Consider the following 72,089-nt stretch of genomic DNA (forward strand, 5'->3'; position numbering starts at 1 on the left):
AAACCATTGTGTATTTATTGTGCATTTTTATTTTTATTAAATACTTTGTGTGGTTCACCTAGCGTTTTTTTCTATTTTTTTGTTTGTATTCATACACAGCAAGTTGTGATGCACTGTGTTTTTTGAGACCTTTCTATGATAGACAGCATTACATTTTTCATCAAAGACGGGCTAGCCTTTGCTCCTCACGTGCATCAGTGAGCCTTGGGCGCCCATGACCTTTTCAGCTGTTTAATGGTTGTCCTTCCTTGGACCATTTTTGGTTGGTACTGACCATTACATACTGGGAACACCCCACAAGACCTGCACTTTTGAAGATTCTCTAAACCAGTAGCCTAGTCATCATAATTTGACCCTTGTCAAAGTCGCTCAGATCCATACATTTGGATATTTTTCCTGCTTCCAACACATCGTGTTCAAGAACTGACTGTTCACTTGGAGTCTAATATATCCCACCTCTTGGCAGATGTCATTGTAACGAGATCATCAATGTTATTCACTTCACTTGTCAGTGGTTTTACTGTTGTGGCTGATCGATGTATATGTTGAATATAAATATTAATTTTTCAGTTCACAAATGAATAGGAACAAGTTGAATATATACTTATTCTCACAATACATCAGTAGAAATGTTAATAACAATAAATTGCAAGTCAACTTATTGCTAATGACAGTACTTTACAATACAAATTTACAGAAGTATTCACAAGTGTGATAGCATGTAAACTGCATAGTATACTGATATTGCATTAAACCCCTGCTTTATTGTCCAGATAGATGTGAATAAATGATCATTTTTGATAAAAATGTATAAAATATTATGGTTGAATATAGCTTTGTTATAGGGCAGCTGTGGAAGGATTAATTAGCGGTGAACAGCTCTAGGGCAGGGCTTGTACAGCATGTGAGGACCTGCCTTTAATCATTAGCTGGAGTGGACTAACCGCCACTTCTACTGTGCTAGCCAATCACACACAACTGAGCTGCTGAGGGATTGAGGCACTGAACACAGAGGAGAAAAAACATGACATGAGCAGAGGAGAGAAGCAAGTAAGGGGAGTGGAAAGAGGAGATAATCAGATAATTTGTTGAATTCCTCTTTTTTATTATATCCTGTGGCTAAGAGAAAAGGTTAAGGGGGAGAAAATCTGATCTGAAGAACCCGGGAGTTCAGGTAGAAGTTGAATACAACAGTATAATAAGGGGAGTGTATGGAAAATAGGGTTTGTTGAGAAAGTACAGAACTTTATAGAAATAAAACAGACGTCTGAGTAGTAGTAGTAGGTGGGGAAGAACAATAAAGGTGGTCAAGTGATTAAGAGTGACAAAACAGAGCGTAAAAGTACAGGAAAACCAAAGAGGGATTTATTACTCAAACTCCTAATTTGTCAAATCGGCAATTCTCTGCGATCTTGGTGCCCATATTTAGAATGGCAATTTAATTAAAGGCAAAACCGATTGTGGTTTGTCTTTAATAAAACTTCCTGGCAAAATTGCCAATTCTCTGTGATTTTGCCAGCCAGTTTTACAAAGACAGTTTTATTAAACACAAAAAGTTGTTAGTAAAAGGGAAAAGAGACACTATATTATGAGACACTATATTATTCAGTAGTTACTGTCTTATTGTTAGTCATATTTAGTCGGTAAGTTACTAACATAGTGCTAGTTATCAACAAAATTTACAGAGTCGATTAATTATTACCTATAATTAGTCAGCTAGATTAGCCCCCTTAGACTGTACGCTTCTTTGAGCAGGGCCATCTCTCCTCCTGTCTTCACCACTTCTAACTCTGCTCTCCAGCTACTCAGCCCTCCTCTTCATGGACCTTCTGCCGTTTGACCCCTCTCGCTTTTCTCTGCACCCCTCTGAGGCTCTTAACCTGTCATCCGCACCCTCCCTCTTGGGCTCAGGTTACCAGCGTATGCGGATTATCCCTCTCCACCACCCTCTCAGCCTCTCTCTCTTGCTGCGCTTTGAGCTTCCGGAGTCACTGTGCTTATTGTTAATTGTACAGTGCAATCTCACCTTGTACTGTGATAATGTTTGCCCCTGTGGTGCCCTATAAATAAAAATTATTAATGATAATAATAGATACTAAGGTATTGTCAGTTGGATCATTCCAAAAGATTACTTAGTTAATCAAGTAGTGAGTTTATTAGATGGTATTTAACTATTGAGCACTAGCAGTCTCTCACATAGTCAGTCTTTGTTCATTAAATAGCAGATAAATAGGCTGCCAATCAGAGTATGCAGTGAAGAGGATTGAGGTTGAAGATAGATAGAAGCACGAGAAAGAAGCAAGAGAAAAGGGAAGAGGCGTGTGAGGCAGCAAGAGATGCAACAGGACAAGAGTAAAAGTAGAGACTATCCACAATAGCAACAACATCCATATGAACATCTTGACATGCAATGCAAGACAAATGGAGGACTTATACATTGTGGATCAAAATAGAGGAAAGTTACCCAGAGCAGTAGACGTCATATTCCAGAGTCACTACAGACCAAAACCAGGAGATGGAACAAAGGGGAACATCCAATAGCTGTAAAATTCTTTCAGAGGGATAAGTGATACCACCAATGAACAGACACCCACAAATATAACTTTTTTTGCGAGCCATAGAAAGTTACTGAGGTTTGTGAACAGTTAGTTCAAATAATCAAACAAAGCAACTCTTTCAAAAGTGATAAACTGAGAGAAGCAGGGTCCAGTTAGATCAGACTAAAGCGGGTTGATATCTTAAACGACTAGGTTGTGCAGGATAAATACTTATTCTTTTTACCAACAGCAAAAGATAAATGTATATAATAATGATTATAAGTAACAGTTTGGCACTTGTTTAGAATTAGACCTGGGGGTAAATGTATCAAAGTGCGAGTTTGCCAGCGTGTTTAAATCGCGGCAAATCGCGGGGGTTTACCCGCGATTTTTTTTAAAAAAAATGGAAATGTATCAAGCTGCGATTTTGACACTCATGTTCAAAATCGCTGGTCATCTCTGGCGATTTTGAGCGATGTAAACACTCCCGAGTTTAGCTAACTCTCCTGTGTTTGGCAAACTCTCCTGTGTTGTAACAGTGAGATGTAAACACATCACTGTTACACTGACCTGTCATACAGCTGCCGGAGCTCCGGCAGCTGTTAAAATGTTAAAGAACAGATAAAAGTTGAAAAAAAAAAAAAGCGTGAGGTCCCCCCGCTATTTATGCTTAACCCTAGTGCTGCCTGACTAGTGCTGGTCCCGTGAAAATCGGGGAAAAATTTTGCGTGAAATCTTCATTCTTTTTCTCTCTGTCTAATTCACATATATTTGCCACCAATTTTAACACTGTGATAAATGCAAGTTTAGGGTAAGATTAAAGCTATTTTTATTAAATTCTTCTCCATCAAATTTACTCTCATTCTTTTAAAATAAACCCAAGTTTGGTTATTTGCCTCTTAACTTCCTCATCCTTGTAACAAAAAAAAGTTAAACTTAAAAAAAATAAATGCAGGTAACATATAGAACAGGTAGGGTATGAAAAGTCAACAGTCAAAATGTTGACAATGGAAATGTCTACACCAAAATGTCTACAGTCAGAATGCCTATAAGGTTGGTCTGACCTCTGACCCTATTAATTTGACTCAGTAATTTACCTTACACATGCAACAATGAGGTTGCAGAACACAGTATGCAATTATATGGTTAAATTCAGAGGTCATATGTGGTTTTTAATATATTTATCATATCTGATTGAAGATCAACAGTTACAGTCAATATTACTATAGGTCAACAATTAAACTCTTTGTATTCACAATATAATTCTCCTTGCCTTTGGGATGTTTGAAACAAAAGCAGGGGAATTATATGTCAATGATCTGGGAAAACCTAAGCCACATAGCCTGATTTGGCAGCACAGTGCATGGCTCTTGGCTCCAGGTGCTAAAGTTTTAACAGATGACTATAGTTCACAGAAGAACGTAATATACTGTGGTGCCAACTTACAGTTGATATCTTTATTCTCGTCTGGCATGTATTGAACAGATGCCTCCGGGTGAATTAGATGATGGCATACAAACACACACATGCTATGCTACACTGTTTATTTAAAAAATATATGAACTCTAGCTCATGCTCTGCAGGAGTAAAAGTACATTTTTTACACATGCAAACAGAATGATCTCTATAGTTCTTCTATAGCTACAGGTGCTATCTGTTACTTTCATATGCAACATTTGCCTCTGATAACATGGATATAGTGGCAATGTTAATAACTAAACAAAAATAAAATAAAATATATATATATATATATATATTTCAGATCTACAACACTATTGTGGGAATGCAAGCTTTCTGCAAAGTAAATACTGCATAATAACAGCAGACTGCTATTTGACAAATAAAGACCTGTTCCCGTTGCACTTACCTTCATGGGTTAAAGCGTTCCCTGGCTTGTTTAAACTTACGTAAAATAGCCTGCCACTGGGCGTAACTCAAAGAAGCCTATATTTCACGATATGCCTCCTGCAGCTCCTGTCTGCCAGGAGCTATGTTGGACCTTCATGGATATATATAGCCTGCAGTACCACCATGTCACCAAAGGGGCCATTGTGGCGCTTGAACTGTTTCCCTTCCTGCTGAACTAAGCTTGCTTTCACAAGATGATTTGCACCTGCTGCTACTCCTTAAAAGACAGTCTCGCCCAACAGACAGGACCAGATCATCAAGTCACTCAACCTGTTAGGAAGAATTCGCCTTTGACTCCTGTTCCTGGTTATACTTACCTGAGTATCTGTCTTCGTGTTTTTTGCTGATTCATTCCAGTGCCGCAGACACAGCTTCATCTACCCTGTTCCCGAGTTATCACCTATGTGGATCTCTGTCCTTTTACTCTCTGGAGCTCATTGCTTCTCAGTGTAACCTGTTCAGCTTACTTCCACCTTTACCTGCTTTATTCTCTCAAGTATTTCAGCATTACCAAGCTACTTGACTCACCACCTTTCCAGAGGTATCCAACCCCGCAACCCACAGGCTACTCATCTCTCCTTTCCAGAGGTATCCAACCCTGTAATCCGCAGGCTACTCATCTCTCCTTTCCACAGGTATACAACCCTGCAATCCGCAGGCTACTCATCTCTCCTTTCCAGAGGTATCCAACCCTGTAATCCGCAGGCTACTCATCTCTCCTTTCCAGAAGTATGCAACCCTGCAATCCGCAGGCTACTCATCTCTCCTTTCCAGAAGTATACAACCCTGCAATCCGCAGGCTACTCATCTCTCCTTTCCAGAGGTATCCAACCCTGCAATCCGCAGGCTACTCATCTCCCCACTTTTCCAGAGTTATCTGACCCTGAAATCCGCAGGCTACTCATCTTTCCTTTCCAGAGGTATCCAACCCTGCAATCCGCAGGCTACTCATCTCTCCTCCTTTTCCAGAGGTATCCACCCTGCAACCAGCTGACTACTGCTTTTCACCATCACTTTACAATATTGCCTATTCCGCTGTTAAGATCTGTGGTAATATTACTACGTTACCAGTTATTACATTCTGAACCTGTATTACCTGTGTCTCTAATAAAACCACTTTGTTCACCTACTTTCTCTCCGTGGTCTTACCTTGGGAGTCCTGACACTATAAACACACTGCCACAGAATGCAATAGGAGGGGTCGGGCCTCCCAGCTGCCAGCAGAAGAGCACAGAGCACTCCTACTAAAAAATATAGCCCCTTTGCCCCCATTGCAGGTAAGGCCCTGGTTTGGTGGCTTTGTTTATATCTGGACAAGGAACTGGCATTTTTCCTGTTGCAGGGTTCTAAGGAAATTTTCCAGTGGCCCATAGCTGGGACCTGGGACCTTGCATTTGGGGGCCACAAAGAACCTTAAATAGGTTTACACACATCCCTTCTTTTACTGGAGAAAATAGAGAAGGACGTGAAGTTAGGCCGCATGTGTGGTCCTTTTGCGTCGTCCCCTTTAGGTGTTTCACTTGTAGACATGGTACCCAAAAAGGCGCAGATTAGATTTCGATTGATACAGTACTCATGATTTCTGGTGGGTGGTTTAGTTAATAATGCCATCAACCTACTTCACACTAGAGTAATTTACCAGATCGTAGTGTCCGCTTTAAGTATCGTGTGGGAATTCAGTGAAGGGGCTTTACTGGCTGACAGGCTGACATAGAGTCTGCTTTTCGCCTCCTCCCATTGCACTCAGAATCCTTCTTGTACATAGGGTTTCAAACTCACAATGGGCTTGAAGTGTATAATTGTTTCTGTATGGGGTGCTCCATACCGTGTACCTTCTTTGAACTATTCAGATATTTTTTGCACTGGTGCATTGAAGGGGGCAATGAACATCCATGTGTGGTAAATGACCTAAATTATTTCCTTTGTGTGGGCCCCTGGGATTCTCCAAAGTGTAGCGATGTACTTTTTAGTACCCAGGAATTGTTTCAGGTGCTTGTTGTGCCATTAGTAATTATATACAGTTATATGGCTGAATGCAGTTGATTATGGCACCAATTCCTTTAGAATTGGAGTGACCACCTGTGGCAGTAGCAGGGACATCCATGAGGAGCATCATAAAATTGTCCAGATGGAAATCCAATGCTTATAAGAAATACATCAGACCCGCTAAATTATAGTATTCTTACTCCTAGCCAGTGTTGGTAATCAAGGACTTGTTCGCTTGTCATCTTTGGTTGTTTTGATTGTTTGTTTTGATTGTTTTATAGTACTTTGAATTCATGCCCCTATTCATGCAACTAACATGCAACATATGATGAATTACAGATGGTTTCCGGAACCCCCTTCAAGTTTGGGTGGTTGGGCACTCATTCATATTCTGGGGTTCCAGACATTCCTTGGCATGGGACTTGTTCTTATTTCCAGTCCGAGTGGAAATCAAGTGGAATTAGCGTTTGACAAGAGAAAGGAGGAGCAGGTCCCTGACTGTTAGTAATCTATTTAGGGGGGGTAACGATATGGGTAAGGGAAAAGCTATTGTGATCATTTTAAACATCCTCACTGACCTGCAGTTGATAGCTGATAGCTGGCCAACGATTTAGATCTGCTGGTTCAAAGTTAACTTTGAGGGGTGCCCGTAGTGGATTGGTGATGGAAAAAGTTAGGAGATAAGTTAATCAATCTGAAAATAATTTCATGAGTATACAACACCCTTTGATTACATTTTGTCACCCTCATCTTTATAGAATTGAAGGTCGTGAATCTCACATATGATCAATTAAGGATTTTTATAGCAGCCAAATTTTTAGTAGTTTGGCGGAGATTCTAGGGTCAAGTGGTGGGGGGCTGTGTGTTCATTAAAGGAACACATCTTTGGCAGGAAAGCAGTGCATTCAGCGTTTAATACATGCGGAAGAGGTTATGTTTGGCCGCAGCATTGCTTCGCTCTATGTCTCTGTTAGGGTCCCCTCTGCAAAGGCCCTGGGCATCACTTCAGTTAATGTGCTCTTTGAGGCCAGAGGGGTGTAGTCTCTCTGATGCCATAGTAAGTGGCTAGGATTCTGAGCATCCCTATGTTTGACTTGCAGTATTCGTTTGGTAGTTGACCTTGTATTGCTTTCTTCCCCATGAATATTTATACATTTACAACTGGGAACTTAGTTTGCAAAACTGAAAACTGTGTCTTTGTCTTATTTCAGATTATAATTATGTACCTTTATGATATGTTTTGGTGGAAGGTGAGTGTGCATGGAAAGAATATCAGCCGTTAGGCGTTTAAAAGTAAAACAAATTCAGAAGTGTAATATTTTACAATTTGATACATTGCAGGAAGTAATGTAAGTATTTACACTTTTTTTTATACATATTCATGTTTTTATTTTAGATGCAATATATTGTTAACTTCGCATGTATAGCTAGAAAACACTGTCTTGTTTTGGAATTAAATACACAATTAACAATTGTTACGCCCGAAGGATAAATGTCAGAAGTAACTGAATCAACATTACTTTAACATTGATCTATTCAGCAAATTTCAAAATACTATGTGAGAACATTTCAGGTAACAGAAAGCTATTGTCTAAACAATTATGTACAGGATGAGACATGGTGTGGGATTAAGGTACCATTGTTGCTTTTTGATTTGCTTTGAGAAAGTGCCTGTAAGTAAAAAAGTAAAAATAGATGATATATAGAATGTAATAGTTACAGATTGGAATAAGGAACTGTATTTAGACTTCTCACAATAACAGTGCCTAGCTACCCAGATGTTCAGATGTTAAGGTCTAAGACACATCTAACCATGATAGCTGGAGTCAAAATTGCTGCATCCATTTCACTTTGTGATCTGGATTCCCAGGGGAGCTCCCTAAATGGTCATTTGTCTTCTTCGGACCCTATGCATTTACAGCAGTTTTTGCACCACATTCAGTGACATGACTGAGCAGCCAACCTAATAGCCAACATTAAATAAATCAACCAACAATAGGGATGCAAGGGAGATATACAGTCTGTTGTTTAGGGTATAGTATTAACTGGAAGGTAAAGTACTGTAAATACAAAGACAATTAACACTTAAAATTGCTAGAAATAAGCAAGTGAGAATTATTTTAGGAACTGTGGGTAATATCATTCCTAATGCTTTGCTGCATTTACAATATATATATATATATATATATATATATATATATATATATATATATAATGGTGCCATACCACAAATTGATGTTTATTCACATAAAGCTAACGGTTCTTTTACCAGTACTTTAATCATAATTACAGACAGTTGATCCAGCAATAGGGCCAGGAACTGTTCAGATTGTCCAGATCTGTATTCTTGATTCTGCATTGCAAAAGGAAGTCCCAGTAACGTCACCATTTACTCTTCCTGACAGACAGGCCTGTGTAGCTGGCTAGCTGAATTTTGTGAATACTATTACTAAGAGATCCATGCTGACATAGATATAATAATAAATGTTATTTTTTTTTTACTAGTAAACCCATTTTGCAATATCACTATTAACTTGTTGGCTACTAAAGGTCTTCTTTGCTGGTTAAAAACAAACAAACAACGTGAAAAATGTAAGCTAAAGGAGTTCTACTGTTTTAGCCACTCTGTCTGAGACTTTCAGTAAATATACATATTTAGTGTTCCTATACTCAGGACAATTAGACAAGTATATTTTTTTTCTACTTGTCTGTGATTGCTGTAAATACATAAAAGTAACTAAAGAAAACTAATTAACAAAAAGTACATTATAATAATTATGACTTTTATCTTTTTTCTTATTTCAGACCTATCTATTTCAATAGTCTACAAAAAAATAATGAAAAACTTTGTTTGTATAACTACAAGTCCATTCACACATTTCTCAAAATTCATATTTAACCTAAATTCGGGTGTTTTAAATAAGTGTGATGAACGTGTGAAAGGTTTAATATGCATAAATGTAATGTGTCTGGTACTGAAATTCTAACTTTACCTATTGTGGCATAATCAGATAGATACCTTCTCCTTGGGGAAGATGGCGAAGAACAGCAGCAGTAAACCACACAAGTCCAGAGGTATCAGGTTAAAAACCACAGCTAGTTATTCTGCTGGTGACCCTAATTCTAACTAAACATAGTTCAGCTCATAACTCGCCAATTAGTTCAGCATTAGTCACAAACATAAAATGAACAACACTGTCTTTTAACCCACTCTCAAACACTGCAAATCAATCAGACATTAAATCAATGACACGCATATGGTACACCTGTGTGTTTGTGTGCTATGGGAAAGACTTGGTGAGAATTAACTCTGCATTCAGCTTTCCCTTGCAGAGTTCCCGGGACCTCACCTGTCCCAATGCAGGAGAGCTGTGGCAAATAGGTCTCTTTGCTACATACCCTTCCCCTTAGTGTCGCCAACCTTGGTGACGCACACACCAGTTCTCTGAAACAGAGCCACTTTTATCATCTCAAGTGTCCTCTTGACCATGTCTATCAGTGCCCTAACGGTGACTTTATTATTTTTTGAAACTAAGAACACTGATCCTAAGCAGCCTGCCCTCTCGCTGTTTCCACTCACAGCCTCTTACGTTTCTAAAAGGACATTTGTGAGCCCCTTCAAATTGTGGCTGTACTTTGACATTGGGGTACATTTCCCGGCACACTGCACAAGCTCTACAGAACCTCTTCACTGTTACATAGACTCTGGGCCAGTTAAACCTGCGCAGAATATGTTTCTTTGTTTTCCCTTCCCCAAAGTTTCTGCCAACCACCTGTGTATGTGTGCAGCCTTTGTTATGCACATCTAGTCGCTGTCCAATAACGATTGTCCACTTCCAGTGATGTGGTTCCAAAGCACAATTCAATTTTATAGCAAAAAATAGCAGAGTAATAATTTGAAATAAAATAAGTACAGCTGTTACTTTAGCAGGCACCCTGGATCCAGTATACAGTCATTCAGTCCTGAAGTCTGGTTTCAGAGAGACTGAATACTGGTCCCAGAGCCCTTGCTTATATACAGTCAGTGATACAGTGAAAACAATACAGGTGATTTGGCATGTTTCCATAGGTCCAGGTTTCAGGATGGCCCAGTGTAATGCAGGTCATTGGCCAGTTCAAACGATGCAATCCAAGGGTGTGGGTCAGCTCTCCAGAAGATCTTCCCGCCAATAACTAGTTCAAACTGTACTATTAGTATTAGACACACAATACCATACATGTTCATTTATTCCCTATAATCCATATCTAGCATACGCAAGGTGTGATAATTTTGGCGATTGAACCGGACGTCTGCAGATAAATAGGGGATTAGACTGATACCAGACATGATATGTTTCCTGTGACCTGAACATTAGATCTCACTAATATGTATATAACATTATAATATTTCACCATAAACTCTGCTATATTTCATTACAAATAACTATGTGTTGCAACTAATTTAAGTATGAGCTAATTACATGTGCATATGTTTGTGTAAATGCGTGTATAAGTGTTTGCACGTGTTGTGGTTAGTTACGCTCCTCCACTCAGTAGCGTGCTAGTCGCATAACTTCAGACATAGAGAATCGGATTGTTAGATATTAATTTAAAATTACCATATCCAATTAGCTGACTTCGACACCTCCAACACTAGGAGTATATGAATTCAATTAACCATTTACTGTTCTATTCTTCTCCCCTTCACAGTAACAATACGAAACAAAACATTTTCTTTAACAACATATGTTGGCGCACAGTCTGCCGAGTTCACAGGTTCTGCAACAATACCAACATCATCCAACTTAAACGTATGTTTTAAAGTCTCATCATCTCTTTGATCATGTGCAATGTTCGGAACAAGTAACAGTTCTGGATAATTAGTCCTCTGTTCAGACTTACCTGAATGGTAACACTTTTGTGGCAGTTTTGCTGTGTGCCCCACAGCATTCCAGAATATCAAGTCCCCACGACCAAGATCCACTGTGAGTTCCCTGGTAGATCCTTTAAGACTGAACGTCCAACCAGTTTCTTAGATGCCAGAATGTCCAGCCAGACCTGCTCATAGCGGATCTCTTTTCCTATCATGTTTAATGTACTTGGCTTTAAGGTGTCCCAGCTCATGTAACACTTTCTGTTCCACAACTTCACAGCTGGACCTTGACCAATAGCGGCACCACAAAACATCCCTGGCCAGAAAACGCTGTGAGGGTCCACTGACCGAACAGCACTATGAGGATCCACGGACCGGACAGTCGCTATGTGGTACCACGGGCTGAATAGTGCTGGGATTGACCTCGGGCTGAACAGTGCTGGGAGTGAACTCGGGCTGAACAGTGATGGGAGTGACCTCGGGCTGAACCATATTAATCTCTTGTTTCAGCACAGCAATCTATTGGTCTTTCTCCATTACAAGCTCTTTAAGAGCTTCCACTGCTTTTCCTCTTTCTTCATTCTCCGCTACTATGTCTTTAAGAGCTTCCACTGCTCTTTCTTTTGCTTCAAACATCTTTTGCAGTTCACTTCTCAGGGACTCAGAAACAGCTTCTTGCATTTTTATCTACACACTGATGCTTTGAGTCCCTCAACTCTTTCTCAATCCAGGAGATGTTTTCTCTAAAAGTCCTCTTCATGCGATCATACTCTGCCATGCCTACACAATCTTCTATGAAAGTTTTCTCCAAACAATCAAACTGTTTCCTGGCCACATAGAACTGGTTAATCTAAGAGAGGGGGAAGTGGCTTCAATATTCTTTGTAAACGTGAAGCCTATTGGATTTTCAGACTTAAAACTTTTAATGATACTATAGAATTGAACAATATCTGAGATCTTCCTTTAATTTCAGATTATGGGATTATTGAGATCTGAGGGCAGTGTTGTCTATAACAATTGTGTCCATAAAATAATATATTGGCAGATTTGTGAATGGTATATTTTTTATCCAGTCTCATAATCACAAATTTTTTGGGAGGATTATTATTATTGTGACTATTATCAATAACATTGACGTGGTACATTGTTATGTCGTGAATGAGTCAGCTATTGTTTTTTGTTAGGAGATTTGTGTGTTCTCTTTTAGCTTATATATCTGGTCAACTGATCATTATATACGTATTTAGTGAAAACCAATATAAGATTTTTATGTCTAAGGAAACACTTTTTTGTAGTGATTCCCATACCTATATATATATATATATTCTTAGACCTTTATATTTATATATATTTGTTCGTTTGATTTTACTGAGGTATGAGAGTAAGGTTGGATCTTATATCCTGCACACCTCTTTATTTTGTGCTATATGTTCTAGTTTATTGCAGTTTAGATCTGGTATGACTCCTTAAGGATGTGTTGTTATTAATCATGGTTCCTACTTTTGGCCTTTTTAGGTTTCTTAGGGCCTTGTACATTGTGGGTAGGACTGTATGTTTATGTGTGTTTTGGGAACACTGTCATCTGGATTATGCCAGTGGCAATCTCTTTTCGTTCCATCTTTCCACCTTCTTATCTTAACCTTTCATATGCGATGGAAGTTTTTTTTTTTCATTATAATTTATTGTATTTTTATTGTTATTATTATTATTATTATTATTATTAATTTTTAATTATAGGGCGCCACTAGGTATCCGTAGTGCCGCACAGGGACAGACAGAAACACGGTACAGGGTGAGACAGCACGGAATAGTTAGCAAAAAGCACTGTAATTCGGAAGCTCAAAGTACAGCTAGATGAAAGGTGAGAGCCCCCGGGGGGTAGAGAGAGGGGTAGAAGGGCGTCACGGAAGAGACAAGGAGCTGGAGAGCAGAGTTAAGGTGGTGGAGAACAGGAGGAGAGGAGGCCCTCCTCAAAGGAGCGTACGCTCAAAGGAGCGTACAATCTAAGGGGAGGGTAGGACAGACAGACGCAAGGGTAGGAGGAGGAATGGGGCAGAGCGGAGGCAGAGATGGAGAAGCGACGAGGAGGGAGATAGGAGGAGGACAGGAAGGAGGGCAGAAGAGGGAGGGGAGTAGGTGGGAGACTGGAAGGAGGACAGTTAAGTGGGGGACTGGAAGGCTATAAGGAAGAGGTGGGTTTTTAAGGCCCGTTTGAAGCTGGACAAGTTGGGTGATGTTCTGATGGAGTGGGGGAGTTGGTTCCAGTGGAGGGGGGCAGCACAGGAGAAGTCTTGGATGCAAGCGTGAGTGGAGGTGACCAGGGGGGAAGAGAGGCGATGGTCATTGGCCGAACGCAGAGGGTGGGATAGAGCATGAATGGAGATGAGGTTGGAGATGTAGGGAGCAGTGGAGTTGGAGAGGGCCTTGAAAGTAAGTGTGAGGAGCTTGAACACAATTCTGTAGGGGATGGGGAGCCAGTGAAGGGATTGGTAGAGGGGGGAGAGAGAGGAGGAGAGGCGAGAAAGGAAAATGAGCCGAGCAGCTGCATTGAGTACGGAGCAAAGGGGAGCGAGCTGAGAGCGGGGGAGGCCAGTAAGGAGGAGGTTGCAGTAGTCCAAGCGGGAGATAATAAGACAGTGGACAAGAGCTTTAGAGGCATCTTGGGAGAGGAAGGGTCGAATGCGTGCAGTGTTGCGCAGCTGGAAGTGGCAAGATTTAGCGTGAGAGAGAATGTGAGGGGCAAGGGAGAGAGAGGAGTCGAGGATGACACAAAGGCAGTGAAGTTGAGGAATAGGGACATAGAGGAGTTGAGAACAGTGAGAGGTCGGAAAGGGAGGGGGAATGAGCGGGAGGAAAGACAATAAGTTCGGTTTTGGCAAGATTAAGTTCGAGAAATCTAGAGGACATACAGGAGGAGATGGCAGAGAGGCAGGTGGACACCCTGGAGAGGAGGGAGGGAGATAGATCAGGAGAGGAAAGGTAGAGTTGGGTGTCATCCGCATAAAGGTGGTACTTGAGACCAAAGGAGCTGATGAGTTTGCCCAGGGAAGAGGTGTAAAGAGAGAGAACAGTAGGGGGTAAATGTATCAATATGCGGGTTCTTCAACACCCGCGTGTTCAGCCTCTTCCGCGATTAAATTTCAAGCGGCGCTGCATTGTAAAGGGAAGTTAACCCTTTACAATGCAGCGCCGCTTGAAATTTAATCGCGGAAGAGGCTGAACACGCGGGTGTTGAAGAACCCGCATATTGATACATTTACCCCTAGGTGTCCGAGAACAGAGCCTATTTAATGTATTTATTTTTTTGTCTTTTCATATATTTTTATTTTCATATATGTATATGATATTAATATTTTCTATACGAGGGTTTATGATTATATCTATTTTTATGAAGCATTATTTTTGAAGGATATGTCAAGTATCTAATTAATTATTTTTTTTAATTATTTTATGCTAATAATGTATTGTTGTCTTATTATTTATTGGGCCTTTAATTCATTTTAATTTATTTTAATCTATTGAATTGTGTACCTTAATAAGAATAATATTATTTAGAAATTGTTTTTATTTATATTTTTTTTATTTGATTTTGATTAAACATCGGTGACCCTGTTTGATTGGGACATTTAACTCACATAATCCACCAAGCCTGGTTGGCAACTCTCCGGTCATGTGATCTAGCAGACTCTGAGTGGCTGTTAGAACTCATGTGATTGCTATTCCTCTTATAACAACAGCGCATGTAAAAGATGACACTACCTATACCGCTGATGAAAAGGCTCATTGCAGAGAAATGCGTCTGGTTATTTGTTTACCATTCTGGTAAAGGTCCTTACAATTAATCCCGGGTTTTAATTCACAACTGAGCACTATCAACGAGGAGAATAATAAACTTTTGTGGATCACTACACTGAGACTCACTGTCCATGCTTCCGATGTTTACAGGCATATTAAAGAGATAAGTATTTGCTACCCAATACTGCTGATTTGAGCTGTCTGCACTTAAGGGTGTTTTTTCCATCAGCTTAAGTGCATATATCTCTCAAGCCAAGAAAGCATTGTTCTAATCAGTACTCTGCCTCAAGTGGTTAACGCTTATTTCTATGGACATTTTTACTACAATATTGACATTTGGATCTATACTTGGTTCCTAAAAATACATACTGGGACCATACCGAGGACAATATTGTGGACATTTTCCACATCTATGTTATGTGAGATTTTATTTATCTATGAGCTCTTTTTATGTGCAATTTGATACATATTAGTCTAATAAATTTATTATTTCTATACATATTTATATCCTGTGCTTTGCGTTGTCTTTTTGTGGTACATTTTGCTTACTTTCTTAGCAGGTCCAGATCCTGCTTTAAGAGAGTTGCATCACGAGATATTTAACAAGGGTCCTACAGCACCTATACATTTGTTTTTTTCAGTCCAGGCCACATAGTCTGATGCAGGCTTGCGCAGAGAGCATGAGATTTTTCACCTTCTTTTCCATTCTGCAAACTACCATGCAATTTTTCCAATTCACCTTGCTGGGAATCAATTTCAGTCACACCTGTTTACACACTTTATTTCTGAGATACTTTATTCTTTTTCTTGCGCAACTTGGCTGAAGTAAAGAAATATTCTGCTGGCAATTACTCTTAGTTTCTATTTGCAGCTTTTAAACATCAAACTTTTCACTTCCACAGGCAATTAGCAAATAGAAACAGGTGGATTAGGCTGAAGTTAAACTGCAGACTTCTGTAAACCACACCCAACTCACAGCTCAGTGAATAATCAAGGTGTGTCCACCAATTTTTAAAACACTTGCCTTCTTCACAGGTAAAACAAAAAAGTGCTGACCAGTTTCACAGTTATTGCTCCTAACTTGTCTCTGCAATTACAACAATTTCCTCACACTGCAACTTACAGCTTAATAAACAGTTTGGTGTGATAGTGGGGCCTGAGTCAAACGCAATTGCCATTTGTGACGGCCTACGATTTTGGGGCGCGAAAAGGGAAGTGACGGGGCATAGTGCCATAGTCAATTTACAATGAAGGCGTTCCCAAGTAGGGACGTCAAAGTCAGACTTGAGCCAATGTAAGCAATAGCGTGGTTGTCGGCGAAGAGTATGCACCTGCTCAGAGTCTAGTTTATCTGTCAGTGCCGAACCACTAGTAAACACAATTAAGCATCCGGATCGCCATGTGATCGTGACATATGCTGCCTCTCTGCGAATTAAACACTGCTATAAAGCTGTGATTAAAGTATGCGCCTTGTCTGCTGCTATGACTGATTTACTGGTATGTTTGCTTTATATTTTTTAAGTAATTACTAGGGTTTGTTTGGTTTCTACTTTTTTAAGTGTCTGTTTACTGGTAGCCTATTGTTTATCATTTTATTACTTTTTTTTCATACTTTGTTTCATGTTATAGTTTCCTTGTTGGGGTTGTTTACTAGTTTTGTTAAATTTGCAATCTTTTTTTTTTAGCTTTCCATTGACATTGCTGGTTAACAGTACATTAACAGCAAAGATTCACCCTCCATTTTGTGGTAAGTAACATGGACCTAGGTGTGCAACCTGATATAGCATATAAGGAGAAGGAATAATTGCCCTTTCTTTTTTGTTCTTTAGCTTTCCATTGACATTGCTGGATAACAGGACATTAACAGCAAAAGATCACCCTCCATTTTGTGCTAAGTAACATGACCCTAGGTGTGCAACCTGACATAGCATATAAGGAGAAGGAATAATTTATTATCCCCCCTGAGACATATATATGTGTTTGTTTGTTTTTTGTTTTTTCTTGCTTTGTTTAATGCCTAGTCATGTGGCACAATGGCAAACTGTGTTCTCTGTTTTATTTGAAAATATTTTTTTTTTTTTTTCTTTCAGCCCCATTATGAGTTTGGCCAACCCAATTGTCGGTGTAAGTATATTGTAAATGTTTCCTGTGCTAACAGGAGTGACATTACCAAAATGATGAGGTAATGTATTTTTTGTAATATCCTTCTCTCTCAAATATAGTGTTTCATAGAAATGGCCGAGGCACATGTATAATCACAGGAGGGCAACCAGCGTCGAAGCCTCCAAAATCAGCAACTAGTCCATCGTCGCCGGCCCAGAAAGCGTGTCTTCAGCCCACGTGTCAGCCTCTTCGGGATGTCTGATGCTGAGGTGGTTTGTTGTGATCGGCTCCCACCTTGTGTTATCCTGGACACCCTGCGCATTGTGCAGAGTGACCTGGAGCCAATGCGCAACATCCCAACAGCAATACCACCATTGACCAAACTGTTGGCAGTATTGCACATTTGCGCCACAGGGTCTTTTCAGACCACTGTTGAAGTTGCAGCAGAGATGTTCCAGAAGTCCTTCAGTCGTGTGCTGAAGGTTGTTCTGCGGGTGTTCCTGTTGTGGTTCAGGCAATTCATACATCTGCCACTCGATGAAGAGTCCCTTGTGCAGATCAAATGGCAGTTTGTCACCATAGCCAGTTTTCTGCACGTTATAGGGGCAGTAGATGGAACATATGTAGCCTTGGTCCCCTCAGGAAGGAGGGCTGCCATTTATTTGAATCGCAAGCATTTGCACTCTATAAACGTACAGGCCATATGTGACGCGTCTCTCCAAACTCATGACCTGGTAGCTATGTGGCCAGGGAGTACTCATGACTCCTTTGCCTTCTGGCAATCAGGGATATGGCAAAGGGGGCAACAGAAGCAAAGGGGTGCAAGGCCGAATGGTGACACGTGGCTATTAGGTACTATGTTTTTTCTTTTCAACCAAAATAGACGTCATATATGTAGTACTTTAAAGTGTTAATATTCATGTCTTAAGTTTGATAGTTAAGTAGACATAAAACAGATATAGAGGCGCTAGTAATTACTTAATTAAAAAATTATTGACATTTATTGTTATAAACATACACCAGGAACATATATTCCCTAAATAGGGATTTTAACAAAAGGCTCCTATACCTTGGGTAGAGCAGGTAAAAAATCACAGCACTATCAGCTATGAGCACTCGGACAGTTATTTAAAATGACAACCAATATTAATAAAAGTCAATAAACTCCATAGATGAATTGAATGAAAGTGGGGATGACACAATTTGTTAGGAACTCATATAATGTAGAGTATCATGTTAGACTCTTGCTGAAATACATGTCCAGATGGTATAGCAAACACCATATATGAGTTCTCACATTGCCGTTTATGCAATGGTATAATTTATCAAACCGGCATCATCTCCGCATGAGAGACCACCAGGGAAAGAAACACAATATCAATGGTTTGAAAAGAAAAAAGGGGGCAGTGCACCCTTGATCTTAATACAAGCTGGATCTCTTCTGGTGAAATTTGATAAAATTAGATCACCATCTTCAGTATAAGAAGAGCGCTTAGTATAGTCAATGTAGCAAACTGCAGTTTGGAAATGTTCTTTTGAAAAAAGAAACTCACTTTTCGTAGCGTGGTTTTGATCTCTCACCCTCTAGAGTGTCCTCAGACGGTTATTGCGGCTCACTGAAGCTTAGCGTAATATAACCTCAAAGTTTCATCTTCCAGAGCGTCCTCAGACGATTGTTGGAATTAGATGCAAAAAACTTTGAATGGAAAAGCCATTGTTTCGTCCGTCAGTCCGCATGAGATACAAACAAACCAGACATCCGCTAGTGAGATCCCCGGGGTCTCTAGATTTTCAAGAAAAACTTTCAAAGTTATAAATGTAAAAGCTTGACGCGTTTCTCGACAGATGTCGTTTCATCAGAAGCAGGATACCAATCCGGGAAAAACAAAGGTTTTTAAACCCTTGTAAATGTCCAAAGGATTAATTGATTGTCATTAGTTACCATCTGCCCAAAATCCATAAGACCCTGATTAATCCACCTTGGAAGACCGATAATATCGGAAATAGGGTCTTTAACAAGTAACCTTTCGTCTTTTGTAGACTCATATCTACAGCCCATTGTCTCTACCCTTAAGTCACATATTAAGGACACTACTAGCTTTCTACGTATGATTCAGGGGATCATTTGGAAACCCACGTACTATTTTCTCACCTGTGACGTAACATCTCTGTATTCCAATATTCCGCATAGTCAGGGCCTGAATGCCGTTAAAGCTTTTCTTGATAAACAACAACATCTAGATACACGTTTGAGTGATTTTATACAGTTGGCAATAAAATTTATTTTAAATCACAATTATTTCATTTTTGACTCCAATTACTATCTTCAGATCCTCGGGACGGCGATGGGGACCAGGTTCGCCCCGAGTTATGCGAATCTCTACATGGGTATTTTTGAGCAGTCCCATGTTTGGGATTCGCCATTTGGGGCGAACCTGGTCCTCTATGGGCGCTATATAGATGATATGTTCTTCATCTGGGATGGAGATGAACATTCGATCTCCAATTTTGTGACCCATCTTAATTGTAATTCTTTTTGTTTGAAATTTACTAGTGAACATCATCACTCTAGAATTCACTTTCTTGACGTGGCTTTAAGTATACATCAAGATATAATTGTGACTGAAAATTTTATGAAGGAGGTGGACACTCGCAATTACTTACATTTTTCTAGCAGCCATTACAGGCCATGGAAAATTAATATCCCCAAGGGACAATTCTTGAGAATAAAGAGAAATTGCTCAAGACAAGAAGAATTTGAAATCCATATAGAGAAATTATATAAATCATTTGTAGAATTGGGCTATCCGAGCTATGTTCTAGACAAAGCTTATGATGAAGTTTTGAAAATGGATAGATGTGAACTTTTGAAGGATTCAACAAAATTAACACCAAAAGATAAGTCTCTGGTCTTTGTAACTCAATATAACAATTGTGCTAAACAGATCAAACAGATTATTAACAAGAATGCGTCCCTTTTGGAGCTTGATGATCATATTGGCCACATGATCAAGAAGAATGAAATGACAGTTTTCAGAAGGTCAAGAAATCTTAAAGAGAGATTAGCCCCCAGTTTTTATAGGGGAGGAACTAAAGTTCATGTACCAGTTAAGTTATCCCATGCAGAGAGATGGCTTAGTAGAGGAAATGGTTTCTTCAAATGTGGGAAACCAAAATGTGTGGCATGTGTATATGCAGACCATAAAGCGGTTGACTTTACCTCATTTACATCAGGGGAAAAATTCCCCATAGAGAAAACCTTAGACTGTCAATCTATTTTTGTAGTTTATGCCATTAACTGCAAATGCGGCAAACAATACATTGGCCGTACTATAAGAACATTAGGCACCCGATTTAGAGAACATCACCGCAATATACTGAGAAACAATAGATCACACTCTCTTTCTGCTCATATTAATCAGTGTTAAGGCACGAGATTATCAGGTCTCCTGGTAAAAGCAATAGAGCAGGTGAATATAACAAACAGAGGAGGAGATAGATTTAATCTCTTATGCAGACGTGAGGCATACTGGATTTTTAAGCTAAGAACGCTTTCACCTAATGGTCTGAATGACTCTATTGAGTTAAACAATTTATGATTTAGTTTAACAAAATGTCTTTGTTCTTCACTCTATAAGAATTCGATTAGTGCAATTCTCTTTATCTGTTCAGAGTTTGGTTAGGGGAGGTGATATGAGGATCCACTCTGTAGCTAAGCAGAACAGAGTTAGGCATGACTTTGGATGGGAGACCTCTTATACCAGAGGGAATGTATAACATAGGCACCTGTGAGAGCCTGCATTTTTTAAGTTTATATTTATATAAGTTGTTTCAAATATATTTTTTAAGTATTCTGAACCATAGTAATTGTTTTATACAATATAGGAGAGAGGGATTTATTATCATGCAACTAGTTTATTTATTTATGCAATTAGAGAGTCATTTATTGCATTTAAGATTTATAACTGTATTGGTGTAAACATCTATAATAGAAAATGTTTTTTATAACTATTGGTAGATGGGTCGGCACGGCCTACACTTGGTTTGTTTTATCAAAAAATTTTTCTTGTCTTGAGCAATTTCTCTTTATTCTCAAGAATTGTCCCTTGGGGATATTAATTTTCCATGGCCTGTAATGGCTGCTAGAAAAATGTAAGTAATTGTGAGTGTCCACCTCCTTCATAAAATTTTCAGTCACAATTATATCTTGATGTATACTTAAAGCCACGTCAAGAAAGTGAATTCTAGAGTGATGATGTTCACTAGTAAATTTCAAACAAAAAGAATTACAATTAAGATGGGTCACAAAATTGGAGATCGAATGTTCATCTCCATCCCAGATGAAGAACATATCATCTATATAGCGCCCATAGAGGACCAGGTTCGCCCCAAATGGCGAATCCCAAACATGGGACTGCTCAAAAATACCCATGTAGAGATTCGCATAACTCGGGGCGAACCTGGTCCCCATCGCCGTCCCGAGGATCTGAAGATAGTAATTGGAGTCAAAAATGAAATAATTGTGATTTAAAATAAATTTTATTGCCAACTGTATAAAATCACTCAAACGTGTATCTAGATGTTGTTGTTTATCAAGAAAAGCTTTAACGGCATTCAGGCCCTGACTATGCGGAATATTGGAATACAGAGATGTTACGTCACAGGTGAGAAAATAGTACGTGGGTTTCCAAATGATCCCCTGAATCATACGTAGAAAGCTAGTAGTGTCCTTAATATGTGACTTAAGGGTAGAGACAATGGGCTGTAGATATGAGTCTACAAAAGACGAAAGGTTACTTGTTAAAGACCCTATTTCCGATATTATCGGTCTTCCAGGTGGATTAATCAGGGTCTTATGGATTTTGGGCAGATGGTAACTAATGACAATCAATTAATCCTTTGGACATTTACAAGGGTTTAAAAACCTTTGTTTTTCCCGGATTGGTATCCTGCTTCTGATGAAACGACATCTGTCGAGAAACGCGTCAAGCTTTTACATTTATAACTTTGAAAGTTTTTCTTGAAAATCTAGAGACCCCGGGGATCTCACTAGCGGATGTCTGGTTTGTTTGTATCTCATGCGGACTGACGGACGAAACAATGGCTTTTCCATTCAAAGTTTTTTGCATCTAATTCCAACAATCGTCTGAGGACGCTCTGGAAGATGAAACTTTGAGGTTATATTACGCTAAGCTTCAGTGAGCCGCAATAACCGTCTGAGGACACTCTAGAGGGTGAGAGATCAAAACCACGCTACGAAAAGTGAGTTTCTTTTTTCAAAAGAACATTTCCAAACTGCAGTTTGCTACATTGACTATACTAAGCGCTCTTCTTATACTGAAGATGGTGATCTAATTTTATCAAATTTCACCAGAAGAGATCCAGCTTGTATTAAGATCAAGGGTGCACTGCCCCCTTTTTTCTTTTCAAACCATTGATATTGTGTTTCTTTCCCTGGTGGTCTCTCATGCGGAGATGATGCCGGTTTGATAAATTATACCATTGCATAAACGGCAATGTGAGAACTCATATATGGTGTTTGCTATACCATCTGGACATGTATTTCAGCAAGAGTCTAACATGATACTCTACATTATATGAGTTCCTAACAAATTGTGTCATCCCCACTTTCATTCAATTCATCTATGGAGTTTATTGACTTTTATTAATATTGGTTGTCATTTTAAATAACTGTCCGAGTGCTCATAGCTGATAGTGCTGTGATTTTTTACCTGCTCTACCCAAGGTATAGGAGCCTTTTGTTAAAATCCCTATTTAGGGAATATATGTTCCTGGTGTATGTTTATAACAATAAATGTCAATAATTTTTTAATTAAGTAATTACTAGCGCCTCTATATCTGTTTTATGTCTATTTGTCTTTTGGTCTAGGTTTGCATCCTAGCGTTCAGGGGCAGCTGTAATTATCTTATAGGTCCTATCTAGCGCCCTAATATTATTTGTCCAACTGATAGTTAAGTAGACAATGGAGCATTGCAATATCATTCCCAGTTACATTCAACTGTGATGTTTAACTTAAAATACCACCTGGACAGCTCACCATATATACAGCTTTCCAAAAGATTTACCCTTGGGTCAAAATAAATTAAGTATATTATGTAAGCTTCTCTGAAGTAATATCTGTGTTATTTCTAATCGGTACATTTGCCACTATTTGTCATAGAACATGTTGGTTGTGTTCTTGATGGACCTACAATTATGTTACTCATACTTTTCACCTTTGTCCTTCTTGTCACACCTTCTAGGAGATAATGCGTACCCTTTTTTGCCTGGGCTCCTCACTCTTCTTTTGAACCCACGCACGGAGCAGGAGATCGCATACAACTCCGCACATACAGCCACTAGATCGGTTTTGGAGCGGGCATTTGGTCTTTTAAAGGCCAGATTCCATTGCCTAGATCAGTCTGGTGGTTCTCTAATGTGTGCTCCAACCACTGTGTGTGATATCATTGCTCTGTGTGTGGTGTTCCATAGTATCGTCATTAGGAGTGTGGTTCCTTGGGTGGAAGAGGCCGAGATTGCTGACCAGGAGGTGTTAGATGCTGACACCAGCCCTCATGAATCGGTTAATGCTGTCGCCTTTAAAGAATATGTCCTGGACACTTTTCTTGTAAGTTTGTTTTTAACTAAAGAAAACATACATAACTAAGAAGCATATCTTTATATATTTTATTTACAATGTAAAGAAAATTAAAAAAAAACTTTACTTTGATTTGCGTGGCCTCTTTGGTGGAACAAGAGTTGCTGCTGTTCTTGGATGAGTCTAGCTTCGGGTAACCCGTGATGTAGAATGCAACAGTGGGGAGGAAGCAGAGGCCAGTGGAGCAGCAGAGAGTGAGTGTGCAGGAGCCGTCGATTGTGTGGAACGGGGTGCATGTGTGGCAGCGATGGCAGGAGGGGCAGGGATAGCAGGTGGGGCAGAGATGGCAGGAGAGGCAGGTGGAGCTAAATGATAGTTATTTGACTGATTGTAATGTGTTTGTGGTTCATTGTCAAAATATTGGTTTCTTTGGTAGGGATGGCGTTGCATTTGGGGTCTTGCACTAGAAACAATAGGACCTTGAGAGCGGAGTGGTTCAGTATGTGAACACGGGTGTGCATGATAGGGTCTACTTGTGGAAAGATAATCAGGTGTGGTGCAGTATGGTTGATAGATGGGACTGAGAGATGGAGAAAAAGAAGTAGGAGAAGATTCATGGGAAATGCGTGCTGCAGGATTGTTGGTGATATAGATAGAAATAAGGTCAGTGAGACGTGTAAGGGTATTGTTGATAGAGGTTAGGTTTAAGTCCAAAGTGTTCTCTATACGGGTGAGGCTACTGTGTAATGTATGCTCCATACGGGTGAGGGTTATGGAAATATCTGTGGTGTTGGACTGAATAGTGGTATTAATCTCCATAATACTGTGATAGCAGGCGTGCAGTGATTCCCGTTCACTGGCTTATACTTCCTCAGTCATCTGATGCTTTTCCACATCACGTGCCTCTACCACCAGCTCATCCTCAGAATTGTTGTCCCCAGCTGTATTGGCACTCACAATGAATGGCAAATTGAAAAACAAAAGTTAATACCGTGTTATGTGCCATTGTGTAACGATACATTGGCAATACAATTTTTGACTTTGTCGTGTGTGTTGGTTAAAATGTAACTTCTTTACTTCTCACCATATCTAACTGCAAATATGTTTGAGTATAGGATTTGCTACTTAAAGGGCAGTTAATATTTTAACAATTATATATATATATATATATATATATATATATATACACAAGTTAACCCGTGCATGATACTCATGCATTCTAGTCAAATCAAGCTACTTAAGGTCTTAAAAAGGTTCTTGTCATGCATTTGGGCCATAGCCCAGGCCTCCTCAGCGGAAGAGCGTTACTTCCCGAGGTAAGCGCCCTTTTTTAACGTGGTTTTGTCCACATGTCACCACCTCATCATTCTTCTCCATCACCTCATCCTTCATTTTCATCGCCACATCTATCCAGATGTCTATCCAGACACAGGGATCTCTCTCAGCGGTCCTGAGTATCACACTCCTCTCACTCTGTCACCCCCGGCAACCACCAACCACTCCCCACTGTCACCCCCGGCAACCACCAACCACTCCCAACTGTCACTTCTCCTTCAAGAAATATATATATATTTGTTTTAAATCTTTATAAACACTTTTAACAATTAACAAATTAAATGAACAAATTTAAAACATCTTAGTATACCAAATTTCAGCCCTTTCTGAATTTTTTTTTCCACACACACTAAGAATTTAGTAGGTCAGTGTATAACTCCACCCAGCAGGTGGCGCTGCAGCTTGGTTTTATTTTTTCCACACACACACACACAGACAGACTAACACACGCCACTAAGCATTTATATTATTGATACCTGGAGCTGTGACAAGCTCCTTGACGGGTGGGCTACATCCGGTGTCAATGCGGCCCACATCTTGCACCATCTCCGCATCCAAACAGGCCAATTGCCTGATCTCCGGTGAAGTTAGTTCTAGTTGGGCTGGGGGGCCACCGCCTGTCCTTTGTGCATGCCTCCTGTGCTCTGTGAGTTTGTATTTAAGGCGTCGCTCAAAGTCTTGCCACCTGTGTGCAAAATATACACATTAGAAGGATGAAATTATCCCCAAAAACTTGACACATTTTATATAAGAACTAAAACCTAATTTTTTCACAATTCAATATTTACCTTTTTTGGACCTCATTCACTTTGCATGTTACTGGAGCCACGGCATTGATCTCATTTGTTATTTCTTCCTATATTCTGGATTTGGATCCTGCTGAGAGCTGACGCAGAATGGAGTCCATCAACAGCCAATTCCACCAAAATGTCAATTTCGGCATTAGTAAAATTGGGCTGGCGTTTTTTTGGGCTGCAATGGAGGATGATCCGGATTGCTGACTTGCCTCTTGTTCAGAAATCTCTACAAATTAAAATAAAATAATTTTAGTCCATCACTATACCTAAAAGGCGCACACCTAGGGCCGTGTTTTCTTACCTCAAAATGGAGGGTGATCCTTTGCTGTTAATGTAGTGTTAACCAGCAATGTCAATGAAAAGCTAAAAAAAGATTGGAAATTTAAAAAAACTAGTAAACAGCCCCAACAAGGTCAATGTCAATGGAAAGCTAGAGAACATAAAAGAAAGGGCAATTATTCCTTCCCCTTATATGCTATGTCAGGCTGCACACCTAAGGCCATGTTACTTACCTCAAAATCAACCTGTCAAATCCTATTCCTAACAGCAAGAACTTATCAGCCATGCATAAATTGTCAGTGCCGACTATCGAATGCAGTGTGAGCTTTATAGTGGATACCGGTGCGTTCTCTTGCGTAGGCGCCAGCATGCTAGGACCACCCATTGGTAGGAAAGTCCATTTCATTGACAGGTGAGTGAGCCATCTTACTAATCGTTCCGTGCATGATGTGCAGACACACCGACGTGCACTGAGAACCAATAGCTAGGCAGGATATTAAAGTTTTCCATTTCTTAGAGAACATGCGAGCTGTGGCTTTCTCACGTACCAAACTGTGGGTCCTTACAGCAACACTAGACCGTTGCTTTTAACCCGCAGGTTGATATGTGAGCAATGATGAGAAAGTCGCTGGCTATCGAACCGTATGCAGGCGTCTGTGCATGCAATTGGGCACTCGGCGCTCCATCGTCCAATTTCAGCGCAGATGGAGCGATCTGCTGAGAAGGCAGCCCGACCTACTCGCAAAATTAAGGGCAGAAATAGATGCTCGTAAGTACGCCCAAAAGCCAGTATAAAATGCAAATGGATCAGCACACAGAAAACATGGAGACATGTTTGCAAAGGCCTCTTTTGTGTCCATTCCCCACTAATTATCATATCATTATTATAATACATCAAGTATTATATACTATTATATACTTTCTAGTGTGTATTATGCTTCTTTTAATGCATTTCATTTGTGAACATATTTGTGGGCCCATGGACAGTATTTGTTATTGCTTCAAACGTTAACCATTTCATTTATGGAACATGACTTTCAATTTACCATTGAAAGCTACTATTAGCTGCATGTTTGTGTATGTTGCAGAAAATAAAAAATTAAAACTAATATAACACATCCTGCTCTCTAACAGGACGCCGACACAGCTATTACCACCACTGGTGCAATGAACAACAGGAGGTGGTCCCACAGAAGGCACCAGGGATGGGCCAGGAGGAGGCAGCAGTGGCAAGGGAACAGCCACAGGAGGAGGAGTCAGCAGTGAAGGAGGAGTCAGCGGTGGAGGAAGACCACCTTTCTATGTCCCCAGTCCTCTTCGAGAGACAGCCTGAACCCCCCTCTCAGCAGCCACAGGTGCTGGTGGAAAAAAGTAAGTACAGGGTAATTGTCATATAGTTGAGTTTTGACATTTTTTTTTTTTTATGAGATAGACGTTGACATAAGAAACAGTTTTCCCTGCCCATTCACAGTAGAGGCCATCCTAAGTTCCCCCAATGGCTGTATGTAAAATTGCAGCCTAGAGGGTGAGACTCTGCTTGGCAACACTTGCAAGGAAAAAATAAAAAAAAATGGCCCAATTTTGGTAATATCCCATTTCTGCACTATACCGAGCATGAAAAATGTATACCCATATGTACATGGACCTAGCATTTCACCACATGAATGTATTAAGAGTGCATTAACTAAAAGTTTGTATTTCAATTTTTGCAGCTGACGAGGAGTTCACGGGTCCAATCAGACCACACAGTCAGAGGCTGTTGAATGAGCTGCAAAAACAAGAAAAAAAAATACAAAAAATATAAGCAAAAAGCAAAAAAAAAAATAAAAATGAAATATGTAAAAAAGTTATTAAATAAGTTCTATTAAATTTTAGAATGTTAGTTAAATTGTTTAAATTGTTTTTGTTTGTATATTAAAATTGTTTCGTTTGTTAGAAAAACTGGTGTGTGTGATTTGATTTAGAAATTATTATTATTATTATTATTATTATTATTATTATTATTATTATTATCAATTTTAGTAAAGCAGTGGGTTAAAAGGCAATGGAGGAAGGGGCCAAGCACGGTATAATAGGGTCACACCTTACATTAATGCCAGGCTTAGTGGTAAAGTTTTCCATTTGTAGAAACAACAACTACCTATTGATGGGTGTCAGGGCAATAGGCTTGCTAACACTTTGGGATTCACAGAGATCATTGGTGGTATAGGTGAACAAAGTAGCATATCAAGGGGGAACACATATTTTAATGTTCATTACAAGCACCACTATATAACAAATAAGGGTTGTCAGTAAAACATGAATCAACGTTTGAGAGATACACAGATGATGTTACTATAGCATTCAAAAGCGTAGCCTTCGCTTCTGCAAGTACAGCAGAACAACATACTATTTGCTGACGTGCACGGGTGTGAACACATACAGTAGGAACAGTTGCACCCAAAGTCATTAAGCTGTGCATGTGACAATACGCGTCTTGTTTACTTCGGACATTTGCAAAAGCCAGGTACGCGCATCAGTTCACATGCGTGCGCTGCGCTCAGTATGTGTCCCTTAATGACTCAGGCCCCTGGTGTCTAATAATTTTGGATGCCTCTTCTCTGGTTCTTTCAAAGCAATTGAATTTAATTGAGTCCATTACACATAAAATAATATTACTAATAATGTAATTTATAACTGTTTGGGCAATGTACTCAACACATCATTGACTTGACATGCTTAGCTGACATCCACCGGGATATAGTGGATATATAGGTCATGCAGTTCAGTGAAGAGGATGTACAAAAATATTACAGATACCTCTAGTTCCATGTCCCTACCAATTAGATTAGACAATAGAATTATGTATATGTCAAAAAAGCTTTTTAGATTTATAGTTGCACAAAAGGAATGTAGTCATTTAAGCAAAAGGGAAGGACAACTAAAGTTCAATTGTAATTTGATCTAAGATTCATTTTAACATCTTAGAAACTGTGGTTCTTCAATGATTATATATCTATTTTTACATGTGTCATCCTGTGTAACCTTTAGAATCAGCATAATTTCATCCACTGGGTCCAAACTTATACTGATAAGGTATGACTAATAATATCCCCACAAGGGATGTTTAAGAAGACTTGCAGGAATATACTCATTTCCTATGATGTAGTGGTATAATTGTGCAAGCTATTCTGTGATTACACAAAAATACATCTCTCGTCCTATCTTTTCCATCCACCGGCGTATATCTTGCACAATAATCTGGACCTAATGTGACATTTCAATTTTTCCTGGTACACAAAAATGTTATTAGGATCAATCTTTCATTATTTTTCCACTCCCATACAGGATCATAATGAGTGTGTGCATGTGGAGAGGGGGATGGGGTCCTGGAATTGATAAACTTTTTGGAGCAGCTGAGAGGGGTTTTGATAATTTGGAAAGTCAGATATATAGTGAATCATGATGTGTGACGTGTGATGCTGTAAGTGTACTCTTTACTTTTTTGCCAAATGTTATTTGAACAGGATTCTTAACTATTTTGAATTATATAAATATACATTGTGAAAAGCAAACAAATGCTACTGACACAGGTTTGCTGAACCACTTTGCTGTTTTATTTAGGCTTGTCAGGATAGAATGAACAGGTACTGTAGTAGTTCCAGCAATCACACAAAAAATATTTACAATGTCATGTGACCCTAACGTTAACTGGACACTTCATTGGCATTGATCACACCACCCACAGCACAAGTCCAGCTATTTAAGCTGCCTCTCAAGCACTACATTAGCTGTTCCCTGAATTAATTAAATCCAGGTGCTCCACCTGTGCTATGTGTGTGGAAGGGTATGCACACTTATCCTTGTCTGTAGCCTGAGCCTGCAAATTCCCATGGAAACTATTAGTCTCTTCTTTAGTAATATGTGGCAAACTGCCCCTATTGCCACAATATGTAAACTCCTTCAAATGTTAGTTTTCTGCTCTCCTGGAATATCCAGACAACTCCAAGACTACGATGAGACCTCCTGTGAATGTAGGCAATTATCCTGAAATGATGTTTACAAGTGAATAGCATCATCAGGCTCCATCCACCCCTATGAACACTGAGTGGGCAGGGGCGTAATTACAAAATTGGTGCCATCATTACTTCTTGCTTCCTAATTGATGACTTCACTCCCACCTCTTCTTTTAATGAAAAAAAGGCAAAACGTCATATATAGATCTCCCTCCTTTCCTCATCTGTTATTTTAGAAGAGATAGCATTAGGGAGGAGTGTGACTGCAGTTCTGTGCACTGAAAATTACTTGGAGAGGGTTAGACAGTGTGAAATTTTATTGTAGTTTACAGGGCCGGTTTACCGCTAGACAACCTAGGTACCTGTGTAGGGCCTAGCGGCTCTCTGGGGGGCCCAGTTGGTGGGGGACAAAACAGGGAAAAAAAATAAAAAAATACGGCCCCTCCCCTGACTCGCGCGGGGGGGGGAAGGAGTTGCCACGAATCGGGTGAGGGGCTGGTGATATAGCTAGAAGGCAGAAGCTGTAGTGGCACTGTAACTGTAGACACCTCAATATGACATCACAGAGTCATGTGGTCGCATCGGTCACATGTATTATGGAAGATGCAGGGCACAGGGGGCATGTATGATGGAAGATGCAGGGCACAGGGGGCATGTATGATGGAAGATGCAGGGGACAGGGGACATGTGGGATGGAAGCTACAGGGCACAGGGGGCACATGTGTGATGGAAGATGCAGGGCACAGGGGGCGCATGTGTGATGGAAGATGCAGGGCAGAGGGGGCGCATGTGTGATGGAAGATGCAGGGCACAGGGGGCATGTGTGATGGAAGATGCAGGGCACAGGGAGCATGTGTGATGGAAGATGCAGGGCACAGGGGGCGCATGTGTGATGGAAGATGCAGGGCATAGGGGGGGCATGTGTGGCTAAAGGTGCTGGGCAGAGAGGGGGCATGTGTGAAGGTGCTGGGCAGAGGGGGGCATGTGAGTTATAAGTCTGTTCCCCACATGGCCCCTCTGCAGCCAACAATACCCTTACAACACTCACCAGCCTTTCTTTGATATTCCCCATGACACGTGCTCATTATCTATTCCCTCACATTCCCTCAATCCTGACACCTCTTACCTCAAAACGAAAAGTGGCACCCTTTATATTAATATAAAATGTGTGTGTGAGGTCCAGTGTATGTATATTATGTGTGTGTGAGGAGCCAGTGTATTTATATGATGTGTGTGTATGAGGGGCTGTTTGTGGGAGGGAAATAAGTTTATTTTTTAAATGGTAACACTATTAATTTAATGTTGGAGCTGGTTGGAGGGAAATAGGTCTATTTATTAAATGTGTATGATATTAATTTAATTTAATGTTTTGGTTGAAGGGAGGTCTACTTATAAAATGTGGGTGCTATATTGATTTAACACTGGGGCTGGCTGTAGTTTACTAAATTTCGTGTACCCATTTTTTTTTCCAAATAGGGCCTTCAACATTCCAGGATCCAGGCAAGCAGCAGCTGATCTAAAGACACCAGCGGCCACAAGCCGTGAAAGTGACGAGAACAGGTAGGAGAGAGCAGGGCAATCTGTCAACTATCCTGAATCTGGTGGGATTTATATTATGAGGAGGTCTGACTTGTTTAAATGTTGCACTATGGGATTCATGCAGAAGACTGACTTATTAATGTGATTATTGCATTCCAGCGCTTTTTCATGTTTCTGTAGGTAGAAGGCTGCAGTCAGTAACTGGAGTGGGGGGCGGTCTGTGACGTGGTAGTGATAGGAGACTGCTGTTTTTTTATTACTGGGCTTGCTAACCCTGAACTGCAGTTTCTTGACATATTAATTATGATTAATACCTAAGTTTAGTTAAAGATAAAGTATAATTTGTGTGAATTGAAAGGTAAGCAGTGGTGGAAGTGGGGTGTATATGGTAGTAGGCCATACCGCTACTTCTCGTACTGCCTTCATACAGCTTAATATTCATCGTATGGAGTATATGACCAGCATAATTCAAAATTCTGGTAGATCCTTTGACAAAATATGGGGTCCATGGACATTATTCTTTAACTGCTGGGACCACAGTGTGATGCAGTGTAATGATAAAGGAGAGCACAGTGTGATGAGAGGGACAATAATGAGGGGCCGCATGGTGATGCAGGAGGAGCAGTGTGATGTGCGGCGGCACATAGTTTACCTTTCTACTTAACTATAGGAGTATATGCTATGCTAAAAAAAATATAATGCTATGGATTGTTTCAGGGAGGCGGGGGGAGGGGGCAGGGGGGGGGGGGGGCCCAAACCAATATCTTGCCTAGGGCACCATAAGATCTAAATCCGGCTCTGGTAGTTTATGTAGAGATCAATCTGCAAGAATTGTGTGCTGCTAACCAAAAGGGTTTCAGAGAGTTCTGAGTAGTGACTACTGGTTTTTATTATAGTATATTAAGTATCGACATGTGAACTATTTAGTTTACAATAATCATGGTGCTGTATAACTGTGAGCAGCACACCCTAATACATACATATATTTCTTGCTTTAAAAATCCAAAGTGCTTCTATTAAAAGTAGTTTTGGGAGGGGCAGTTTCAGTGACATCTTTTGCAAGTGGGCAAAAAACTGAGTGTTTATTTTTTTTTTAACTCTGAGCAGCAGTTTAATTGCCTAAAGTTGCATGCTATTGTGAGGAGGTGTCAGAGGAATTGTAAGGTAACATTCCTTACTTTCCTTATCTCATTGGGCTTTCACTTGGTGTGGTGGCAGCTACAAGTAGCTCCAACTTCAAGTACCATTATTCCTCTTGGCACCATGGATCAGTCCACAGATCAGGAGCATCCCAGTACCAGTATTGAAAGTAGTAGTACTTTTACAACCTTTACTAGTAAAGAAAGGTAATGTGATAAGAAAGTATGGTCAAAATCCAGGATTAAGACAGAGTGAATGAGTATTCTTCATAAATTAACGCCATACAATGATAAAATCTTGACATTTGCTGTTGAAATCTAGATTTACTATCATTTTAAATTTATAGGCGTTGAAGTGTCCTCAGTAGTGTGCGGTCACAAGGTGTCCTGTAGGAAAGGTGACTGGTAAAGTAAGGGTGAGTTCCATTTATCCCTCCACTTTAACAAATGTCACAGATGGATTAGTGTCTGTCCATTACTCCTGGGTCTAGTAAGTCCCAGAGAGGCCGTCACTAGTGATATAAATGTTAGCAGTGTGCCTGGATCTCCCCAGGGGATGACTCGGCTGCGGGGGCAGGGGAGCATCTGAACTTAATCAGAATATAGCCTTCATTTGGAATTAGTTCCAAGACTAAGGTCTAATGCACTCTGATATTCATGTCTTACTAAAGTCACTACTTCCTAATGATGGGTCCACTTTTAGGCAATTCTGAATTCAGGATGTCTCCCTTCAATAGCATTCAAAACAACAAAACTCACTAATCATTTACCTCTGGTGATAAATGTTATTTAAGTCAGTAACAGTTATTGATATATCTGAGATGATGTCATTGTTTAATTGATCTCACTCAAGTCCCTAACAATGTTTTTTATGACTTCTTAATGGATTCCACAGAATACCATAGTCTGCCTTATCTGATTTTCAATTGTATGTTATAGTGATATTCATAGATTTCAGAGTAGTCTATATGAAGGGTTAGAACTCAGTTGCTGGTTGGGCTGGGGTGCAGGGGGGTATTTGCCCCCCCCTCCTCCCCCCCCTATTTTATGTCCCATAGTGGACTGCCTTTGCCTGGGTTATTGGGCTACCTGCATTATTTTCCTTTAAAAAGTTCCTAATAGGCTACTGAGACAAGCCTTGACAACCAGACTAAAATTTGCAGCCCACCCCTGACCTCCCCTTTTCTTTGGAGCATGCCAATTTTTGCAAGAGACTTTTCGAAGCAATGGTCATGCACAGTTGCATGTATGTGTGGGAAAGTTTTCAAGTGCTGGAGCGTGCTCAAATTTCAATCCTTTTAGAGCATGCTCTGTACTTCTCCCACAGTCCCAGTTGCTGTTTATCTGGCAATTAGTGACTTATTTAATCAGTGCTTTGACTCTGTATTTGTGATTTCAGCAGCTCATCTGTGTTATTGTTCCACATGTATAGGCTTGGCTTGTTTGTGACTATGCTGATCTTTCTGCTCCCACATGTCAGCTTTCAACTTAACTGTGCTTGTTGCTGTATACCCCTGGGCTTGGTAATTCTGGTGCTATTGCTATTGAATTATCTGCTTGTTTTTTTATGCACCTCAATATTGCTCTTATGTTCCTACCTAGTGGCAGCTGCATTAATATTACATCCAGGGTCCTGTCTCCTGGGTCTGGGATCTATTGTTTTTATGTAATCATCAGCTGCTGGGCTTAATGGACTTCTGCCAGGGACATCCTATTTACCCTGTCTGTGCATTTACTAATAAAAGTGTTTTCCGCACAATCATCCTGCTTTCTCATGTATTTGGATGGACTTTTTGGATGAACTAGGTAAAAAAAAAAACACTTATGCAGAAAATAAATAAATTAATATGGGTGAATCATATATATGAAAAAATGGACAATGCTAACATTAATCATTGTGATTTTGCAACTTGTTCAGAAGCTTTTTAACAAAAATTGCTTTTGCAGCCATATGTTGATATGTAATGTATGAGCCCATTTAAACTTCAAATGATTTCTCCCTATGGTATATAAATGTTCTTCAAGTGGATTAGTGTTTGCTGAATATACATATGTGTCAGCTTTGTATGAGACACATGATGAAGCCAAACACTTGTTTTATGACATCATGCAACCTAATTCAAAGTCTGCTGCATTCACACTATTGAATAGGTGGAGAAAAAGTAGATTCAGCATTTACCTCATGCCATAATATTGTGGAAACTTTCTGAAACAAAATTGTGAAGACTGTTCTTATATGGGTCCAATTTATTGTCTGTTTTACTTAAAAAATCTAAATAAGACAAAAATGTAATATATTCGCAAAATATCCTTCCTTCACTAGCTTCTGCAAGTAGACAGACAGACAGTTCCGTTAATGCTAAAACAGCAGCAGCAGCCAGTTTGTGACTTCTCTGCTACATGTCACCCTATGAACATATTCCTACTGTTGTGTTTCACCTAGTATGAATCCATATTAATCAGCCATTCCATGTCTTTTTTTTAAACATGCTGATCATTGCAGTGCATGTTGTCAGTGTCATCTTTACAATCTGTTTAGTCACTTACAATATCTGGATTCTTTGGATTCTTGTTGGCAGTGTCAGCGTCCCTCTGTGCATCACTGATTAAAATGGGGGCTTAGAACATACTAGATATATTGGACAGGATCTTGCTCCTGATCTTATTTCATTTGGCTTTGACTCGTCCATGTTCTATACCTGGATATTAACAACCACTAACTAGTCCTGATTAGTAGAGGTGTGCGGCGCGCATCTAGCTCCAAGGGAAAAGGAGATCGCAAAGTTAAAAGATACAAATAGCCTTGGTTTTTAGTGCTATTCTATTAAAACCTATTGTAACCTACTTCACTGATTTTCAGAGGACCACAAGTAATTTTAAACCTTTCAAGACACTTACAGCTGTATTTTAAACTAATAACTAGATAATCTGATACAGAGGAACAAATTGTGTAAGTTCTTATATCACTCCTGCAATTTGATTTCAAGTTTTGGCATTTAGTCTTGATCCCATATATTCTCATCAGTAGATTTATTTTTTAAGATTTAGGTTTTTTTAGAGTCTTATCTGCAGAAAGTAATCTGCAGTCAAATAAACAAGACCGCAAGACTGCCAAGAATACAGTGTTGAATTCCATCACTGGAACATGAACTGTAGTTGGAATGATCCAGACTTTCACTGTCAAAATTGTTTAGTTGTTTTCTTTTAACCCATCAAAGATTGTTTGGTTCATTATTCTACTTCCTTAGACTCTGACATGCAATTAGCCTTTACAATAGGACATTCTGTTTTTTTTCTTCTAAAGATGACTTACGTATAAATCCTACAAAGTTTCAAAATTGTATAGAATGGGTTCCACCTAGGAACCTAATGTCTTCGTATTGAAATTTCTCAGTTTGTCAACTACTATAGACAATCAAGGAATTATCTACTATATCTGTCCACATTACTGCCTTGACCAGAGCTATTGTCTCACTATGGTTTCCAGAAGCTTTCTTAGCCTTTGACAAGCTATAATTGGCTTTTATCAGAGCACTAGTTACCCAGTACCCTGATATACAAAACCCTTTTATTGTTAAAGGTATAACTTCTGAACCTGGAGATTCTTCCCATTTTACCCAGGTCATTCAGCATAATAGCCTTAACTCAATATTTCTCTTTCCAGATTCATTAAAACCAGGATCAATCCTGAGCATAAATCTCTCCCAAGTTGTTATGTGTTCAGCAAAATCTTTGCTATTTTCTCAGAGGTTTAAAATTCTAAACTAGCAGTTCGTCCAATAATTATAAAAAAAATATTTTCTTATTAACCAGGAATGTTTGGTGACCTTCATTCAAATAAAAAAAGAAAAAAACTACAAAAAAGTAAAGTATTTTAACTCTTGTGAGATTTATACCCCAAATAAAATCCCAAAACATTCCCTTTTGGGCTCTTATAGTTCTTACATATTCCCTCAAAACCATGGACTCAATCATCCATGGAATCCATTGTGACTGTCAGAAAAACACCTGTTGCTGTGAGATCCCAAAAGAGAATGCCCAACTCAGGTATCATGTCCCTCTGACAGAGGAACAACACTCTCTCCTCTCCTTCACAAACTTCTAGGCATGCACACAAAAAATAACAGTCACCTACAGTAGTTTTAACAGTTGGACCCAGGTGTATGGCATATTGATTGAGACCATGAAAAACCTCTTTCTTCCTTTCTTTGCATTTTTTTTTCCTGGAATTTGTGTACCTTAGTGACACCTGAATTACTGTTGCTAAAATAAGACTGTGTATTTGACTCCTCTCTCGCTAACTGAATTTGTCTATTGCATCGTGAGCTTTCATTGGAAGCCCTACCTAAGAATTTGTCTCACTGCTTCTGCTTACATGCTGGATGTCATGTTGGTTTTACAGACACTTCTGTTTTCCTTCACTGTATCACACCTAATGCTCTGCTTAGTGTCTTCAGTTTAAGTGGAAGGCAAACGTGTGTGACATAACTCCCCTTATGGCTTTCAGGTATGTTATATATGTTACAATTGTCCCTAAAGAGACACTGTGACCTGGGTGGTTGTAGACCATTATAGTAAAAATAATAATGTATTCCCTGTGCCACCGGTGTATCTCCATGCACCTGTTGCGGAGAGGGATGGTAAATCTCATAGTTAGGGTAATCTTACCTCTTTCTTAATCAAAACAATCAATAATGACAATGTCTAATAGGAACATTTAAATAAAGGACAGTAACAGTTGTGAACCAACACAAGCACAAGGGCAATACTTTTAAATGACACTCTATTATAAGCAGGAATGAATTCTAGGCTTCTAGAATGTGACTGTGCATTACTATCATGTTAAAAGTTACATTCTTTGCTAAGAACACAGGTTAACATGGGCTTAAAAGAAGCTTCATTCTTAAATATATTTACCCTGAAATGTATATGACACAATACAAGTGATATGGATGAAATGGAAAATGACCATTTACTGAATGTAATTTTTGGACCATAATTGTCTCTCTGAGTTTGTTATGAGATATCAACATATTGTTGAGACTCAATAAAAAAGAAAAGATAACCTCTTTATAGTGCTCTCTAAAATATAAGCTAAAATTTGACAACAGAAGCTGTAATATAAGGGCTGCTAGTCCACTGTATTAAAAGGAAAAACAAAAGATGAAAGCATACAGCGCTAGGCAGGCAAATGGTTAAAACCACCGTGTGCGGGCTTAATCAATTTGTGAATCTAGGGTACAAGTAATCCCAACTGTAAAGTGCCCAGTGGTCATTATAGGGAAAATTCTATTCTATAATCGATAAAGTATACACAGTTAATTATATAGTAATCCCCTGTACATAGACTGCACTAAATAAATCACAAACTTAAAAGCTGCAAAATAAAAGCAGCTAGAGAAAATACAATCTCATTATTGCAATATAATTTTACTGTTAAGAAATATGGTGATCACAAGCATCTCCTCTGTCTGTCAGTCAACAGTGGATTGTGCCCTGATGTACCAAGTGTATGGTGATCACCACCGCATACCAGACCTGTTGCCAGCGTAATTTCCCTCTCAGGTGACAGAGGATTGCACTCTCATGTATTTAGGATTTGATGATCACCGCTACATATCAGATCTGTTACCTGCATCCTTTCCCTATCAGCCGGTAGAGTGTGCCCTGATGTGTTTAGTTATGCGGTGGTCACCGCCGTATGTCTGATCTGTTGCCAGCATTTCTCCTTATTAAGCGGCAGGGTATTGTACTAAGTCTCGTGTATGTGCAGGATGTCTGTCGCTACACTCCAGACTGGTTGCCCAGTGGTTGTTGTGGGGCACGTTCCTGGTTCTTCTCATTAGCTACCAATAGTATTTAAGGCAGGGAGGGCCTAGTCTCCCTGTTGGTTATAGCTTCTGTGCACCACATTTGCTGACCAGCTCGAAGTTTACTTGTGAAAACTCTGCCCAAATTTTGACTGATCTTTATTGTGAACCTTGGCTAATTTGTGGACCCTGCTTTTTTGCTGATTGTCCTGACCTCTGCCTGTATACTGGACTTCCATAGCCTGCAAAACTGCCCTGACCTTCGGCCTACCTGAGATTATTATGTTTGCATCTTAATCATGATCCATTGCACTATTCATGGATTTCTTATTTATGTTCCTGTTTCCCGGTTACGGTCTCTGAACATAATCTCCTAATACCTAAGAGCTAAGACCTGGGAGCATCCAAGTACCTCCAAGCATAACTAGCTCTACAGGAAAAGGCAGCTGCTATAGGTGAAAACCTCTACTGCCTGTTCTATGAGTTCATGTTAGAGCCATCAGCCGTAACATCTGGATAACCCCACTCTTTCAAGTATCTGCTGTGAACCTATAAATTGATTGAACAACTTCCATTTCTGTATTGTTGTATAGCACAATACCTGTCGACATTCTTTCAGGCAGAGAAACTCTCTTTACATAAACATTTTGTACGGCTTTTTGTGAGGCCTTATGAATTGAATGTTCTAATCTTTGATACATTATTTAAGGAGGTATGTGTCAGAACAGTGTTTCTTAAACTGTGTTCTGTGAAACCCCAAGTTTCCACACGGTGGTAGTCATGTTCCCGAACATGGCTACCACGACAACACTTAACCCGACATATTAAGTGCGAAGCTGGGGACCCTGACATGCTGTGAATTTCGATTTTTGAATAAAATGACTTTGAATCACTGCGGCTGTGTAAGAAGCCGACTGCGCAGAATCACGTGAGTTTTAACGCCGGCAGTATTATTGTGCCTCTTAAGGGTTCAACAGAAGGAGGCTGCCCCTGTAGAATGTAGTTAAGAAGACTTCTACAATATACAGGTGCAGCCTCCTTCCGTTGAACCCTTAAGAGGCACAGTAATAATACCGGCGTTAAAACTCACGTGATTCCGCGTGGCCGGCTTCTTACACAGCCGCAGTGATTCAAATTCATTTTTTTCAACAATCAAAATTCACAGCATGTCGGGGTCCCCAGCTTCGCACTCAATATGACGGGGTAAGTGTTGTCACTGAAATCAGCAGCGCACTTACGTACCCCACCCAGGTCCATAAGATAAAAATCCTATGTTTAATGAAGTTTAATATCAAATATCAATCAAAATTCAACATTAACCTTTCCACCACTGATAGTGTGCGGACAGTCCTCTACTGTTTCGTTCTAGAAATTTTTTAGTACCACCTCTGATGACTCATCACCAAGTGCTGCACAGAAAATTCTATGTTTAAGCTTCTAAGCTTTGATTTTTTTCACCTTTCCACAAAAGCAGATGGCAATACCTGACAACCGACATAAATTTGCCAGTATTTGCATGTATCAGGGAACAGTAAGTAGAATGAGGGTCCTCCTGACTCATGTGAGCCAGCATAAGGCTTGTATTACAAGTAAGTATTTTTTCAATTTTATATATTTTCTTATTTATTTTAAAATAATTTATTAGAAGTCCAAAATGTATTTGTTACAGTTTTATAAAGAAAATTTTGGTAGTTAAAAAACTATCAATGTATCAAGCTCTATCAATGTGATAAATCATTTCTCCCAGCCATAGGGCTTTTTTGCTTTGCTCTATTTATTTAAGCCTTTATCACAAGTGATTGGGCCCCCATGCTTCTGCATGGTAGACCTTATTATTTATTAAGCAGTGCTGCAATTATTTCACTGCTGCACTGCTTGATCATCAACTACATTGCCATAACTTTTACAGTAAATGAAAAATAATCTTCCCTACACTATACAGCCTCTGGTGGAATGCCACCCATACAAAAAAAAACCTCTGCCAGCATGATGCGCACAGTTTTACAGGTTTCACTTGGTGGGTCTGCACTAGATACATCCATGGTTGAATCTAGATTCAGCCCTTTGACGGCACAGGACAAGCCTCCTTCAACACTGCACCATGCCACTATACTCCCCTGGAACCTTTCCTTTTTTCTTTGTTTCATTCCAGGTCTTTTCTATAGCTTCTGTCTTTTACATATAAAACAAATTTGGGAAATACATTCTTCACTGCATGATGCAATTTGAAAACAAAAAGTTTTTGCTTATAAGCATTGCCTCAGAATTACTGAAATTTCAAATAGGAGACAGAACTTATTTATCAACCAAGAGTATCAAACTTCATCTTTCTTCAGCTAAAATTAGTTCTAAACAAACAACCCTATGACGTTATACAAATGATCCACTCATATAATTTGATTGTTTCCCATCATCATTCTGAATTACTATTTTTTTCCTTATCTGTTAATTAAAACTAGCACATTTTTACAGATTATCAGCTTCTCTTTCTGTTCCTCCCCCAATCGTAGTTGATGGTAAACCTAAATACAAAATTGAGAAAATATGTTTCTTATCCTAAATGGTTTTGTAAAAAAAATTCAATACTTTGTATATTGCAATGGGTATAGTCCTAATGAAAAGTTTTCATGAGTGCCAGTCAGGTGAGTGTGTCCGTCACGGCACACAGTGACTATATAAATAAATGATGATGATGACGATCTGATCCATACTGCCACTGCTGACCTGGTTCCTGACTTGGTTTCATTTGACTTTGCCTTCTTCTCTGTTGTTTATTATATTTCTAATATTTAACCCATTAGAAAAAGGCAAGCACTACTCAAATTTTAAAACTATAGTCCAGGGTAATATAGTTTTTGGTGATTGCGACAGAAAACCTTTAAAGAAATCACTCCATAATCCAAGGTAGAACAGCTGGTACCCCAGTTGGGATCAGCAGAGCTAGTTAATACACTACAATGGTCATTTGGTAGCTATTGCCTCTGCAGTTAAATTGATGTTTAGTAATTGTTTAATATTAAGCCTACCAACCATCCACTTAACCCCTCATCTACTCTGCTCGCTCTTCCCTCTCTCCCCTGGTTCCCTTTTCCCTCCCCTGGCACCATTGCTCCCTCTAGTGTCTGATTTGTCCACCCTCCCTTAGGATGTAAGCTCGTTTGAGCAGGGCACTTCTTCCCTCGTGTCTCCATACCTGTTCTTCTGCTCCGTCCTTCCTCCATATGTCTGTCCCGGAGTGTCTGAAGCATTGGTACTTTGTGTTTATGGTTCTGTACTGTTTAACCCTGTATGGTCTACTGTTTGTACTATGTACGGCGCTGCGGAAACCTTGTGGTGCCCAACAAATAAATAGATAATAATAATAATAATAATATTATATATATATAATTGTCAGTACATTGGCATTTTATCTATAGTGTCACTGGTGGTTGGCTATACACTAAAGTGTTTTTTTCTAAATCACTCTTTATTGGATGCTATGTACTACTGTGGAGGATCACTTCAGGATTGACTAATAAACATGCTTTCCTAAAACAAGTTCTTTTGGTGCAGAAGCAATTTTTTCAACATTTGTGTAAATGGGTGCACATTGTATGACAATATTATACTATCTGTCTATTGTCTTTTAGTTATTATTATGTCTGGACATATGGGTCTGAGAGCTGTTTGAAGGCTGTCCGAAATTCAAGATTTACAGAAAAGTATTACATTTCTATGTGGTATACATTTTCTACATTTGTGTGATAGTTCACTTATTATAGTTAATGCACTAGGAGGCGCCTTTATCTTTTTTTCTTTCATTTAGATTATTTCATATATATATTTAGGTTAAATTATTTTTGGTCAGGATATTCTTATATTACCTCTTTGCCTACATAACAGTGTTTTGATCAATTGTGCAGAAAATGATGCACCCAGCTGTTTGGTGTTTTATTGTGTGATTAAAGGGAAAGCTTTTAAACATGAAACATGTAGCAGAACTACCAAAAGCCTGGTGACTAGTTCTCTGGAGCGCTAGTTAACTGTTAATTAATAAAAGCCTTTGTAAATCTTCTAACTGTGTGAGAATAAGAAGATTTTATTTACTTTAATAAATGTTCTCTGCATTTGATCTATTCTGGCAATCGTGTTTTATTTAGTGCCATATGTAATATGTACCGTGGGATCCTATTTCACTATGGAAACGTAACTGGCTCTATCCTGATTCTACTGGAGTAGCAGTGGGCAACTTTCTTGAGGACTAATATGTAACGTGATAAGTCATCCTGTTGTTGGTGGGACAGCCATAGAAGTGCATAAATGTAATACAATTGGCTAGATTTATACCTCCATATTCCATCTATTTGAGGCATTCTGTGATGTACCTAGTGCTCTCCATTGTGTGATATGTCTTGAGTATGCTATGGACACTACCTTGATAAGCCACTTGTTGACTGGTCTGCTGTGAGGTTGTGGCAAAAGGCTAGCTCGTCCCATGTAATATGAGGTCTGAAGTTGGGTTATGAGCCATTGAGTAGCTCTCGTGCCATTACCAAGCTTACATATATTAAACTTACAATTAAAATTACTGAATTACCTCTAAATTGACATAATATATTTTTGAACTAACCCTTTATAATGTACTCAATTAATCCATTCAAGGTGCTATAATTGCAGCATAATATCTATTCTCTATATCTGAGTAATAAGCATAAATAAGTCTTGGGGGCACCAGAGTTCCAATGAGTGCCATGGAATACTAAAACTGTTCACTCCATTGCTACGCTATGATTCAGTTAAACACAAAATGATTGATGAGCAAATTGGTAGATGCTCTATTACACTATTAACCTAAAACAAATATGTTTCAAATGTAATATTTAATTATATTCAAGTAAAGTGAGTTTCATAAGTGATCCCAGCCATTATTGAAAAAATGACTAATGGCATTAGGTGTGGAGCACTATACCTACTTGTGTCACAATATAGTAGTCAAAGGGAAAATAATGTTGACCTATTGACTGTTAATGCATAATCATAAATTATTATTTAGTACACTATTTCTCTATTTGATGTCTGCAGTAAACTGACACCTTTAAACAGAATTTTGCCCTGAATTGACCAGATGTAATACATTTACTCATTTGTACCCTAAGCCATTAATACAAATTTTTGATACTGTAGAATGTATGGAATATAAAATTAATTATGTAATGACCACAAATACAGTGCTGAAAATAAGATTTTATAATCATTAGTTTTTCCAATATTCATTTTTGTTCTCTTTATATAATTGAATCTATCCTGCATAACTAACATCAGTCATCACACACAATACAGTAAAATATGTTTGTTTAGGAATCCTCTCACACTTTATGTATATAGTCATTGGCAGAACCTTTTTTGGCATGTTGAAAAGTCTTTTGGGCTTTGCAGTTTACAGACACTCAGAGAAACAATGGTTCTTTGTGTTTTATAACTCCGTAGAAACCAGATATGATTCCATATGTTAAAATCACTTCTTACTTAATAAGTCATCTTGTTGCAAATTTAACATCTGTCTAGCTTAATGTGAAACTATTACCTTGCAAGTCAATGGATGTCTACTTCCAGACATGAGAAAATCATAAGGTGAAGTTAAGTTTGAGATTATCTTTTGTTTTTAACTCTGTATTCAAAGTCCATTTAAAGATGAGCATAATATTGTTTGAATTTTGTAATTAAATACAAGAAACTGGGCCACATAAACAAAATGTTATATAAATGAAAAACTAAAGTTTCTATAATATAATGTATCGAAATGCTTATCACAATATCTTAAGACTCATAGGTACATTCTACATGATATCAATGTCATTGCTGCAAAACATTAGAACAGCAACCAAAAACTAGATTCATCTACTCTTGCCTGTCTACAAAAATATGGCAGACCACTAGAACTTGAAATATGATTTATTTGCATGTATCCTGCCTGTTCTTTTTATACAAAAAAAACCTATCAAACAAAGCCTGATTATGTGCTGGATTTTTTATGCTGGATATCACTCATCAGAGACCAAATTGAAAACACTAATCTCATATTCACCGTTGAATTAAACCAGTCTCAGACAGTATCACAGTATAAAACATGTATGACTAAGCATTGGTTATGAAGCCATGATTTTATGGCTATAACTTTTGTTAAATGAATTTATAAAATAACTTACTGTTAATTGTTTAAATATAATAATTTTAATTTATACAAACCTTGTGAACACCCTATGCCAATTATTATATTATTTCTAGATGACAATTCCACACTCTGTGTGCAATTCTCTAAATTTGTTTGTAATGGGAAGCCCCCAAGAATCAAACAAAAATCAATCCTGGAAGAGGTAGAGGGTTTTCTGATACAAAACTTTACTACTGGGTCATCCATTTAGCTCAAATAACTTTGACCATCGCTCCTCTGGGTACAATCGCTTCCCTTACATCTCTCTCCTCACTTTTGAGACTTCCCTGACCTTGCAAACATATGGGGCCTGATTCCTTAATGAGGAATTTGAGTACATTTTCTTACTTAAGTTTTCTGGACAAAACCACGTTTGCAGTGCAAGGGATGCATATCAGTTTATTATTTTGTACATAAGGAAAATACTGGCTTTATTATCATTTAAATTTAAATGTACAAATAAGCTATCAAGTATTTGTGTGCTGCATGAAAAAATAGCCAGTATTTTCCTTATGTGCAAAATAATAAACTTATTTTTACCCCTTGCTTTGTAACACATTTTTGCCCAGAAAACTTACTCAATTTCTTGCCTAAGTTCCTTAATGAATCAGGCCCATGAACTTTAATTTGCTACCTACACTTAGCTTTTCACTGAAAATATGGGATACATGCATATCTAAATTTAAACTTTCAACCACAATTGCACCCATTACCCCCATATGGGATAATCCCAACTTCCTTCCATGGTGCTGACTTGGATTTTCGGAAACTCAGTCCCAGCAAAGACATTCAATGCATAGCGCACCTTACTGATGGAACATACCTTGCATCAATGGAAACCGTGAAGCAGAAATAACCCCAACTGAACCCATGACTCTTTGAATATTTCCAAGTCAGAAATTTTGCCCACTCAAATCCCCCTCAAGGTCCCTCTTATATGGGGCATGATATCTTCATTTTACAGTATATTACTAAAAAAAATCTCAGAACTCCACCGCTGACATGAACAAGAATAGAAGAATGAACCTGGCTCCCCTCTGGAGGTGGACTATTGGGAGAAAATCAGAGAGATTTTCCAATGCCTCAACATTGACACTGATCAAAGAAAAGGCTTACAAAGTATACTGTCAGTGGCATTATACTTTTGGCAAACTGAAGAAAATGTTTTTGCTTCCGATCCCTCCTGTTGGAGGAACTGTGGTCACAGGAGAATTTTCTACCACAGATGGTAGACTTGCCTCGAGATATCTCTACTCTGGGACAAGATCAACAGATTTCTCAATTCTATTATAGAAGCTATAATTATCCAGTAAATATATATTTCAGCTTCAGACTGAGGTTCCATTATACACTGTGCAGTGGAGAGGGTGTATGTAGAAAAGAGAGGACTCAGCTGAAGTTTTGCATTGGGCTCTAAGGTTTCTAGGTACACTAGTAAGCCATAAAATGGATTTTTGTAGTGATAACATTGATTTAAAGGTTCTAAAACCTTAACAGTGAGGCCTAATTATGTGAACACCTCATGCTTCTACTCTAAAAAGAGGACAACCTTAAAGAAAAGCTTTTAGATATAATTTCTTGAATGTAAGGGTTGATTCATGAGAAGGGTGTTTGTGTGTGCGAATGTGTGTGCGAGGGTAGGGGGGTTGGTGGACAGGATAGAAATTACTACTTTACATAAGGAGGACTGTCGATGTCGCGATCTAGGTTTTCTCCTGTAGACAAATCTGTTTTTTTTCCAGCACTAAAACACTGTTGAGCAACTTAATTTTTCTTCCCCCTAAATGTAATAACATCATCCACATATGTGTCCGTTCCCTGTTAATTTGTTCTTGCTTCTGATGACCAACATGTTTGGTGTACAATATGTGTGAAGTCATCAACCAGCCTGGAAGTGAAAGAGGGCACCTTCTCCTTGCTGCCTGATCATCTGGCCCAATGAACAATCACAACTGTTCAATTGGTACAATTAGATAATCTTTATAAATATAACTGAAATGTCCTTCAATAGTAAAATATATATATTTTAGTTTGCTCACTGAAAAATATGTGAAGTGCCAAGTACAGTTCAAGCTACTACAAAAAGTAATTGCATGCAAAGTACTAATCCAAGCAAATATATAATTAAATTTTAATTAATAATAATAATAATGTTTAATAACTTAATATTTTATAATCATAGCTAGCTTTTCTGTTGCATCTCTATAAAAAAATTCGTAAACTTTCAATGCAATTCCTATCTTACTTGTCCAATTTTTTTTTTAATTTAACAAAGTTGTCTAATGTTGTCTATTATACATACACACAAACACATATATATATATATATATATATATATATATATATATATATATATATATATTCTATATTTATGCAATGCAGGGATACCAGTAATAGTGTAGTATTAAATACCTCTCCTGGTACACCTCGTAACGTGGAAATAGATATCAAACGAGAGAACAATCAACTGATCATTCCACAATCACCGATCAGTGAGAGGGAGGTGAAACAGCATCACAAAAAAGAGGGTTGGAGAAAGGAAAAGCCAAAAACTTAGTGTCTCCTATTTCACCCAATAAAGATTATGCATACCAGAGTAAAAATATTAAATGGCTTGTCTGTAGTCCGTCCTCTGGATGGAAGATGTATAACCTTATATACCACAGCAGTATCTCTCAAGAGGCATTCAGCATCTAGCCTCGTTCCCAGGACGAGGCTAGATGCTGGATACAAGATAAAGTGTCACGGTTTGGTATTCTGGACTCTGGATCCGTTCAGTGATGTTGTGAGAACAGATCCTCAGGGAGAATCTAACAATACACTGGTATGTGGTAATGGTAACCCGGGGTTCAAACAGATGACAGATGCAGGATAAAAGTACAATCAGCGATTTAATGATGACTAAATGAATATACAGGAAAGTCTTGGTAGATGCATATACACTAGAAACGTGGTACAAGGTGGGTGGAGCCACCGGCAATGTCATAGGCAATATGAATAATCAATAAGTAAATGGATATGGCTTTGAATGAACAGTCCAGCAATAGGGTGGAAAGAATGAGGCACAGGGGTATGGAATCACAATAGCCCAGCACACATCATAGGAGAGTATAACAGTCCAGGTAGCAGTAGATACACAGTAGATGCGGCAGGGACCCGATACCAAATAGTGCCTTAATGCTTTCAATGATACTTGAACAGTTCAGCCAGAAAAGAGGACAACAAGCAGCTTGGTGATACCACCTGTAATGCAACTGAGCCGGAGTGACCAATTCGTAACAGATTAAGCTGGATAGAACGGCTCAGAGAGATGACTTGAAAGAGCAAGCTGACAGAGTCAGGTGTGGTTTAAACAGTCCCATTCCAGGATCAGCAATACAGCGAGGGCAGGTATGGCTAGAGCAGTATAGTCCGAAGCGTGACACACAGTAGAGATGGTTTGCAGCTTGAGCGGTATAGCCCGTGATGTAGCACACAGCGACCGTGGTTGCAGCTTGAGCGGTATAACTCACAGAGTAGCACACAGCGGAGGTAGTTGCAGCTTGAGCGGTATAGCCCGTGGAGTAGCAACACAGTAGAAACAGGTGCAACTGGAGCAGTATAGCCCGAGATGTAGCAACACAGCAAAGGTAGATGCGGCTTGAGTGGTACAACCTGTAGAGTAGTAACACAGCAGAGACGGGTGCAGCTGAAGCGAGTTAGTCCATGGTGTAGCACACAGCAAAGGTGGTTGCAGCTTGAGCGGTATAGCCCGTGGAATGGCAACACAGTAGAGACAGGTGCAGCTGAGTGGTATAACCCATGGAGTAGAAACACAGTGGAAACAGGTGCAGCTTGAGCGGTACAGACCGCGGAGTAACAATACAGCAGAGGCACTGACGATCCAGATGAGAGCTCATAGAATAGGTAGAGACCTAACCAGACAGGTAACTTGATCAACAGGCCCAGAGTAAAGGGAGGAAGTGCCTTTTCAAGTCTGGAGCCAACACAGGAACCAATAGGAATCTGATTAGAAATGGTCAGGCAATCAGTCTGCACATGCGCATATCAGCACTAGAGGTTTGAAGTCTGTTAATGAGACACATGTGTCCAAGGGGTGTATATATATATATATATATATATATATATATATATAAATATACACACAGATCTTCAGAAACCCCACGTACAGTTGTCTTGTTTTCAAGTGGCAGCCAAATTGCAAAATACCAGATGGTCAGTACGGAAAAATTTCTAAAACAATAAGAGAGCAAGGCGCCTCATAGTGTAATAATTTATAGGAATAGAAGGCCTATATTAGGGTATAGAGCATACCAGATGTAAACTTGTCAATAGCCGTATCTAGTGGTGAGTCTTCTCATCCGTCAGGAGGTTCCTCTGGATCTCACTATATATATATATATATATATATATATATATATATATATATATATATATATATCTACTATATAAATGCCTAGTGACGTGTGTGGAAAAAAACAAAACAAGCTGCAGCGCCACCTGCTGGGCAGAGTTATACACTGACCTATATATTTCTTGAAGGAGAAGTGACAGTTGGGAGTGGTTGGTGGTTGCCGGGGGTGACAGTGGGGAGTTTTTAACACCTTAAGTAGCTTGATGAAGGATGTGACGATGAAGATGAAGGATGAGGTGATGGAGAAAAATGATGAGGTGGTGACATGTGGACAAAACCACGTTAAAAAAGGGCGCTTGCGTCGGGATGTAACGCTCTTCCCCTGAGGAGGCCTGGGCTAGGCCCAAATGCATCACACCTTTAACACCTTAAGTAGCTTAATTTGACTAGAATGCATGAGTATAATGCACGGGTTAACTTGTATGTATATATATATATATATATATATATATAGTGGCAAGAGCCCGCTACTGCTGAAGCATACGCGAACAACTTCTTCTTTTTATGCAGCTTTATTGTCAGGATGGTAAATTTTTTGACACTGTACAGATTTCACAGCAATTCTTGGAGACCCTAAACACTAGCTAGACATAGCTCAGCTCTCTCAAGACCAGCCAGCTTCCACAGTGGTTGTTCTCAGTGCACAAATGACACAAACAAGCTTTTATGCATGATACTCCACCCGCAGCCCTAACTTAATGGGCAGGTGACACACCCACCTTCTCTTTAAGAGAAAATGCCCATAACTGGCTCTGTTTGCACTAACAGACACACCCTGTCTGTTTGCTGAGAGGAAATCATGTAAGTTAACAAAACTTTAAACTACACATAAGTTTTTACCTGGTTTAATCTCAGCCTAGGTGCATAACTGCGCCAATGTTTTATTCTGCTTGTATGTTTTCTCTGCATCTTGTCAGATAAATGCCTCCCTTTGTTACAATATATATATATATATATATATATATATATATATATATATAGTAACAAATAATATATAAATATATATATGTATATATTGATCCCAACCAAACAATTATTAAGGCCAACATGGTCGAAACCTGTGGAATGGCTAACTAGGTATCGGGTAACTGCCGCATGGTAAATCAGGCCTTTTTTATCATTGCAATGGGCCTCAAAATACAATAAAATTATGAAAATAGTTTAATGACAATACTTGCATTGCACAACCGACTCCACCTCCTGCATTTCATTGTCCTCCTCATCAACCGATGGTGCGTCCTGCGCAGCAGCCTCTGCAACCTCCTCCTCCACTGCCACATCCTCCACAAGCTCCTCCGCCCCTTCCTCCGCCACCTCTACCTCCTCCGCCGCCTCCTCCGCCAGTCTTTGGCGGGCACAAGTCATACAGTCTGTTGGAATAAAGATTACACATAAGCTTATTGTCCAAAGTTCTACCTGGTTCACAGATATATACATGTAGCCAGATAGTAATGTGAGATGACCTTGTGTAGACTGTATTTTCCAGCAAAGCTAAAGCATATCATTTACAAAAGTATTTAAAAAGGACAGACACACATCACTTTCAGATGGGCTGTAGCAATGTTTGGTTTGGGCTTAGAGATATTAAAATGTCATTATGACGGTATAAATAAATACCTAAATTATTATTTACTTTTATTACAAATAATTAGAACATCCAATTAGTGACAGATTAGGGACACATATGACAGGAGGTATTTGGGTAAGGCCTTGTAATATTTGAAAATCAGCTTAGGACAACTGTGAGTGTTGTACTGAAAAATCTCATGCAACTACATTAGCAAAATAACACATCTGACACTTTTATATTATAAATGTCTGGAAGTTAATGTCAACACATTGCCTTAGTGGTTAGCACTTCTGCCTCACAGCACTGGAGTCATGAGTTTGAATCCAAAACATACCTTATAGGTGTGGAGTTTGGGCCTCAATCAGTAAGGAAAATTAATGAAAGATTTATCTAAAAATTCTCACATGGTCAAAAGTATGTAGCATTGGAGGGGGAGTTGCATCTCTAATCTGAGGACAGAATAATATTTGGAGTAGGGCATGAACTGGAAAAAGTTTGAAACTATTTTTAAAAATAATGCAAGTATGTGTATTTCAGTGTTATCCAATCCAATAATACATAACTCACTTTTTCAAATCTCCTGTCTTAGCTCCTCGAAAACTTTCGCCGCCGTAAATCGCTCCAGTGGCGCTGGAGCTGGACCACGGAGCGACGGTGGTGAAACCGTGCCATATGTACCAGCCCACAGCTTCATCTCATTTAAGATATAACACCCTTATGTAAGATATTGAGAAGGACATGTACAGTTTAACAAAGCAAGCACTCCAGCGACAAGCAGTGCCACTTTTGTGGCTGAAGTGTTTGGTTTGTTTGGGCCCCCACAAAACAAGATACCAATAGCTTAGCTGCCTTAAGCCTAACAGTGCTGTCAATAAACTATATATTATTAAACCATGTCTGTTCGTGCTGCATTTTTAATCTCCTTCTCCTCTCTGGATACCTCCCTTTCATCCCTGAAGAACTGCCAAACTTATGTAGACACAGGAATAGGTATTACAACTAGAGTGGCATTAGATCTGCTTCAGACAGACTGTGAAACAAAACATGTGGACAGCATGGAATCTGTCATATTGGAATATGCAACATTGAACAGAGATTTAAACCAATATATAGACACAGTTGAGGAGGCCGTACGAGAGTTACACTGCGCTTCAGAAGAATAATACAGAGGAGGCCATGAGGAAGGATGATAAATATGTCCAGTTTAAAGATCAGCTAAGACAGCTGAGAAAGCAAATGAGTGTGTCACTGGCCCCTGCAGACTAAGCTTTCAAAGATGAAGAGCACATGGCCGGTACAGAGAAACTGAGAATGAATCATGAAATCAGTTATAGTCCATTTGATCGCTCCACCCATTCCTTGGCTCAAGCTAGCAATGTCTGAACTCACTTTACAGGTGACTACTTTGAATGGCTTCAGCACCTTGCACAACACAGAAAGTATTCTCCACTGCGCTTGAGTAAAATACATCCGCCCTCCTTTCCCAATGTCATGGCTTGTGGAGTAAGCATGGATGGCTTTTTGTTGTTCCTCCATCCTCCTTCACCATCAGCATATACATGGTGGAATTCCACCTTGATACCACCGCTTGCTTCAGTTGGTGGCAGGGCAAATTTAATTGATCTTGTAGCTGCTGCAATCTCCTACATGCTGTTGCCGAATACCGGAAATGTCCAGAGATTTTATGAGCCACAGACAGCATCTCCTGCACGTCTCTGTCATTTTTTAAAAAAGCTCTACACCACCAAGTTTATTGTGTGAGCAAAACAGGGAATGTGATAGAATTCCCCCAGCTGTAATGCTCTCACAATATTGGTGGCATTATCAGAAATGACATCTCCTGAGGAGAGTCCAAGCGGGATAAGCCATGTTGCAATGACATCCCTTCAGTTTTTGTAACAGACTGTCAGCCTCTTAGCGAAGCCGGTGATACACAGAGTAGCCTGACTCTGAAAAATGTGACGTACTTGAGTACATGCTGCTGCTGTTCCTGCTGGGGAAGGCGAATCACCAACCCAATGGGCTGTCACAGTCTCATAATCTTTAGTTTGCCCAGTTCCACTTGTCCACATATCTGTGATTAAGTGTACAGTGGGTAGAATCGCATTTTGTAGCCCATTTATTACATTTTTATGAACCTTCCGTAGAGGTGAGGAATAGCCTTTCTAATAAAATGGTGTCATGATGGAATTTGGTAACGGGGACACAAGACCTCAAGTAACTATCTAAAACCAGCTGCATTAATAGTGGATATTGGATGCAGATCTAATACTAGCATAGTCGCCATGGTGTGTGTGATCCACTTTGCGACTGTGTGACAGCTTTCATACTTGCTTCCTCTTGCAAAGGATTGCTTAACAGTCAATTGTTGTAAATTACTAGTAGTCTTCTTCTTGGTCTGCTTCTGGGATGAAGATCCACCCCCAGCAGCAGCAGCAGCAGTGGGACTAACGCTCAAGAATTCTTCTGCGAAATCCGGGATAGTGGAGGAGTCATCTAGCCTTAGCAACTTGGATGCAGGACTAACTCCGATTGCTACTGAGGATATTGATGAGGACAGTGTTGTCGGTGTAGATTGCAGGTGTCGGGATCTAACTGAGAGAAGGGACCTAGCTGATGCTGGAATGCTTGTTGTTATTTTTTTGCATAAGTTTCCGATTTTCCCAACAGCTTGCCATGAACTCGCTTCAAAGGGCGGAACATGGATGAGGATCCTAGATGGTTAAGGTCCCTACCTCTACTGACTGTGGCTTTATGAACGCTACAAATGGCTAGACAACTGTTGTCAGGATTTGGGTAAAAATAATTCCACACATAAGAGGTAGATTTTTTGGTCTTATGCCCCGGCATGACAATGGCCTTCTTCTTAACACGTGCAAGAACTGCTTTCACTGGTGCAGGACTTAAACAAACAACATCATCCTCATCAACATCCTCATTAGCACCCTCATCAGCTACACAAATATCCCCCTCATCCTGTTGCAATGCCAAAGTGGCATCCTCAATTTGTGTATCACCGGCTACGCTTGGGCTGTTCATGCACACATCTGCAGAAATGCTGAAAGGGGCCTCTTTATGTGTACACTTTCAGAAAGGCCAGGCTTACACATAGCACTCGTAGAAGGACTCTCCTCAGGGATTTGTGTCATTTCTGAATCTGAACAGTTTCCTCTAATGCCTTACTGTTTTCTTCCAGGTCGGCTTTTACATGTAAAAGTATTTGGGCACTACTTTTTGAGATAGAATGACAAGGTCTTGCTTGGTCATGACTGACCTTACAAGAAGATGCCTCAGTGTCAGTTGCTGAACAAGCACTCATAGAGAAAGGCAAAGGCCTCATTCTTCCCTTGCCATTGCATGTGTAGAATGGCAGGTTGGCAATTTTATTTTTTTCTGCAGATAACTTTGTCTGGATTACAGGTCTTTTTTTCTTGACCAAGGTAAAAGGTGTTTTTTAACATTTTTGCTCCCCTGACTTAAAAACACTATGCACTTTAACATAGGCTGTAGCAGATGATGTAGAGGGATTACTATCATCATGACTGGTGCCAGCAGCTGCTTGGTGCTCCTGGTCTTTTGTGTACTGCCATGAATACATTTTGATAACACAGTACAATGTGACTGCAGATTAAGAACAACACCGCCTGCCCTATTATTTCTATTTCAGCAATGACAATTAGCAATGGAGCAATGGAGCTCTCCTGTTTATGTGTGAGCTATATATATGTGACTGCAGATTTAGACCAATACTGCCAGCCCTATTATTTATATTTCAGCAATGACAATTAGCAATGGAGTAATGGAGCTCTCCTGAATGTCACTGGAGACTTTGAAGAAAACTGCTACCCCTCCTCTTTCTTTTCTAGCTATTACGCTGCCCAAATGCACTAGAGACTGCTACTTATAGAATGCAAAACTCACAAGATCCGACGACGAAACTATGACGTTTTGCCTTGTTTTCAATTCTGAGGGAGCGCAAAAGTACCAAGCGGGCTCCACTCGGTACTCGGATCGGCAAAGTTCATGTGTGCTCAGTTGTCAGGGAACCGAGCCTAAGCAGCTCTAATTTGTATATGTTTAGAAAACTGAAACATGCCTTTCTTTCATCACCAAACAACACTTGTATTTTTAGGATCTTAGAGAATTAAAAAAGTGTGATATAAACCATATTAGAAAAAGATTTTACCTTGCAACCCAGTCTGGAACCTGAAGTGACCTGCCTACACAGTTTCAGGAGGGTTGGGGATCTGTTTGATAGACATGCCATATGGGGAAGTGCCAAAACACATAAGAATCATCTTACTGGATATTAGATTGAAAAGGTTTGCATAGTCATTCTTATTTTAATCAGCAAACAAACAAACATGATCCTTCATGTCAGTGATTAAGAAGGTGTGTGCAATTGTTAATTTAATTATGCTCATTAACACTTTAGGCTGCCACTAGTGTCTGTGTTGAGTCGTATGTTTCTTTTGAGCACATAAAACAATCATATCACATGTGTTCCATATGTGATGTCTAGCACTTAGATCATGTGTAGCCATGGTATATTGTTGTGCTTGTCAGTCTATATAATGTATGTCTTTTTCCACCTGAATGTTGCCTTAGTGGTTAGACATTTTACCTGCCAACAATAGGGTCATGAGTTTGAATACTGAGCCATGTAGTATCTGTGTGGACTTTGTATATCCCCATATTTCTGTGTGTCACTTATAGAAGAGTACGCTAGGATTTGTTTTTGTCCTGCCTTTGTTTATACAGAGTATATTACCATCTATGTTTGTTTATGCTTGCAAATTATTAGCCAATGAATTAGCATCTACATTTATTTCCAATAAAAAATTACAGATGACACATTGTTCATGTCGGAGAATTAGAGAATATGTGTGTAATTTTTTATTGTTTATCCTTAAACTTTCATGTTGCCATTAGTGCCTGTATCACCTAAATTGAATTTTGTAATTTGTTTGGAGCTACAACTGAGAAGCAGCTGATCAAAATAAAGTGAATCCAAACAAATAGAATATATCCACAGATAAGAGATACACAGCCAAGCCAAGGCAAAAATGGCATATTATAAAGCTTGTGACAAAAGTGTGCCACAGCCAAATAAAAACACATTTTAAAATAGAGATACATTATGGCTCACAACAGATTGCATACCGTTAAGACATCCAGATAAAAGCAAATAACACCTAAGTCACAAAAAAATCTGCAGTAGCCAAAAAATGACAAACAATTTAGAGTTTAACTATTATTATTATTACTATTATTATTATTACTATTATTATATTATACATCAACACATTTACATTACAATTTATTAAAACTATGCATCTACCATGACGTTAGGGGTAAAATAGTTCATTGCATAATTATTGACAATAAAATGAAAAAAATAAAAAATTGTTTGTTATGAGAGAAGTGTATGTTGTGCATAGTTATTTGTGATTATGGGTATTTAAAGCAAACATTAGTTTTACAACATTTTAGTGTTGTGGCTTATTCGGCACTGCTGGTTTGTGCAATTGTTAATTTTTCTCAGTAACACTTTAGCCTGTCACTAGAACTTGACTTGCAGGCAATGGTGTATTGTTGAGCTTGTCATTCTAGTCTATATAATGCACGTATTTTTTCCATCTACACATTGCCTTAGTGGTTAGAAAATCCACCTTCCAACAGTGGAGTCATGAGTTTGAATCCTGAGTCACAGCCGTATCTCTGTGGAGTTTAAATATCCTCCCCATGTTTGTGTGGGTTACCTCCTATGTGTTGCTTATTAAAGAGTACGCATGGTTTATGTATTTACATTGTTTGAACAAATTGAACTGTAATGCCTTTTATTTATACTTGCCTATTATTAGCTGCCAAAAATATCAAACAAGGAATAGGCTAACAATTAAATATTACACATCAACCAATTCACATTGCAATTTATTAAAACTGTGCATCCATCATGGTTTTTTTAAAATAAAAAAATTACATTGTTTAATTATTGACATGAATATAAATAAATACATAAAATAATTGTTATGAGTGAAGTGTGTGCAGATGTTTGTTGTGCATATTTAGCTGTGATTAGGGGTATTTTAAACAAACAATGCTTTTTCAGCAGTTATTCAGCACTGCTGCTATAGTTTTTTTGGACTTAAACATGACCCCGAGCTTCCTTAAGTGTTAAGCATGAATTTAAGAAAAGTACTGCTTCTCATCTATCCAACTGATCTGGAGGTAAACGCCTACTCTTCTTAAGTCAGTATGATCTCCGCCCAATCTCCGCCCATTCCCCGCCCTCTCCCAACTCTTTTTTCTTAAGAGATCAGAGAGCTTCTTAAGTGAAGTTAAGAAGGATTTTGATCTTAACTTAAGAAAGATTTTATTTAAGTAACAAATTTCACTCTTATCTCCCTATTCAGTGCATGCGCCGAGTGGATTTTCGTATTATCCACACAAAATCGGCAGATAAGAACGCTAATGAATTTTGCCCAGTAAGATTAAAAAAAGATACCATACAATACAGAAACCTGATTAAAATGAAGAATATGCACCTTAACATTTATAATAAATCTCTATAAAAATGTATTTATTCTAAAATAAAATGAGCAATGTGATTTTGAAGAAAGTACATGTAAATTCAGAAAGTTGCAGTAAAGTGTGGTGATTACATGATAATGTGCAAAGAGTATTTAGTGGTAATATGTCCCTTATATCAGATAGCATAACAATGCATATGCCAATTTACACTGTCAATGATTGATAGACATTTACAACAGAACACGGAGAGTAACAGCACAGAGACCTCTGGTGGTAGCATACCGCATGTTTATGTTTTACCTTTTTAATTATTTATTTCCAATTGAGCTTCTTGACAAGTTAGAAGGAGACAGCATGTGAAATGAGCTTTGCAACTTGCAAACTCATGGAGCAAACAGGAGAGGTAAAGGATAACTGAACTGATCATTTTGAGCAGAATTAGGTGAAATCAATACAATAATATAATCCTCACTGTTCTCCTCTGATTCGAAGGGTCTTATGATGTCTCTAATGGTCTGAGCAGGAGATTCTAGACAACAGTACAGCAGTTTGAAAAGGGCTATTGCCAAGCAGATGAAAAAAATATACTGCTCAGCCTTAAATTGAAATTGTTTAAAATATGTAATTTGTCAAAATTCATCAGTTTTATAAGAATTCGAGTATACAGAAACATTTATAATTGCCACATGTAGACCAACAATGCATCTCTATTTGTGCAAATGTGACTATTTATCTACCTTGAAGATTTTAAAGATCACACCCACTTCCTGGTCTTTGGAATTGTATCTGGAAAACCAACCTGAGTCTAGCTTTCTGCGTGTTTGGGTATAATTGAAAATACACATAGTGGAAAGAGTGTAACACTGCTTAAAAATTTAACATTGTTCTTTAGGGCAATTCCCGTTATTCATTTCATCTTTTCAATTCTTCTCCTAAATTTCTGCTTGTTTTGTCATCATTTATGTCTTAAATCAACGGGACATTGGGATTGCCTTTCCTACATGTGTCACTATTGCATGTTTCATTGTTTTTATCACAATAGTTGACGTGCCCAGAAATGTGCTTCTTCACAGAAGTAGACCTGGAAGGTACAAAATACATACCAAAAGTACAGGATGAGACCCAATTTCCAATACAGGTGGAAAAAGCAAGCAATTTTGCAGGGGGCAAAATTATCTGCTTCCTCCCTGGGTCTGAATCATTAAGGCATGCATACTGACAGCAGCATGCATTTGTTTTAAACTGCAGGTAACTCTGCTCTGCATACTCCCAAATTCAACTCAAAAGAATGCACAGAAAAAAAAAAACAATTAAATTAATGTTACATTTCAATATTTTAGTCCTTCATGATTATACATGGACATTTTCTTTAAAAAAATGTCCCCCTCCCCCCTAGAATAACATTTATTAGGGTGTACTTAATGTTTACTGTACCTAATTGACATTTTCATAGTTGCTCCTGATTGTTTTAGCATGCATGCATACACAGCCATCATAACTAATGTTCAGGACTTAGACTAGACCTGTAGCTGGAGCAAGAGATACAGCAGAAAACAAGCGTACTTCTGCGTGCGCCCCAGTTTCACTTGGACGTGGCTGCACAGGAACTCCCTTACTGTACACTGCTTACATGCCTTTACCCATTCCACACCCTATTCCTTCCCTGAAATTGTAGGCTGTAGTAAGTGTCGTTTTAAGATGACTTGGATGTGGCCACGATATATTGTGTAGCACCTGGTTCTGAACATGCTCAGAGTAATTTTGCAGACGATACACCATACTTGCAAACTCTCCCGGAATGTCCGGGAGACTGCCGCATTTTGCGAGAGTCTCCCGGACTCCCGGGCGAGTGTGGCAATCTCCCAAATTCTGCCCACTTCACTAGGAAGTGCCCACTTCCTAGTGAAGTGGGCAGAAATAGATCCCAAATGCCGCGATTCCCGATGAATCGCAGCGTTTAGCCCCGCCCCCGCTGTCAAATGACGCAATTTGTGTCATGACATCACAGGGGGCGGACTCAAAATGACACGATTTTGGCCGCCCCGCCCCCTCACGCCCCCCTCCACTGGCTGGCTCCCGGAAGGGAGCTGAAGAAAGTAGGTAAGTATGCGATACACACAAAATCGGCAGATATGTTCCTTAATGACTTAGGTCCTAAGTGTGCTCTCTCCATCACATTATCTCATTTAAATTACTTTATTCCATCGAATGAAATCTAAATTTGACATCTGTGCACAAAAGAAGGTGTTGTAATCTTGGCCTGCAAGCTGTGATTACCATAAAATCAGGTGTATTTGTGCAGTGTGATGTTACAAATAGGACATTTACACTGCCGGTTTGCACATTTGTGAATGTCTTTTTACAAAAAAGAAGCCCCTAGATAGTGAGTACTATATTGTGCAGAACTTTCTACAATACATTTTTCTCTGAGTAAGTAAATCCCAATTATTTTATTAAAAAAAATAGTTTACAGGTTTTTAATTTGGATTTTGCCTTTATCAGCTACTCAATTTGTGTTGTATAAATAATTGTAAGTATTTGGTCTTCTTTACATAGAAACTATTCTGCTTCTCTTTATCAATATAACTTGTAAAATACCATGAAACACTAGTTCTACTTTACAGAACTCAGTTTGAAACCTCCTTAAAAAGCTGGCAAGTTGTTCAGTTATTGGTTTCTCCAGTGGTCATTGACCAAACACAAGTAGACTGAAGGTGCTCATACTAAGATTGATCAGCTGTTTAGCATGACTGTTGAATTGCTGGATCTCTGTCAAATTTATCCATACAAGTATTGGCCAAATATGTAAAATGCCTCGGTTCGTCACCCAGTCTGAGCAGCCAGGTCAGATGGAGCACCATTAGTGTTGCTCAGCAATGACAGTCTTCATCTGTCCCAGTTTCCAACCAAACTGATTGACACTTGATAAATTCCATCAACATTCTTTCTGTTCTCATATAATTATTTATGTGTAACCAAGCAGGTAATAAATAAAAGACAAATTCAGCACACATGGCCATCATTCATTGTGTGTACATATTGTATTGTATCAACCAAAGTATCGCTAAAAACAACAAAATCAGATCCCTAGAGTAAAGAAGAGAGTCAATAATTTGCTAAAAATATCTCTGTTACCATTATTAATTGTGTATAGCGTACAACACTCATACAGAGACTGTATTCCAATCTTAGTTTAAAGTTGAGTAATTTGGCATACTTACCCAACATGAAAAGACATTTTGTATTATTCACAATTACAAATATATAATTTTAATTACCATAAATGTAAATAAAAGTTATTTATATTGAATTATTAAGTAACATAATGCAAGCTATTATCCTCTAAAATGTACTACTTTAAGCTATGAGCAGCTCCCAGCAGTGTCCATCAATACATTTACAGAAAGTAAGCTTGCGCAGAATTAGGTGTTTCTCCCTAATAACTTCAGTAGTACCTCAAATATCTTTAGTTCTATCATATTCTGTAGGTTAATGTTTCTGTAGTATTTTATCTTGCCACCAGATGTCACTTCTGTGCAACACCTCTGTCCAGTTGTTATCAGAAGTGACCCTCTAACACTGGATACAATGGGCCTGAGTTATTAAGGCACGCATACTGAGCACAACATATGTTTGCTTAGAGCGCCCGTAAGTCTGCTATCCATATGCCCTGTGTCATCAAGGAGCGGATGTGAAGATACGTATGGTGATGACTAAGGGTGTAGGTTTCCTCTGCTCTACTAGACAAGACACTGCTTGATACATACAATACCTATGTACAATTTAAACTCACTAAAGAATGCACAGAAAAAAAAATTAAAATAACGTTGCATGTTAATAATATAGGTATTAATGAGAAAACACGAAACGCAAAAAAAAAAGGCACATACGCTCCTTAATAACTCAGGTCCAATGTGTATAGATCATACATGCACGCATGTTGGTCCATGCAATTAATGTCTATTTGCTACCTATTCCAATGACGTCAAGGGTTTATTCTAAGAAATACTGCAGAATATTAATTTTGTTCATTAAGGCTTATTATTTTTACTATACTATATTTGTGTATTTGCATAGATTCATGGATTTTTTTCCTTTATTTTCAGATGAGCAGATGTGCAAGACTAATATTTTGATTTACATAGGAGCCACATTGAACATCCTCATGTGTATGTTTTTATTCTCTCCCCAATGCTACATTGCAGTCTAGCCATTTTTTCCAGAAAGATAAGAAAACAATTGAAACACTCATATATCAGCACTGTTGCACAATCACATTGACCTCAAAGAAGCAGCGTTTACATTAAATTGTCCCATGATGCAAAGCACAAGCAAATAATTATATTGAGCTTTTTGGGAAGTACATTCCTTGAACTTTTCTTTCCTGGATACTTATACATGCAGGTACTAAGGGAGAAACACCACAATTGGAGGAAACCTGGATTTTAAAGTATTCTAAAAGGATGGAGCATGTTTCTTTCTCTATGATGTTGGTTTTATTTAAAATTGCAACATATGCTTTACATTAGCAATTTAACAATAATTGCTAAATCAGAAAGCAGTTGATGAAATTCAAGCTAAGAAAAAAATTACAACACAGGTCACTGACTAAACTTCAACAATTTTTTAGAGCTTACATTAATAAAGCTGAAAACTTCAGTAAACTCAACATTGTGGCCAAGCATTTTTCAATTGCTTGTATCCACTGCGAACAGAAAAGGTTACAGAGAATAGAGACAAATGTAAACATTTATTTTTCAAGTATCAGCAGATTATATCTAAAAGAGAAACACAGCAGATTTTTCACAAGGTTCTTGTCTCTACCCACATCTGTATTTTGCAGCCAGTGAAAGGCTTTGTGAAAATGGGGCAGATAATGTGTTTTATCTCTTAAAGCAAATATATAACCTCGGCTTTTCCTCACAGCATTAACATTGCAAATTAATTTGCACTATACAACAATCACTGACATCTCTGTGCTGCCTCATAGGTTTTCAAAATAACAGAGATTAATGGGAAAAGTAGAATATTTCTGCATGAAAAACTATAAACTTTGATTGGTTCACCAATTGCCAATATAGTTTCCAATCTCTGCCAACAACAGTTACCAAGTACATAGTTCTGATCTTCTTCCTGTCTACATAGATTAGACTTTTTCCACGTTTATGGAATATTGGAACTCAACCAAGACCTGTGTAAACTTTTTACATCATCTATTGAGGATTGAATGTATTCTTACCAGAACAGGGGACTTTCGTTCTAAATGCAATAGTGACTGTGTATGATTCAGGACCACTTACTATAAACTTAGTATGGACCCTGTATACTGGACTTTATTTGATCAAATTATCTTACATTCTTTGTGCCTAAAGTGTACTAGGAATTATTGCTTTCCATGTATGTTTATTACTTGTTTATAGCACTATTTGAAGTTAATTTTCCTATATCAGCTGAGACAACAATATAGCATTACTGTTGTTGACATATCACATGGTGCTGCTACTCCTCTCTCTATACCACTCTTATGTGTGCATTCTAAATTACCTTACAACTATGCTTTATACCAGATACATTATCTCTTCACCATTACTCTGTGTCTTAGGACATCCCACCATATCTGCTTACATTTATTTAATTTTTAGGGAGGAATCTACCCCTTCCACGTCCCAGACGGCTGCATCGCTTAAACTATCAGGGCAGTGGGCATTGGTTACTCACCCATTTACCTAAAGTCAATTTCCCAGCCTATATGAACCTGACTCTTTTCAGTGTTGGAGTATCAGGTCACCCTGCATTGTGCTTTCTGAATTTAATGACAGCCAGCTGTTCATTACTTATTACCTGTGTATTTTTGGTTCTGACCCTCAGCACTATACAACCTGAGCAGATTTCCACTGTAACAGGGAAACCACAAGTATAGGGTTCCCCTCTCATAGTGCACAAACATCAACCCCAACTCTAGACTGGTCAGCACAGGGCTAGTGCATCCATAGGATAGACACAACAACCCCCCCCCCCCCTCCCAGAAGCTACAAGAAACAAATCAAAAAGTGATGGGACATAGCAATCCACGAGGTCAAACCTACAATGTCCATTAAACTTGGACCATGAAGTTGAAAAAGTTGCCACTACAGGAGTCCTAATCTTGTATAACCTGGAACCCACAACCCACAGGACTTTTATCTCTTTTTTTTAACCTGTCATAGAGGCACCAGGCATATGCTGACCAGCCTGGGGATGGTTTTCAACATAGCAGGGTTACCCATGATTGTGGTGTCCATATTACAGCCCCAGGCATTTTAATGCTGGGGCTAATTAAGGATTTGGGAAGGGAGACATGTTTCTTGTATTGACTGAAAGTATACTGAATGAGTTAGTACCTTATAAGCAAAGAGCTACATTGGTGTGGACAATCCTTACATTAATTCCATCTGTCAAATCCACTTCTCTCATGGCCGCACTCCTGAAGTAAAGTGCGTGAGCAGTTGGCAGACATTATGGGATTTTGAGGTATATAGGCTAAACTTGAGTGTTATATGGGAGCATATAATATAGTAATACTATGAAAATGTTACACTAACTGATGGTGAAAGTTCCACCTTAATAATAACTGGCACAAAATAAAGATTTAAAACATAACCACAAATCACAATGATTAATTAAAGCAACTTTAAGAATAACTGATTGCCTCCAGACTTTGTTCTCAATTTAATGTGCAGCAGTTGGAATTATTGGAAATGTTAACATGTAAATGAACTACAGCTGAAAATCAATATAGCATTTCTGAAAAATTTATTTAATTCATTTAAACTGTTTATTCTTTTAAGATTTGCTTTTGTGAAAACCCAACTCATCTGAACTGGTGATTGAAACATGGCAGATGTGTTTGCACTGAAAAACTGTATATCTCAAAATGTTTGCAACAATTCAGGATTCCAAAACAGCTAAGTTTGTGGTGCTTGTCTTAAAAGTGGATTTTTGCTCCTTAAAAGTGCGATAATCTCAGTTAAATTAAATCTAGTTTTGGGATGGATTTTCACTTTAAAAAGAATTATGCTAGGTATATAGACACAACAAGTATAATGCCTTTCATTTCCTGTCCAGTAAAATATTTCGGAAAAGATTACAAACATGGAAATAATTTATAGGGTAAGGCAAAACCTCAATCCATTGCATCAGAGTAACATAAGAAAGTATTGTAATGATTTCAAATAAAATCCCTTTTTTAGTTGTTTCAACTTAAATCACACTTAAGCCTTCAAAACAATTACCAGTCCAGTTTCCTTTGAGCAGAACATTTTCACATAAATTAACTAAACCTGTTATATTTTGCAAATTTAATACTGATTTTTTAAATTTTGCTTTTATTGAAGCATTAATTTGAGGTACACATTCACAAAAATGTTCTAAGATGTACATTAGTAGACCAGGGGGTAAATGTATCAATATGCGGGTTCTTCAACACCCGCGAGTTCAGCCTCTTCCGCGATTAAATTTCAAGCGGCGCTGCATTGTAAAGGGTTAACTTCCCTTTACAATGCAGCGCCGCTTGAAATTTAATCGCGGAAGAGGCTGAACACGCGGGTGTTGAAGAACCCGCATATTGATACATTTACCCCCAGGAGTATACCTGTGGTATTAAGTCATAATTGATTTACAAAACAATTAAATTGATAAACCTGAAGTTAAAGATTAATATGTGAGAGGTCACAGGTATTAACACATACATTTCAAGTATGACATCCATATCACAGGAGGCACCAGGTATACCCTATGAACATATTTTAGGTACCTTTTAAAATGTTGCAACCATACATGTCATGAAAACATCAGCACAGGTAGACCCCTCAAAGTCCCTTTCATAATGTTGCTGAGAAGAGGAGCCTGGGAATAAAGTTGTTATGACATTATAGTTAATTATGGGGATTCTTGGGAAAGAAGACACAGCTCTTAACTTGTTGTAAGCTGAGTGCATTCCTAAATCTGACACTTGGCAGTTGTAGCAACAATGTGAATGGATCTTTCCCACATCTCAAAAAGATTTGGGTTTGTTTATGTGTGTGTAATAATGTCTCCAACCAATCCATTCTAAAAATGTTGAAACCATTCCCAAATCAGCCTACTCAGGAGAGATGGTTACATATGAAAGTTTCAAGGGAGAGTGACAGGAAATGATTCAGTGATTAGTCTATACTCTAATTACATTTACAATTGTCAAAAGGATCCAGCAAGTAGTTGTGTGTTAAGCTAGGTACACACTACACAGTTTTCATTTAATAATCGGCTAAATCAGCCGACATACGACCTCTCATTCAAAAGTCGGGTCAGTGTGTGCAGTGACACGATGGTCGAAAGGCTGCCCAAATGGATGATTTTCGCCTCATTTGGTTGGTCATACCGTTTAATATTTTCGTTCCAATCTCGTTTCCATTGTGTAGTGTGTATAAACTTCCGACCGATCCACAACAGTAAGTACGAAATTACAGTCATTGCTCACGACAACATGGCTGTAAAAAGTCGCTAAAGGGACGTCTGTTCTTCCCTTTATTATTATTATTAATTTTTATTTATAAGGCGCCACAAGGCGTCCGCAGCGCCGTACAGAGACAAACAAATTACAATACAATGGGAGACAGCACAGTACAGTAAACAGTAAGCACAGCAACTCAGTAAGCTCAATGCACTGCTAGAGAGGGCGGGGAAGGGGGAGGGAGGATCCGCAAACGACGGGGCCCAAGAAGGAGAGCGCGGAAGACAGGGAGACCCCTAGGGGGGAGGAGGGAAACAAAGAAACAAGGCTAGTGTGTATGCAGTCCATGGACCGAGCGATCGGAACATCGATCACATGTAAAATCGATCAGCATAAAAAGTTGGTGGAAAATTCTGTAGTGTGTACCCAGCTTAAGGTAATAGCTTTGATGCATGTCTAAGTATGTGCCATGCTTTGTATGTATTTTATTCATGGGTGGGTATTTGTTGGTCATATTGATGGAAGAATGAGACTAAGGGACTTATTTATATGTGGATGCTTTTGTGTCCCATAACGTACATAGGAAAATATGCACACAAAAGAGCATATTTATGTAAATAATTACTTATATTTACACCTTACAATATTAGTAGTAGATACTAAAGTCACATTACCCTGTTTGTACATGATAAAATAATGCAATGAAGTGTCATATACACAAGAGAGAATATTGTCTTGACATATTTTCAATATAATATTAAATTAAGTGTAACCACCTCCACCCATCTGTTGTTTTTCATTTTTAAAAATCAAATGGGAATCTTCTTTCCTGCAGAAGTCCATGTGGAAATGTCAATTAAGTGTAGCCGGGTGCTGCCCTGTAACAGCACCTGCACCACACACTACTATGTAAATGACACATGCACATAATTAACAGCACGGTATCTCATGCCTCAGCTAGGTGTGAGAGGTGGCAGATGGAAGTAAATGGCAGTTGGGGCTGAGGAGCAACCATGATAGGGCTGAAAGTGATGCAGGGAAGGCAGCACTGGAGAAATATTACGTGGATAGGTGTATGCTCATCTTCACTGGAGAAAGGCTGACAGGTCAACAACAAGGAGGATTACTATCCAATCTGAGTGACCACATTTATTAGCATATCTGAGTGGGCTGAAATCTCTGGAATAGGCAGTGGACTTTAAAACAAGCAGCAGATAAGTAAACACAGCTAATAACTTGCAAGGTGAGGGTATAACTGGAATACTGTTCGACTGATTGTGACATTATAAGTAAAATTGTGAACTGTATACTGGCCGCTTTCTAGTTCTGATCATCTCAACAAAGATTACTTGATTACGTGAGTGGCATCCCCAACGACCAAATGGAAACCCAATATAGACTATTATTGATAGTGAAATACTGTTTGAGTGAAGAAGATATTATACCCTTGTAGATATAATATCTGCATTAAACTGGATTGACATGTAGCACAATATTGGTCTTTTATGGAGATGAAGTTCATCTGCTATACTGACAGCACAGAGAAAGGATGTACAAGACCTACCCAGTGACTTTAATTACCCTTTACTATAGAAGACCCATTATCACTGAAGATTGCTAGGAAAACGATATTATTAATGTCAGTGATGACTAATACTACGTACTGAAACAAAATGTCAGTCAAGTCAGGAGTGATAATTATAATTGCTGAAGTTCACCAAATGAATTATATGTTGTTTCTCTATTCATAGAACCGGAAGTTATGAAATGGCTTTATTACTTAGTTATCATAGAGATAAAGTTGATTGAACGCTAAAACAGATCAATAAATATATACTATCTGATTGAAGTTCTACCAGAGAACATTGTTTGTGATAACTTTAGTAGTGTTGGCAAAGGGGAACTTCCTGAGTCATCCCTCGGGTGCTCTAATTCTGGGTTACCTGCCAAGTCTCTATACAGACTCAGGTGGAGGCACACATAGTTTCATAGGATAAAATACTGTGGCTAAAGAAATATACTTACCTTAAAGTAACAACATAACATTCACCATATGAAGGAGGTGTTGTATAAATAATGTGAATAGATGGACGCAGCTTAACATAATATAGCTGGGACATTAAGTTTTAAGTACTATCAGCTAGAGAATTTAATATGCAATCAGTCAGTCAGAAGTAAATCAATATGCAATATTGTGTGTTGTATCAAATCAGATAAATTGACTGCGGTAATAAATATATATAATAATCATTCATAAAAAAATTCAAAGCATATAAAACACTTTTAAAAGTGGAGTCTACCACTAAACACAATAATGATGAACTAGACACAAATATTCAATAAGTGCTACTATATTGAGGCATGCTGATTGCTGGATAATACAAAGATGAAATATCAATCCAAATAAAAATATAGGAGCCTAGCACATTCACTAAGCATTCGGATACAGCTATAAATTGACTGAAAAATATAAAAAATGCTAGGCTCCTACATTTTTTATTTGGTGCACAGGTTTTACGGCTCCCACTGGAAAGTAGATAAACTCTTTGAACAAGGCAATTAGAGCTCTCCACCTATAAGAAGCCGTCTTTCCTGTAGAGACTGATATTCTCACAGGTACTCGGATGTCCATAGGTCTTGCACTCAGAGTAGTAAGAACTTACCTTAGCAGCCAAATAGCGATGAGTTATGCGCCAGGCATTATACACAGGATAACTGAAACCAATGCAAATGGTCAAGGGGAGGCAAAGACCAAGAATGTTAAGGTCAAACCAAAAGGTCAGGGAGGGCAGTGAGCAAGTAAGGTCCAGTAAAAAAGCCAAGGGTTTGAATCGGGCATCAAACAAGGAGAATCCAGGAACAAACAGGGTCAGGCAACAGGTAGACAATCAGCAGGTATAGAATGAAGCAACACAGCAGGCTTCACATAATTGCAGGGCAAGGACGCTAAAACCGGCAGGGAGGCTAAGCTCCCCTACAGAGAATGGTGATTGTAGTCATGAGGCTGCAATCACAGAACAGACATCCCGGTGTGGAAAGCCAGCCAGGGTGGAAGAGCAAGTCCACTGAAAGAACAGCGTCTCGGCTACAACACAACAGCCAGGACATGAAAAATGCGAGCCGCCTTGATCAGTGCAGCGGCTCAGGGATAAGGTAGGTGTATGACTGCTAGACATCAGCCGGGACAGGAAGAGTGCTAGTGTGAGCCATTCATTTAGCAAGGCAGCTCATAACAACAGGGGCGTAGGTAAAAAGGTCCGTTCACAGAAATTGCAGCATGAGGAGAATATTTTTTTGTGAACAGCCTTTTATACTCTGGCTAGCCGGTTTGCTGCAGAAATATAACAAATATATAGTAGGAGCCTGTGAAGAAGTATACCACGTACAGGGATCGGCTGCTACTCGGGCCGGGGGGGGTAGGCCGGCCGCCCCCCGGATGCAAAATACAATACTTTCCCACGCGGCCGGCTCTGATGACATCAGATGCGGCCGCATGACAGGGCAGCCGCATGACAGGGGATGCGGCCGCGTCATCAATGACGCGGCCGCATCCCTTTTCATGAGATGTGGCCGCCTGTGTGCCCCCCGGGCTTCCCTCTCCCAGCCCACGCCTGATGACGTACCAAGGTTGAGAAAACTGCATATTAAGCAAGGCAGTAGTTTAAATAGATGTTTTGTTATATGTACATATGGTAATGTGCACTTATTTTAGATAATACAATATTTCACTTTGCCTCCATTGTCTGCACTGACTGCATGTCCTTAACTGGTATTAAAAATAATGTATCTCATAGGAACACCAGGTAGTTTTAAGAAATGCGAAGTAAGTTCAGGTTAAAAAAAATCAATTGAATAAATAGTCAAATAAAAGCAATGCAATTATCCACCAATTGAATGCTGAGAAGGTGTTTCATATCTGCCATGTTAGCCAAGCCACAAACTCATTTGGTCTTTATATTACAGCCCTGTAGAAATGCTATGCTCGTTTCTTTTTTATGTTGTATTCCACTACAAACCCACATATATTTATTAGTATGGAAACTGATAGCTTGTAAATGTATATGAAAGCAATAATTAGTCAATGTGTAATGGTTTTAGGGGAATTACACCCCACAAATTTGTAAGGTTCAGTTACTTTGAAATATTGAGTAGATTTCCCTGTATTAATTTTACTTTATATAATTTTAATTTTCTGGTACTTATTTGCAAAAACACAGGTAGAGTCGCCTGGGAGTAGGTTTTCTCCATGATGAACCAAGATTCTTTACTGCTAGGATTTATTATGCTGTACTTTGTGTACTGATTTGTATTTAGCATACATGTGCTTTTATGAATGGTTACTGATGGTCTGATCATTTCTACACAGCATTCAATGGAAAACTGTGTAGTGCACACAGGTTAAGTACTTCTACATCTTGTACCATACTGGTGATTATGTGATCCTGCAGGAGAAGGAGCTACTTAGTCTAAGAACACCCAGAATAACATTCATAAAGCAAAACAAAAACACAGTAATTTAAGCAGCTACAGTGAAAACAAAAAAAACTGTTGCTGTAAAAATAAATTTATGTGTAGTTTCCCCACAAGATCTATTCTGAAGTCCTGTGGGACATTCTGATAAAAATAATAAAAGTTAAATAGCAAATAATAGTTGTAAGGAAACAGAAATAAAATAAAATAAAAAAAATAAATAAATATCTAACCTTGAATAAGCGGAATGTGGGTATGGAAAGAATGTAAAGTCTTTCTGGGTATTAAGACATCTCAATGAATTAGCCAGCTGGTGGTCATGGAGCATGCATCTTACCTTACAAAGGTCTCATGAAGATGTTCTATATGTACCTGTAGAGGAGTCAATGGTTAAATCAAGGATCCATTAAAATCCTCTCTTATTATTATAATTCCTTGCTTTAGAGTTCCTAGTTTGTTCAGCACCTTTGAGAGGAATACCACGTGACCCTGATAAGGAACATACAAATTAACACAAATTGATTTTTGGTTAAAAATATTTCCCTTTTACCAGGTTGGTCCTTCACCATTTCTAAAGGATGGAATTTCTGATAATGGAAGATGTCTGTAAAACAGGATGGCTACAACCTTTGATTTTCTATCTGAGCTGTCATTAGTAAAATAATGTGGAGATTGGTAGTTGAGGAAGCTAGGTAAAGCACGTAACATGAGTCTTGTGATTTAAATTGTTATCAATTTTATCAGTGTGAAATAACCAGAGTGCTTGAGATTTTAAAAAATTGAAATGTTTAGTGTATCTTTAGTTGATATCATTTTGTTGTATATATTGTAGTTCAGACAAATAATAGGCTTTTACCAGAGAAAATTCGGTCACAAATATAGCCATATATCTGTGTTGAAGTTGAATAATTGGATGAAGTCATTCTAAATGAATAAATATCGGTCATTATAGAATCCTGTGTGATTGTGATTCGTATGCACCAGTGTTAAAAACACAATTGCATAGAAAAACACAGCAAATACACTGACATTCACAAGCACATTTGTAAATAGTTCGCTTTTAATAAAGTTTTAATTCACATCATTTTATTAGGTGATTTATACAAAGATAAATTTACATTAAAGGTATTAATGGTCCAGGTCATAAGAAATGTATGGTGTTTGGTCTTATAGCAATACACTTTTTACCAGCAGGAATCCGGTACCTTCGGTGAAGCGATCGCACATAGCGATCGCTAGTTATGATTAGTATAAGATTCATGCTCAAAAATGCTTAGGTTAGTTCAAACCAGTTCTGGTCAGTTCCCTCAGGCAAGACATGTGCTCAACAGTTGGAATGACCTGCCCCCACCTTTGAAGAGAAATCCTTTGAACTGACCTATGATCTACATTGTACTGGACTATCTTACACCCTGAACCAATGAAGAAAGACCTTAGTTTATCTCTGTGTACATTGTGACATCATCACTGTTTTATTGTTAACTCAAACTGAGTAAAAATCCACTGGACAGTATCATTCAGTCTCTTTGCCAACAGGCATCAGCTTTGACGACTGTTCCTCGATCCAGGGTGCAATATTCTCAGGAACATCGTGACCAATGGAATCTGTCCCAAAGTGTCAGGTATGACAATAAACATCTAAGGTGTTCATGGGTTGTCACTGTCTGCTGGAATGGACATTGGTTTTTTTTGTTTTTGCCTGTGTCTTTAGACCAGATGCCATTTCTTTTCTTGTGGAAACACTGTAAAATCTGGTTGGGGAAAGTG

Source organism: Mixophyes fleayi, chromosome 4 (genome assembly GCF_038048845.1).
Source record: "Mixophyes fleayi isolate aMixFle1 chromosome 4, aMixFle1.hap1, whole genome shotgun sequence".
NCBI lineage: Eukaryota > Metazoa > Chordata > Amphibia > Anura > Limnodynastidae > Mixophyes > Mixophyes fleayi.